This window comes from Brienomyrus brachyistius, unplaced genomic scaffold (assembly GCF_023856365.1).
Source record: "Brienomyrus brachyistius isolate T26 unplaced genomic scaffold, BBRACH_0.4 scaffold46, whole genome shotgun sequence".
Classification (NCBI taxonomy): domain Eukaryota; kingdom Metazoa; phylum Chordata; class Actinopteri; order Osteoglossiformes; family Mormyridae; genus Brienomyrus; species Brienomyrus brachyistius.
In genome coordinates, this window is record NW_026042321.1 from 2,742,067 (window position 1) to 2,814,155 (window position 72,089).

The 72,089-nt window shown below is 43.5% G+C and overlaps 2 long non-coding RNA genes and 2 pseudogenes across 2 annotated transcripts; 3 read left to right on the forward strand and 1 right to left on the reverse strand.

The window, feature by feature from the left end:
- The first annotated feature begins 2,926 nt into the window (after positions 1-2,926).
- Positions 2,927-19,053, forward strand: LOC125723225 (pantothenate kinase 2, mitochondrial-like; annotated as a pseudogene).
- A 22,023-nt stretch (positions 19,054-41,076) lies between these two features.
- On the reverse strand, positions 41,077-41,718 carry LOC125723246 (uncharacterized). The gene is made up of 2 exons (XR_007386827.1): positions 41,476-41,718; positions 41,077-41,395 (listed from the first exon to the last, which is right to left on the reverse strand). It is a non-coding gene; the product is annotated as an uncharacterized LOC125723246 (long non-coding RNA).
- Positions 41,719-56,781: 15,063 nt separating this feature from the next.
- Positions 56,782-58,604, forward strand: LOC125723249 (uncharacterized). The gene is made up of 2 exons (XR_007386832.1): positions 56,782-57,106; positions 57,233-58,604. It is a non-coding gene; the product is annotated as an uncharacterized LOC125723249 (long non-coding RNA).
- A 1,408-nt stretch (positions 58,605-60,012) lies between these two features.
- Positions 60,013-63,505, forward strand: LOC125723241 (pantothenate kinase 3-like; annotated as a pseudogene).
- The last annotated feature ends 8,584 nt before the right edge of the window (positions 63,506-72,089 follow it).

Below are 72,089 nucleotides of genomic sequence, written 5' to 3' on the forward strand. Positions count from 1 at the left end.
GCAGGTGAGGAGGGAAGAGCAACCGCAGCAGGTAACTGTGCAGCCACAGCTGGAAAAGGTGTAGCCGACCGATGTAGTAAGGGGATCCGCAGGCGAATGACGAGCCAAGCCAGAGGACCCACAGACGCCCCCCGAGCCACAGCCAGGGACACCGAGGGTGAGCCAGGGGGCAGGGCGGGTGCGGCCCGGTCCCTACGTATGTGTCCTCTTCTCTTTTGGGACACTAAAAGGCGAGGACCTGGCCAGGATCCACCGCGCTGAGGCGATGGTGGGGGAGTCAGTCCCCTGTAGGGGTCCACTGGGGCAACCAGTGAAATCTCTGAGGGATCCCATTCAAGCTCCTCCTCCCCCAAAGGGGAAAGGAGCGGTGTTCTGACAGTCTAGGACCTCCACAGGGGCAGGGACTGGTGGCGCAGAGTTGGGACTGGAAACAGGACAGGCGGAACCAGGACACCAGGTGTGGACGTAGCCTGGGCTGGGACATTGGGCGGAGCAGCAGTAGCAGACATAGCCCCTTTAAGGACCTTTGAGACCAGTTCAGGCTTGGGCAGCACAGGCAGGTCAGGCTCGATGGACAGAACAGGCTGGTTAGACAGCACAAGAATAGGCGGGTCGGGAACATCAGGTGCCAGTGGGTCGGAAACATCAGGTGTAGCCGTCAGGGTTTCCGCCTCAAGAGCAGGGACCGTGGGACTTGCGGGATGGCATCCCAAATTGCCCTGGCCTCTTTAAGAGCCAGGCACGATTCCCGGAAGGAGTGAGCTGCCAATGTTGGCCGCATAACGGCTGCATCAGACACACGCTTGTGCGTCAACCCGGTAGTGGTGACGTCGGGAGCGAACGCCGCTGGGCTCAGGATCGGGAGGGGTTCCTACTGATTATCCGCGGGGGGAGTAATGGCAGGGAGAGAGAGATGGCTCCCAGAACTATTGTCGACTTTTCTGGGGGCCTCCGGTTTCTCCGCTTCTTCTTACAGCTTATGCTCGGGGACACATCGGGCTGATCAGCCAGCGGGTCTATGGACATACTGCAGTCTAGGCCGATCTGCTGCCTGTTTATCTCTGTTGCCTGACTCCAGACCTACCATAAATTTAGCTTCACCTCTTTTTAACGGGGAAATCTCTCGCAGGACGTCCCACATATGCATAGCCAAGGCACGAGCTGCGGGGTCCTCCTGGATGTCTGGCTGTTGCATCCAGTATACAGCCTCGCTTACTGTATTCCGCCTCCGTCAATGGAGACGTCTTCTTTTGGAGTTCTTTCATTTACCTGATGGCCCTAATGGACCCCTACAGGGGATCCCTGCCCCTTGGGGGGCGGTCGGCTACGCCTTTTCCAGCTGTGGCTGTGTAGTCGTCTGCTGCGGCTGCTCCTCCCTCCTCATCTGCGCCGTGGTCCCCTTCGACTCCCTCCTCGCCTCTCCCGGTGCCCCTCCTGCCTCCTTCCTCGCCTACTCCACCTGTTCCTCCACCTACAGCTCCCTCCACAATTATTGGCACTCCTTGTAAAAACTTGTAAAAAGGGTTACAAAAAAATCGATCTTTCAGTGAAGTAGCTTCATCTCACACCGAAAAAAAGAGATACATTCAACCTTTCTTTGAAACAAATTTATTCAAAGAAAAACAAATTCTTCATCAAGAAATAATTATTTTTAACAAAAATTCATGTTCCACAATATATTGGCACCCCTGGGAATTTTAGTGAACACAATGTAACTGAAGCATGTTTCCCCTGTAAATTGTACATCTTTGGGTTGGTTGAAGTAAAAAGGAACCTTCAAGCTGTCATCCATGACTTCCTGATTAACTGGGGTACAAACATGGGTGACATAGATCACAAATTCCTTTAGTCATCCTTCAACATGGCAAAGAAAAGAGAACATATGAAACTAATGAGGGAGAAGTGTGTTGACCTTCATAAGTCAGGGAATGGGTATGAAAAATTGCTACACGCCTGAAAATGCCCATTTCTACTGTTAGGGAAATAAAAACATGGACAACAATTGAAACTGTTACAAACCTGCCTGGAAGAGGTTTATTTTTCCTCCACAAACAGTAAGGAAGATTGTAAGAGAGGCAAAAATTCCCCAAGGATCACTGGTGCTGAATTACAAGACAAAGTAAAATCTCGGGGTCTCCAAAAAAACCATCAGACACCACATTTATTCTAACGTATTATTTGGATTGTATGCTAGAAAAAAAAAAAGTCAACCACAAACGCAAACACCTGGAGTTTGTGAAAGACTATTACAACTTTGACTGGAACCAAAATTCAATGGTCTAATGAAACAAAAATGAAGCTTTTTGGTAACAAACATTCAAGGTGGGTTTGGTGTAAAAAGAAGGATGGATGTAGTAAAAAGAACCTTATCCCTACTAAAATTTGGTGGAGGTTCTGTGATATTGTGAGGCTGTTTTTCCTTCAAAAACCCTGGAAACCTTGTTATGGTACATGGCATTATGGGTTCTATGAAATGCCAGGATATTTGAAATCAAAATTTTGCTGCCTGCACCAGGAAACTGGGCCGTCACTGGATCTTCCAGCAGAACAATTATCCTAAGAACATGACCAAATAATTTTTTATTTTTTTTTTAAATTGTAATGCCCGGCTTGTACGATCCTCGTCTGTGCCACGTCCCCCTGATTATCCATGTGTGCTTCCCTAATTGTACCCAGCTGTACTCTGTTGTTTTGCCATGTCTTGTCTATTTCAGTCCACGTCTTGCCCTGCTTTTTGTCCGTCATTGATGTTAGCCTGCTGTTAGTCAATGTTATTCGATATGAGTGCTGTTGTTCCGTCCTGCCCTGCCCATAGCCGTCTTCCCAGCAATAAATCCCCGTTTTTCTGACTTTTGCCTCCCTGCCTCGTCCTTCCCTGCCTCCTGCCCGCCTGCTTGCCCACCGAAACCTGTGCAACTCTGATAGAATGACGGACCCAAAAGCGAAGAGAGCACCTACCGTGACCAAGGAGAAGTACCTCAGTCTTGTTGACCAGGTGCTATATTGGATTGCCCAGCCCGGCATCCGAGAAGATCCCCCGGCGTGGGACCTGGTGAGCCAGAGCTGGGACATCCTAGAGGGTATATCCCTCGAGGAGGACGCGCACCTCGTGGAGGAGGTGGGCAAAAACCTCCGGTGGCTGACCCAGATTCAAGTGTCCGCCTGGGTTACATGTGTGTGGAGTTTGCATGTCCTCCCCATGTCGTCGTGGGGTTTCCTCCGGGTAATCTGGCTTCCCCCCACATTCCAAAAACATGCTGGGGCTAACTGGAGTTGCTAAATTGCCCATACGTAGGCATGTGTGAGTGAATGGTGTGTGAGCGTGCTCTGGAATGGGCTGGCCCCCCATTCTGGGTTGTTCCCTGCCTCGTGCCCATTGCTTCAGGGATACGCTCCGGACCCCCCGCGACCCAGTAGGATAAGCGGTTTGGAAAATGGGTGGATGGATGTATTGTCCTATTGCACACAGCTACCAAATTAATGTTACCAGTTGCCGTAACGGTTTAAATTAGTTTACTATAACTGACCAGTTCAAGTTCCGATAGGTCCAGGATTCTCTAAACAATTCAAATCATTCACAGCTTTTCTGAAAGCGGCATTTATTTATGTCCTTAACATAATTGAATTTGAATGTAAATGATGGATGAAATAAATTGATGGTCGTAACAGTCTTATATGCAGCACTGACACTTCACAAAGCAAAAGCGGACAGAAACCAGTTTTATATCTTCCATGTCCAAAATGAGCGCATTTTTCTCATAAAAATTACACTACATCTGTGCTGACTGTGGTACTGTTGCTTTATATCATTTAGGTAGTTTTTCCCAAGAAAAGGTCTGATTATTTTTATTGATTTACCATATAACCAACTTTATCTTTAAAAGATTAAAATGTGATTAATGTGGCTTTGGATGTGTCTGTCAAATAGCTTACAGGTAACCGTATTGTGTGTATGATGTAGGGGTCAATGTGTTTTCCCCCTTACAGTAGGTGAAGCAGTCACTGATAATTTTTTTGCGCTGAATATACCTTCTTTTAACTGTTTGTCTTTTTTTATATATTTTTGTTGCAGGGAGGAATCGTGTGCCCAACGAACAAGATTTGGATTTACAGTCCTCTTCGTAGGTATGTCTGAAATTGGAAGTTAAAGGTTCGTAAGTAGAGGAGCGTCAGCATAGTAAGAATATTGCGACAGAATTGTCTTGTATTTTGTCAATGCAAATCTTTCATATTACTATTTTTTACTAATTTGGCTCTCCTCTGCAATCTTGCTGTAACAATGTGTGCAATGCATGTTAACCTTGAAAAGAGATTAGTTTTACTGTATTTTAGTGGGTAAGTAGGACATCCATCCATCAATCCATTATCCAAACCGCTTATCCTACTGGGTCGCGGGGGGTCCGGAGCCTATCCTGGAAGCAATGGGCACGAGGCAGGGAACAACCCAGGATGGGGGCCAGCCCATCGCAGGGTAAGTAGGACATAAGTATACTTTAAATGCATACAATACATTTGCTTAATGTTAGCCTTTAAAATCAAGTTAGTTTCACCATATTCTACTGGGTATGAAGGGCATGATGGATTTACTTTAAAGGTACACAATAAGTTTGGAAACGTTTGCATTAAAAAAAGTTAGATTTACAGTTATTAATCGGCTATTGTGGACGTGATGGAATTACTTCACCGTTACACACTAAATTTATATTGCAATAATTCTAAACATCATGCTGGATCAAAGTTAATTTATTAAGCAGTACTGATGTGAAAGAAACATTTTAGCTTGACCTGCAAGCAGTAGGTAAAGCAAAGGATAAAAATTGTTAGAATTCCATATTTTGTTCAAGTGGAATCGATGTACATATTATAATCAAGTAAATTCACAGAGCTTTTCTTTCAGTGTATATTTATTAACATAGGTTACAAACTGACACCGCTAACTGATTTGAAAGCTGCTGTACGATGAATAGAAGTACAGTCCACTTCAGATATAGGCTGAAGGACACTTTAAGGATGCGACAAAACCTAAAAAGGTCAAACAGCTGAGTGGGAGTCTGTGATTAGGGAGCTTTAGGCTTTACACCACCTTAGGAAGCACAGAACCCCGAAGAAGCACGACTGAGGATAAAATGATCCCACTCACTTTAGAGTTGATGTTCAGATTATTTCCCCTTCTAGTAACATTGAAATCTATTATTCTTAATAATCACAGATGCCAAGTGCAGATTTGAGGGAGCTCCTATGACTGCTAAAACACTTGGGAAAACATTTCACACTCAGCTAAAACACCCGGCTAGAGTTCACACGTGAACAATAAAAATGCCTGGGCAGCTCACATCAACACAAGGGCCATGAACACCAAAATCACATGCGATTCCTCCTAAATGACACAAACACACAAGAAAAAAAAATCAATTCATATCAAACAATTTTAAATTAACTAGTCGGGGGAAGACAGCACAATCCCCCGAAAACAAAACCCACAACACAAACAATAATCCAACTCCTAGAAGGAACCACAAACCTCTTCTGTGGCGCCTGGAATCCACACCGCTGCCACCAATCGTGGACCAGCGTCGTTAGTTTACCAACTCGGCGCACCCCACCAGTTTGTCTCACAACGCAATAATTTTCCCCCAGCGCACGTGCTTTCACATCTGGCAGCTGCATCATGGACTCCAAGCACCACCGAGCATGAGAGGGGGGCTCCTTACTCCTTCGCTGACAATTTATGTTGTTCATACTTCCGCCTCACAGGTGTTTCCTATTAACCCTTATCACCATCAAAATCCCCGCCTACACTTCACCTTGTGCCCCAAACATCAGCACTCAGGACGATGCTGTCGAATAAATCCCTTATTTGAACCGTATAAGGAAGGGTAATAATCAATCTTACGCAAAATGTTTTGTTTCAATCCATTACTTCCGTTGACTATCTGGTAGAGATCTAGTAAATAGTAATCATTACCTGGTAGTCTGATTACCTCCTCTCCAATACGGAACAAAGCACTTTACTTGAGGGGGCATAAAAAATGTAGTATTATGCTATTACTCATGTATTAATTAAATACAACCTAAGTCTAAGTAGGCCTACATACCAATATCACATTCGTTCATCATTAATGAATCGAGTTACTGTATTTGTTACTCTATCTGCTAATTCAGTCAATCTTTGTGAAGTAGTGAAAGAACAAGTAATGAATCACACAAGATAAATACTGATCTCATGCTTGTATCATAATGATACACCTTTACCGTTTGTCAGGACAGGCAACAGTGTACAAGTACAGACACATCCATAAAAACACAAACGGGGCATTTACTGAACAAATAAGCAAAATCAAACATGACAAACAGGCAGACAAAAAATAACAGTTAAAACAGGGCAACTCACCGGGAGAGCAGGTAAATCCAAAGCAACCAGTCCAGTAAGGGTAATCTAGCGAAATCCAAAAGGAGAGTCCACAGGAAAATTCCAGCAAAGAGAAATCTAGACAGTAATAGAATGAACAGAGAATTTGGAGAAGCTAGGAAGTATGCCAGCGGTGCGTTTAGTCAGCGCTGACTAAAATATCCTGTTCAACTTCTGCCTCAGATTTGTGAAATGCTGTGTGGCAAGTGCATGTCACACTGACTATTCTGACAATAAAGAAGCCAACTTCATCTTGGTAATTAACCATCTGGTTTCTTCGACTTTCACTCAGGAGAAAAGCAGTCTTTAATCTGGAAATAATCTCACATTCACTTCGAGAATTATCGCCATCGACTGATATGATTTTTATTTTTGTTATCGTGATAAAATCATTTTTGGTCGTATCACCCAGCCTTAGCTCAACTTCATCTCAACCTAACGTTCAGTTTTATTGGAAAATACAGTTAAAGCTGTTATTTAAACGTCCTCTTTTTCTTAAGTGATGAACACTCATAGATTTGGAGGAGGGGGGGGCGGAAGGACAGGACCCCTCCATTGTTGAGATGTGGAATAGTTCCCCTCAATAATATCATATATACTATAATGTAATGTTGACAAAAACACTTATTTACTGATTTTAGTCTTGGTGCCCTGTGCCTTACTGAGACCTGGCTTAAACCAGATGAATTCATGGCACTAAATGAATCTACTCCAGCGGAATACAGTTATAAGCATAACCCGCGACCAAATCGCAAAGGTGGTGGTGTTGCTGCAATTTTTCAGTCCAACTTAGGAGTGTCTGAGAAATGTGGTGTGAGTTTCAGCACATTTGAAACTCTTGTTCTTAGCCTTGCTGGCTCATCTCTTTCTAGTTCATCACCCCAAATCACCATGGTTATTGTGTATAGACCGCCTGGGCCGTACAGTGATTTTCTTAAGGAATTTGCTGATTTTTTAACAAACCTGGTGGTCAGTACTGACAAAGCCGTTATTGTGGGTGATTTTAACATTCATATGGAGAAGGATAATGATCCTTTAAAAACAGCGTTTGCAGCTATTCTTGACTCTGTAGGTGTATGTCAGAATGTAGTCGGGCCTACTCATGTCTGTAACCATACCCTTGATTTGATCATTAGTCATGGCATCCTGGTAGAACATGTGTCTATTATGCCACAGAGTCCTCTGCTCTCAGATCATTACTTGTTAACATTTGAAATCCAGTATAGCCTCCTGTTGACCACCACTCCAAAGTATAGAATCAGACGTTCTATTAAGGCACTAACTACAACAACATTTATGAAACAACTTCCACAGTCCTTTAGCCTTACATCTGAAGCATCGTGTGTAAATGAACTTGAACAGGCAACTTCAAACATGGAAAAATCCCTTCGCAGCACTCTAGATCTTGTGGCTCCACTTAGGAGTATAAAGCATAGCAATAACAAACCTGCCCCCTGGTACTCTGATAATACACGTGAACTCAAACAGGCATCACGCAAGCTAGAGCGAAAATGGCGCTCAACTAAACTGGAAGTTTTCAAATCTGCCTGGAAAGAGAGCCTCTCTAAATACAGACAAGCACTAGTAACTGCTCGGTCTGTGTATCTCTCCAGATTAATAGACATGAACAAAACCAATCCTAAATTCCTATTTGAATCCGTGGCTAGGATAACACAGAATTCCTCATTAAACTTGCAAATCCCACAAGCTCTTAAGAGTGATGACTTTCTTACATTTTTTAATGGTAAGATAACTACAATTAGACAGACTATACAGTGCACACCTTTACCTACTTACGGCTGCCTGCCTCCTGCTAGTCTTATGCCTACCAATAATGAGACCTTTGAATCATTCATTCCTATTACACACTCAGAACTTTTGAGCTTAATTTTCTCCTGTAAATCCTCTACTAGCCTTGTAGACCCAATTCCTACAAAATTCTTCAAGGAAATTGCACCACAGATTGGCACTACCGTGTTAAATGTGTTAAACTCTTCTCTTAGGCTTGGATATGTTCCAAAACCTTTTAAAATGGCTGTTATCAGACCCGTCCTAAAGAAACCAAATCTTGAACCCAGTGTTTTAGGAAACTATAGACCTATCTCAAATCTTCCTTTCATTTCAAAGATCATGGAAAAGGTTGTAGTTCGTCAGTTGTCCTCTTTCCTACAAAAAACTAATGCCAATGAATTATATCAGTCTGGCTTTAGACCAAACCATAGCACAGAAACTGCTCTAGTCAAAGTAATGAATGATCTACTTGTGGCTTCTGACCGTGGCTGTGTATCTCTGTTGGTATTGCTAGATTTAACTGCAGCGTTCGATACTGTGGACCATAATATCCTCTTGGACCGGTTAGAAGGTGTAGTTGGCATTACAGGGACAGCGCTCTCTTGGTTCCGCTCATATTTGTCTGATCGCTATCAGTATGCCCATGTGAACAATGAATCATCCAAGGCCACTAAAGTTGAATATGGTGTCCCACAGGGATCAGTCCTGGGCCCGCTACTGTTTACCCTATACATGCTACCTCTTGGTAACATTGTTAGAAATCATGGTATTGGGTTTCATTGTTATGCAGATGATACACAGTTGTACATATCTGTTAACCCTGATGATATATCACTGCTATCTCGGTTAGAAGACTGTCTATTAGATATCCAGTGCTGGATGGCAAAAAATTTCCTTATGTTAAACACAGAAAAAACAGAAGTTCTGGTAATTGGTCCCAAGGCTGCTAGAAATAAGTTCCACCACCTCAACGTTGGTAACCTTCCTACACAACCTAACATGGTAGTTAGAAATCTTGGCGTTCTTGTCGATTCAGATCTATGCTTTGATGCTCACATAAGAAGTATTACTAGAACTGCATTTTATCATCTACGGAACATAGCCAAGCTTCGTAAGATGCTCTCACTTAATGATGCAGAAAAACTAATACATGCCTTCGTAAGTTCCAGACTGGATTACTGTAATGCCCTCCTATCGGGTTGCCCGTCTGGATCCTTGCATAAACTTCAGATGGTACAGAATGCTGCAGCCAGAGTTCTAACAAACACTAAAAAATTTGATCATATTACACCGGTCTTATCCTCTCTTCATTGGCTGCCAGTTAAGTCTCGAATTGACTATAAAATACTGCTATTAACTTATAAAGCACTAAATGGCCTTGCACCAGAATACCTTAGTGAACTGCTGACCACATACAACCCTCCACGCTTGCTTCGCTCTCAAGCCATGGGATATCTGTTAGTGCCTAGGGTAGAAAGAGCTACGGCAGGCTGCAGAGCTTTCTCCTACAAAGCTCCTCTGCTGTGGAATGGTCTTCCACCGGATGTGCGGGTTTCAGGTTCACTCTCAATATTCAAGTCCAGACTAAAAACACACCTGTTTAGTTTAGCGTATAGGGACACTAGTTCTAGCCCTAGCTAACTCTTCACTCCCAGTCAGACCTGTAGTGTGAGGTGTAGAGCTGGGTGGGGATCGGTGCCATTGGCTTTGGATGAACTGGATTGTCAGTGCTGTCACTCTAGCTTTGCAATCTCTTGTGGAACTGGAGTGCTGACATTTCAGGGACTCCCCATGCCGGCATTCCCACTTGCCTCTCCCTCCTACTGATGCTGCCATAGCCATATCTGCCGGAGCTTGCAGATTGCACTTCATATTGTACTCACCTAGCTTTTAGCACTGCCAATAGCCTCCTCTACTATGCCTAATTGTACATTTTATTTCCCCTACTCCTCCTGGGGGTGATGCCTGGAGACCTCAATCTATCAAGATATCCAGCACACCCGACCACCACCAGTGACGTCCCTGCATCCAGCTCGCCGTTCTGTTCTTCCGTGTATGACCCGCTGCCTTACCTCTGGTTGCCTGGCAATTGGAAGAAGACTCGGCTTCGGCATTGGCTTATCTTCCTTGCTCTCCTCTCTCTATTTGACTATCCCTGCCGGCCCCTGGAGGATGGGCTTCCCCTTTGAGTCTGGTCCCTCTCAAGGTTTCTTCCTTCTAGGGAGTTTTTCCTTGCCACTGTCGCCTATGGCTTACTCACTGGGGGCTTTGGGTGAGGATACTGTAAAGCGCTTTGAGACAATGTAATGTTGTGATAATGCGCTATATAAAAATAAATTTGTTGTTGTTGTTGTTATGATTAATGTAACTCATTACAAAATTTAACGTTTCTATTTCCTGACAGTTTTTACCTTCAGAACGCCTACCCTCCATTAAAATTGTTTAGTCTAAACTCCCATGCCGGCTGACGCTCACTTCCAGACCTGTGAGCAAAGGGACAACAAGGGAGCGGACTGCAATAATGTGAACATAATACATTGAAGACCTATCACAACCAACAGTTAATCAATAAAAGACCGTGTGAAATTGAATTTAATCGTCTCATGTCGATCAATTTTCATAAAGATAATGTAATAAGTGTAGCGAACTAAAACTCCTATGTCCGCTACAACTTAAGCGGGTCCACTGGTAACCACTGCCACCACCTTTCTTTATAATTTATCTGGGGAGGTCCAGACACCGAAGCCAAGAGTATAAATAGAATATTACTTTATTTCATGTAATAGCCGGGGATCACAATCCTTCCCAGAGGGCAACACCAGACAATAGGGGGCAATACATCACACGTGTTGACTCCACAACATCAGATCACACCACAAAATCCATAATTATAAATACACAAATCTAGTGAGGGAAAAGCACTGCACTCCGTATATCACCCAAATCACCCCCATCAGTCTCCTTCCCCACCCTCAACAACTGTACTACCAACCCCGGCTAAAATCAACACACAACCACACACATTCATACGAAAAGACAGAAACCTTTAAAAGGACGGTTACTTCTCAGGGGAGAGGCAACACAGCCCCCCGTCCTTCCCCCGAAGAAGGAAGAGGCTCTACTCCCAAAGCGCACTTCGCTCCGCGGCTCCTTATCGCCCACACATCGCTAACTTCCCTACACATTCATCCCCCACATTCATACACACCATCCATTTATAGGGGGATGAAAGTGGGTTCGCTGGTGACTGATATCGAGGTGGGCAGGGCAGCAACTCATGGTCAGGAAAAAGGGCCTGGGCAGCAGTGGACTGGGGCTGAGCTCTTTTGTCAGCTTGGCCTTGATAGAAAGGGTCTTAGTGCTGGTGAGGCAGAGGCAGCTCAGGAAATGTTGTATCAACATGCCGCGGTGTTTAGTACTGGTGAGGATGATTTGGGTAGGACCCAGCTGGCAACCCATGTAATTGATACAGGTGATGCTCGGCCCGTAAAAGTGTCATCTCGGCGGGTTCCTCTGCAGTTACAGGGGGAGATAGATAGGTGTTTGAAACAGATGCTGGAGGCTGAAGTTATTCAGCCTTCATGCAGCCCATGGGCAGCACCTATTGTGCCTGTTCGGAAGAAGGATGGGGGGTTGCGCTTTTGTGTGGATTATCATAAATTAAATGAGGTTACTCGCAAGGATGCGTACCCGTTGCCATGCATTGATGATGCATTGGATAGTCTGGCTAATGCATCTTGGTTTTCAACTCTTGATCTGGTTAGTGGGTATTGGCAGGTGGAGATTGATCCAAAGGATAAGCCCAAAACTGCTTTTATTACCCGACAGGGGTTATATGAATTTAACGTCTTGAGTTTTGGATTGTGTAATGCACCGTCAACTTTCCAACGCCTCATGGATCTCGTGCTGGCTGATTTACAGTGGTCAACATGTTTGGTCTATTTGGACGACATCATTGTGTTTGGCCGGTCTTTTGAGGAACATCTTCAGCGGCTGGATGAGGTATTGGGTAAATTGGAGGGGGCAAATTTGAAGGTGAAGCCCACTAAGTGCAACCTGTTTGCTAAACGGGTACAGTATTTGGGGCATGTAATTTCTGCTGAAGGGGTTAGGGTGGATCCTGCAAAGGTTAAGGTTGTACGGGAGTGGCCAGTACCAAAGAACCAGACAGAAGTGCGTAGTTTTGTGGGTTTAGCCTCATACTATCGGAGGTTTATCCAGGGGTTTGCTGAGATGGCACACCCTCTCCACCAGCTAACTGAGAAGGGCCGGAAGTTTAGTTGGAATGCTGAGTGTGATCGAGCTTTTTTGAAGCTGAAGGAATGTCTAGTAAGCGCTCCAGTGTTGGTGTACCCCGACCCTGAGAAGAAGTTTGTGTTGGACACCGATGCTAGTGATCTGGGTATAGGAGCGGTGTTATCACAAGAGATGGAGGGGGGTGAGCGAGTGGTGGCATATGCCAGTCGTGCTTTGACTAAGGCAGAGCGAAAATATGCCACTACGAGAAAGGAATTGTTGAGCATGGTCACATTTATGAGGTATTTTAGACACTATCTACTGGGCCGTGAATTTGTGTTGCGCACAGATCACAACTCGCTGCGGTGGCTACACAACTTTCAGGGGGTGGAGGGCCAGTTGGCCCGGTGGATGGAGCAGTTGGCTAATTTCCAATACATAATTGTACATAGAGCAGGTAAGCTGCATGCTAATGCAGATGCAATGTCGCGGGTGCCGGCGTTTGGGGGGTGTGAGGTGGAGCCCCGGGTTTGTGCCCTCCAGACCATAACCCCAGGGGTGGTGAATGTGTGGGGGGATTCATTTGAGTTAGGGGAGGCGCAGCAAGAGGATGGGGTCATTAAACTCGTAATAAGTTTGAAGCAGAGGGGGTTAGACGGTCGTGTGGCAGCAACAGAGCAGGAGGGTGTGCGGCGTTATCTGCCAGTGTGGGATGAGTTGGAAGTGCGGGAAGGGATATTGGTGCGGAATGTAGTGAGGCCATATGGGGCTGAGGGGTGTCAGCCAACACAGTTGGTAGTGCCTGCAGGTGTGGTACCTGGTGTATTGTATTGGTTGCATAATACCAAGATTGGCGGCCATTTGGGGGTGCAGAAAGTTCATGCTAAAGTTCGGGACCGGTTTTTCTGGCCAGGGTGGCAGGGGGATGTGCGGCGTTGGTGTCGGGAATGCATGGAGTGTGCATCGCGGAAGGAGGTAGGGGCGGCCCCCCGGGCACCAATGGTCTCTACAGTGTCAGCAAGGCCATATGAGAGGGTAGCCCTAGATGTTTTGGGACCCCTCCCGGAGACGGGGAATAAATATATTCTGGTGGTTGCAGATTATTTTTCAAAGTGGACAGAGGCTTTTTCCCTGCCAAATCAGGAGGCAATTACAGTGGCAAGAGTGTTAGTAGAGGAGTGGGTATGTAGGTATGGTACACCTCGCACTCTGCATTCTGACCAAGGGAGGAACTTTGAGTCTCGGGTTTTTCAGGAGGTATGCCGGCTGTTGGATATTCATAAAACACGGACATCCCCTTACTCACCCCAGTCCGACGGATTGGTAGAAAGGTTCAATCGGACCTTGTTGGCAATGCTTTCTTTATTTGTGAATCAGAACCAGTCAAATTGGGATACGTTGTTGCCGTATGTGATGATGGCATACCGGAGTAGTGTGCATGCTAGTACAGGGTATACCCCGTACAAGGTGTTGTTTGCACGTGAAATGGTGCTCCCTATTGACATAATGTTAAATCTTGATCATGGGGAGAAGTTTAGACCTGTGTCGGAATATGTGGCAGGTGTGTCCCAAACTTTAGAGACTGTAGTAGAGGCAGTGAGGAGGCATCAGAATAAGGCGTCAGCGCAACAGAAAAAGGGTTATGATTTCAGAGCACAGCCTCAGTGGTATACGGAGAACGAATTGGTATGGGTGCGAGATAAGGCTAGGAGGAGGGGTCTGTGCCCTAAGTTGCAAAGGAGGTTTAAGGGCCCTTTCAGAGTAATGGAGCGGATCTCAGAAGTACTGTATAGGATACGTCCAGTACATGGGGGAGGGGAAACTGTTATTCATGTTAATCGCTTAAAACCTTGCGTGTCTCCTTCTTCTGAGGAAATCCCTAGGTCCCAAGGAGTGGGAGTACGGCAAAAGGAGTGGAGGAGGCAAGTAGGGGGTACGAAACAACCTCGAGAGGTCTACTCCCCTGCTAGCTGGTGGTTCCTACAGCCAAGGGCTGGTCCAGACAATGGTGGTGGAGCGGAGCTGGAGAGTACAGGGACAATGCCTGGGACAAGGCTGCAGGAGATGCCAAGGGGGCTGGAGACTTCAGCAGGGGGGATGGAGAGGATAACCCCACAACAGTTAGGAGCGGTTCCACAGAGGGTGGCATTGCAGGAAACCCAGGCTGGAGTGGCAGAGAGTCCACAACCACAGCAACAGAGGCCAAGAAGGGATAGAAGACTTCCGGCTTGGACAAGAGATTTTAAGATGGATTGACTCGGGGACTGTTGTGATTGTTAATGGGTTACAGCTGGGGGGGAGGAATGTCTTTTTAAAGGGGGGTGGAATAGATTGAGGGTTGTTCTATGTTTGGTTTGGTTTGGTGGAGAAAGGACCGGTGTGGTTCGGGAGGGAGGGGAATTCCTTGGCTGTCCGCGGTTAATGTTGGGGGAAATGTGGTGTGTCTGTCGCTGATGTTAGATCGGCCGCGGGCGAAGATAAGTAGGTAAGAGTGAGGTGGGGGGATGAATGTGTAGGGAAGTTAGCGATGTGTGGGCGATAAGGAGCCGCGGAGCGAAGTGCGCTTTGGGAGTAGAGCCTCTTCCTTCTTCGGGGGAAGGACGGGGGGCTGTGTTGCCTCTCCCCTGAGAAGTAACCGTCCTTTTAAAGGTTTCTGTCTTTTCATATGAATGTGTGTGGTTGTGTGTTGATTTTAGCCGGGGTTGGTAGTACAGTTGTTGAGGGTGGGGAAGGAGACTGATGGGGGTGATTTGGGTGATATACGGAGTGCAGTGCTTTTCCCTCACTAGATTTGTGTATTTATAATTATGGATTTTGTGGTGTGATCTGATGTTGTGGAGTCAACACGTGTGATGTATTGCCCCCTATTGTCTGGTGTTGCCCTCTGGGAAGGATTGTGATCCCCAGCTATTACATGAAATAAAGTAATATTCTATTTATACTCTTGGCTTCGGTGTAAGAAAGGTGGTGGCAGTGGTTACCAGTGGACCCGCTTAAGTTGTAGCGGACATAGGAGTTTTAGTTCGCTACACTTATTACATTATCTTTATGAAAATTGATCGACATGAGACGATTAAATTCAATTTCACACGGTCTTTTATTGATTAACTGTTGGTTGTGATAGGTCTTCAATGTATTATGTTCACATTATTGCAGTCCGCTCCCTTGTTGTCCCTTTGCTCACAGGTCACAGAGATGTAGGCTGAAACTGTAGATTTCATATTTTCTGTAATACAAAACAACAGCACACGTTGGTTATGTGTTTATATGTTGGTTTTTATAATTTAAATCTAAGACATTAAAACGGTGAACATGTTAGTACGTTAATTAACGGTTCACCCATGCCCGAATTGCGTAACGTGAATTTTGATGCGCACATTGATAAATAAATGTTCTATAGAAGAGTATTCTGCTTTCTTTGTAACCAAGTCCATGTTAACTTTAAGATCGCTCAGACAATGTTAAATGCTAAGGCGCTAAAGAACAAATATTTTGCACGAGTACAGAGTATTTTGCACTGAAACATTAAACGCTGGACAGGAAATATAAGGAAATCATGGGTGTATACACTGCACAATGTATTGGTGGTTGCCAGTCAATTTAGGGAAATTGTGGAAAGGTTACAATTAAATAACAGATAACAAGAAGTGATTAAAATTTCTAAGCAGTGGCAAAAATTCATTCCCAACGGACGTTATATATGCTAATGTAACAGGTTATTATTTTACTTTTAATTCATAATTATACAAGATTCTGTTTTCCTTTTTCTGTTTAACCTGATGGGTACAATATCCTTTAAACCTTCCCATGATGCACTTGTCCTGCATCGCCCCGCCCTCTGTCTTTTCCCCTTTATAAGGGTCCCGACCTCATTTCCTCTTCCTTTTGGTGTATTGCACACGCGGGAGGAGTTGAGTATCTAGTGGCGGGGTCCCCCGAGTTAATAAATCAGTTGTTGTATAATTATTTGATTTATCATTCATCAAGTACGGGATAGAAAACATGTCTATACATAAGTATATACATTGTTTTACTTTCTGCAGAGAGAACGAGAGGGCCAGAGCATATGAAGTTTACCCCTATCCTTATTGTTCCCAACAGGTATGTTTTCATTTGTATTAGATTGGCATTATTTTCTGTATCATTTCCGATTTATGTTTAGTTTGAATAATTTGCGCGTTTTTCCTCTGGCGCGCTGGCGGCCCTTTGGTGTATTGCACACGCGGGAAGAGAGAGAGCGAGAGGGCCAGAGCATATGAAGTTTACCCCTTTCCTTATTGTTCCCAACAGGAATATTCGGGAACGACAACGGCGTCTTTAATATCCCTTCCTCCTGCACCCCACACACACACCTGATAACACCCTAAAACAACGCAGAGTGTGGGCAGGGACTGACCGGTTACATCTGGTGCCGTGACCCGGATCGTGTGTGAGAGCCAGTACAAGGAAGGCGGACGGAAAGCAACGCTGCAAGAGCTGGCTGTTAGGGACTGATCAGGGCTGATACCCCTCCTTTCCAACTGGAGAACCCTTTCCCATTCCTACTTGTTAATATTGGATCTGGGGTCAGCATCCTGGCAGTCCATGGCAGAGACAATTTTAGACGTGTCACTGGAACAAGGTGAGCTAGGCTCTGGTGATAATTTTCAAATCTTCTAAAGCTAATATTCATAATATTGATTAACAGTTTGAAACTGTCTGGCTTTCAGTCTTGGTGGAGGAACGTTCCATGGACTCTGCTGTCTGCTAACGGGTTGCTCCACATTTGAGGAAGCACTGGAGATGGCAGCACACGGGTGGACCAGCTTGTGCAGAACATTTATGGGGGAGACTATGAGAGGTTTGGTCTCCCAGGCTGGACTGTGGCCTCCAGGTAGGATGTAGTCATATAATATTTAAGTCAGCCTAGAATGACCTGCATCCCCGGTCCTGAATCAAGGCTTAAAATTGTGCTTAAACAATGTAATACTGTAAAAAGTCAATAGCAAGGAAGGATGTCTGGAGGTGGTGGGTGCTGAGTAATCTGAAAAGCAGCTGGCATGCAGTAACCCTCAGTCATGTTTAAACCTAGAATTTAATGATCAGTGTTGACACACCACTGCACAACAACGGGATGTGTCCTCTTCATTTAACCCATATGTGACAATGTGATATAGCAGGGGGCAGCTAACTCAGTGCCCGGGGAGCAGTGCTTGGGGGCGGTACCTTGCTCAGGGTACCTCAGTGGTGCCTTGTTGGTCGGGGATTCAAACCTGCAATCTTTCAATTACAAGTGCACTTCCCTAACCATTAAGCCACCACTGCCCAGAGGTGTCAGCAATAATCTGTATAATACCTGATGCTGCAGGAATAACCAAGACATGTCAGAGAAGAAAAAAATAGGGTTTATTTATTATGGATAAATTATTTTATTTATCTTTGTTTCAGGTTTGGAAATTGGATGGATGGATGGATGGATTTCGAAGGAGCAGCGTGATTCAGTATTAAAAGAAGATCTGGCCAGAGCAGCATTAGTTGCCGTCACCAATAACATTGGTTCCATCACCAGGATGTGTGCCCGGAATGAGGTAAACCTTTGTCAGGACTTACACACACCGTGCCTGTGTGCTCTGTTCATATATGATTCACATACGTGATGCAGAATGGGACGAACCACATTACTAAAGGAATTTGCCATTATGTTGAGCAAATCCATAGCCATAACAAAGACAGAATTCTGGCTTTTCCCTAATAAACAGCGTTGCCCTCTATTCTGTCAAGATATTAAAAGTTTCTTACAGTTTTTTATGTCTAACAAGCATCAGAATGCAGTTACTCTCTAGTGTCTCCCATGATTTAAAACCCAAATTCCAATAGTAGTAAAAGCTTTTCCTTCATGCTGTTCAGTGACCACCGGGGCAACAAGTATATTTTTGTTTTAAACGGGAGAATTTGTTTGAAACTGTTTGCTAACTGCTTTCTTTATTCTTTAAAGAACATAGAGAGAGTGGTGTTCGTGGGCAACTTCCTGAGAGGCAACATGCTGTCCATGAAGCTGCTGACATACTCTATGGAGTACTGGTCTGCTGGACAAGTTAAAGCGCTGTTTCTTCAGCATGAGGTATGAGTCATTTTAACCTCAAGCCTCCCTTGACGTCTTGTAATAGGTAATGAATGTTAATGGCTGCTAGCTTATGAACTTTTCCTATAAGCTGCTAAAGAATCAGCCATTTTGTTGATGTGGTTGATGCACAGTTTTTATTTACGTTATTTATGATTTTTCTCATAAAGCAGTTATTTATTTGCTATGACCACCACAAAATGAATGTATACTGTTTATAATGTGCATAATGGTTTAAATTTTTTTACAGGGCTACTGTGGCGCTGTTGGTTCACTGCTGGAACTGTTAAAATCCTCCTGAGCCCAGAAGTTTAACCAGAGTCATATGAAATTCTACCGCCCTCCTGTACTTCTGTAACTACATCTTTGCCATGTGATCAGGTAGTGTACTCTATGGTCTAATTCAGATACTATGCATTCTGTTTTCATTTTTGTCTTCTAACTAAGCTTTTCTTTCTAGCGTTGGTAATGGAGAAGAAGAGAATCAGATCCAAGAATTTTGTTTTATAATAAAAACCTTTAAAAATATTTATGAGAGTGTGTTGTACCACTTATTCCTGAATAAACTAAGCTTATTTCTTGAAGGAAGATTAGAGCTAGTTCAGGGGGGTATTCTATGAAAGTAGCTAAAGAAGGCCAGACTCCACTGAAAAAGTGAGACTCAAACTAGCGCCATCTCCCAGTTAAAGCCTGATGTCGTTCCACTAACGTAGAACGAGACTTTTCTAATAAACTTAGATTGCTTATCTATGTGACTTGGCAGTGGTCTAGAAAATACAATTTAAGCCTGTGTGTAATTCCCATATCTTCAAAGACTGTAGGTTAACTTTTTTTTGTTTTACGTGTGCTTTGCTTTTTGTTATTCTGTAGATTTTAAGTATTTGCAAATATTTTAAATTGTTCCTTGAATGTTTGGTGAAACATTACAAAAAGCTCCTCTTGACAAAGGCATGTTTTTTTTCTTGATTGCCATTTCTTGTGCCATTCACAGCTGGTGAACACCGTATGTGGTGAAGTATCCAAACCAGCACAGTTGCTACCGTCGACTGCACTGTATTTTAGTTATTTTAAAGAATGGCAGCAACTCACTTTGTTAAGAATGTACTGTTTGATAATTAATTTACCCGTCTTTTTCTAAATTCTTATTCTCCTTGTGTTGCTTACTGTTTTAACTAGTTTCCACTCCTGATGTTCTGCTTCTATGTTATGCAAAATAATATAAAATGGAAAACACACAACTTTTGGTAATGAGCTTAGCAATCAGGATTGCTTAAATACTTAAACTAGTTTATCAAACATTTCTTAATTCAGGGTTAGGATTAGTCAGATACAATTGCAAAGCTTAACAAACAACTATATGTTAATCTGTTGTAATATATGGTGGCTTTAAATGTATTCATCAAATTCAAAAGTAGTTACGACAGTAAATATTAATATGACACTAAAATATTATCACGACTAGCTATGCTGAAATGTACTGGTAAGCACTGTTACTAAGAATAATTATTTGGTTACTGCTTTCTTGAATTGAAATGTGTATTCACTGCTACAAAGCTGCAAATGGTTATCCTTAATATTTTACTTCTTTGGTGGTTAAAGTTTTAATCACATAGATTGACTGCCTGGAACATCACCATTAAGTTCCTAAATTAATTAGTTAAGTACTTAGAAATAATACTTTTGTTGTAAAATACAGGAAATCCCCAGGTTAGAATGTCCGACTTACAGACGACTTGTTGATACAAACGGACTGCCATAAAGCCCCTGCATTCAAAATTCAGGTTAAACACAATGGTTCGTAATAAGGAATGCATACACTGCTTTTTGTTGATCAAGAAAACATTGCATGGGTTCAGTAGTTCAGCGGCAAGAGGACCACTACAGTATGTAGTTATTGTTATTACTGTATAATTATACTTTGCCACTTGGCAAACTATACTGTTTAAACTGTATAATGTACTGTTATTTTTCCAACTTACCTATTAATTCGACTTAAAGACTGACTTAATGGATCTCGTTCATAACCTAGAGACTGCCTTTATATTAAAACTCACTGTAGACCATCAGAATAATTATTTATTTGAAACCAATTAGGTCTCAGTTTGAGATGGAGTTATTTGTTGACCTTTGAGATGCAGGACCCTTTAATGGAAGTCATGACCATCGGTGTTAAGATTTTGCTTCAGTGATGTCATACTGAAGGACCTGCATGAATGTGTGATTCTATGGAACAGTCACAGGTAATAGATGTGTCACGCCCGGCTCGTCCGATCCTCGTGTGTGCCACGCCCCCTGATTATCCATGTGTGCTTCCCCGATTGTGCCCAGCTGTTTCCTATTATTTTCGCCCTGTCTTGTGTATATCAGTCCGTGTCTTCCTCAGTTGAGTGTCCGTCATTAACGTTGTGATGTCCTGTTATGGTCGTAGCCATCTCCCCTTTAAGAAATCCCCGGTTTTCCCCGTATTGTGCCTGTCTGCCTCATCCTTCCCCGCTTCCTGCCTGCCCGTCCTTACCCACAGTTCATAACAGATGGGTGATGGATCATTTTCCTGTAGCCATTTTTATTTTATTTGTAATTTAAATGTAAATGAATGCTATTATACAAATCAATTCTTCATTCTATATTTGGCTCCATAGACTGAATTTACCATTGGATGTACAGAACTGGGTACTTTCTCTTAGTTAAACCAGTAAATGAATGGATGTGGTGACATAAACATCCAGGAGTACTTAGACTTTGTTATGCAGCACAGTCAACTACAGAAGCCAGGGAATTGTCAGTCTGTATCAGAACTGTACATACGTTGCAAAAGAAATTGCTCGGCTGTAATTGTCCTGATTGCTGAAAAATCTAAAATTGTACATAAGTGAATGAAATAGTGTCTCGAGTATGGAGATTAACTTGTGCAATCCACGATTTAGGTTTTGCTGGATAAACTCATATCTGACCTAAATTGTCACAAAGAAAGTGAAGTTGAAATGTAATATAATACACAGGATAAAATATACTTTTTTAGTATGGAAAATAAACAAACATTCTAAATTTCAAGTACTCTTCATTTGGATTTTTTTTAAAATTTTCATGAAATACCTCTTTCACATCTCAAGATTTAATGAAACTGTTCAAATGCGTGTTGCGTCTCCATACAATAAGACAGAAACTAAACATGTGGTTCTCAAATTTATGAATGGGCCTGCGTTATATTACAATATGAGTGTGTGTAGATGCGTAGCATAAGTATACCATCAATGGGTCCACCGGTACACCTGAATGCATGCACTCTGCTGATCTAGGCAGTGCTACAGTGATCTAAGGCACACACCTCTTCATACCCAGTACAGATGAATGTGTGCATACTGCTGTTTTATGCAGTGCTGCAGTGGCCTAAGGCCCACAACTATCCACACCCAGTGCAAGTGAATGCATGTACATTGCTCACCAAGGCAGTGTTGCAGTGGTCTAAGGCACACACCTTGATGGACTAAGGTCGGGTTTGAAAAGTCTCAAGTTCCAGAGCAGTGAGCTTCTTTTCAGAATGGGCACAGGACAGGGACCCGCAAAGTAGCATCCTGCTACAGTGCAGTCAAAAACTAAAGGGCTGAAAGACCACCTTTAAATCTGAAGAGTACAAACAGTTACACTACTATATTGTGCCAGTATCATACTGTATGCATATGGACAATATAATAAAAGCACCTTACAAAAAAAATGTAAAATTAAGACATTACCTGACAATTACACATGAGTTGCGGTCGATAATACAGCATCGGAGATAGACTGATTCAACTATTCTTTTTAATTGTAGCCGCATATCTTAGACTACCAGCTGTCTAACATTGCTGTGTCTTACAGTACATTCTGGCAGATCTCCCACAGAAACAGAACTCTCAAAGACAAAAAAGAGGGGCATATACACTCAGTTGACACAGTATATACACACAACCTAAATTTATATTGCCTAAGTTTCTAATCCTATACGTACAGTGCATCCAGAAAGTATTCACAACACATCACTTTTTCCACATTTTATGTTACTTATTCCAAACGGATTAATTTATTCCCCAAAATTGTACACACAACACCCCATAATGAAAAAAGTGAGATTTTTGCTAATTAAAAATAAAAAAAAATCTGAAAAATCATATTATGTACACAAGTATTCACAGCCTTTGCTCAATACTTTGTTGATGCACCTTTGGCAGCAATTACAGCCTCAATGCAATGCAATGCAATTTTATTTATATAGCGCATTATCACAACATTACATTGTCTCAATGCGCTTTACATTTCTGCCACGTAAAGACCCCCCAGTGAGTAAGCCAAAGGCAACGGTGGCAAGGAAAAACTCCCTAAGAGGAAGAAACCTTGGGAGGAACCAGACCCAAAGGGGGGGCCCATCCTCCAGGGGCCGGCAGAAGAGTCAAACAAAACAAGATTATATAATTTAAGCTAATACAGGGGTTGAAATTTCAGTCTCGATGCAGGGGTAGACCGGTGCAGGCACGGGGTGCTTAATGCATGATGGCAAGATCAACAGTGGCACAGCAGCAGGGGAGGAAGGAGAGGCATCCGTGAGCCAAGGGCAGGCAGGCTGGAGGGTAGTTGCCAGAAGTGGAGGTAGTGGTCTTGCAGGCAGCAGAAGCATAAATTCCTCGAAGTTATGGTTCTCCAGGCAGCACACCCCAGAAGGGGTGGGGGAGGAAGTAAGAAAATAGTGTATTAGCCAGAGTTGAGGAAACTAGAGGCAGTGCAAGCAAAATGATTGAGTGCAATATTCATCTAGGCTCCGGCAGATCTGGCTATAGCAGCATGAGAAAGAGGGAGAGACAGGCGGGAACACAGGCATGGGGACTCCCTGAACATCAGCACTCTAGTGTAAGGCTAGAGTGACAGCACTGACGCATCAGTTTATCCAAAGCCAAGGACACCGATCCCCACCCAGCTCTTCACCTCATACTGTTAGTCTAACTGGGAGTGAGCGACTAGCTGGAACTAGAACTAGGTTTCCTATACGCTAAACTATACAAGTGCATTTTTAATCTAGACTTGAATAGCGAGAGTGTGCCTGAATCCCGCACATCCGCCGGGAGACCATTCCACAGCTGCGGAGCTCTGTAAGAGAATGCTCTGCAGCCTGCCGTAGTCCTGTCTACTCTAGGAACTAATAGATATCCTGCTCCTTGTGATCGAAGCAGGCGAGAAGGGTTGTAAGGGACCAGAAGATCATTAAGATATTGTGGTGCAAGGCCATTCAGAGCTTTGTAGGTTAATAGCAGTATTTTGTAGTCAATCCTAGATTTGACTGGTAGCCAGTGCAGGGAGGACAGGATAGGGCTAATGTGATCAAATTTTTTAGTTTTTGTGAGAACTCTGGCTGCTGCATTTTGTACTAACTGAAGTTTATGTAGGGATCCAGATGGACAACCCGAAAGGAGGGCATTACAGTAGTCCAATCTGGAAGTTATAAAGGCATGTATTAGTTTCTCTGCATCTTGAAAGGAAAGCATCTTCCGAAGCTTGGCTATGTTCCGTAGATGGTAGAATGCTGTACTGGTAATGCCATTTATGTGAGCACTGAAGCAGAGGTCGGAGTCTACCAGGACACCAAGATCTCTGACCACTGTTTTAAGCTGAGTAGGGAGGCCGCTAGGGTTGGGGTTTACAAACTTATTACGAGCATCCTTAGGACCGATTAAAAGAACCTCAGTTTTTTCTGTATTTAACATGAGGAAATTCCTTGCCATCCAACAACGAATGTCTAGCAGACAGTCGGCTAAAGAAGAGAGCTGGGATGCGTCGCTAGGTTTGACAGATAGATACAATTGTGTATCATCAGCATAACAATGAAAATTAATACCGTAATTTCTAATAATGTTACCAAGTGGTAGCATATATAGATTGAACAGTAGTGGGCCCAACACTGATCCCTGTGGGACACCATATCTTACTTTAGTGGCTTTGGATGACTCATTGTTTACATGGACAAACTGGTAACGATCAGTTAAATAGGAACGAAACCACAGGAGTGCTGTCCCTTTAATGCCAATCAATGTTTCCAGCCGGTCTAGAAGAATATTATGGTCTACAATATCGAATGCTGCAGTTAAATCCAGTAAGAATAATAGCGATATACAGCCACGGTCGGAAGCCATAAGCAAGTCGTTCATGACTTTGACTAAGGCCGTTTCTGTGCTATGATTGGGTCTGAAACCAGACTGATATAGTTCGTTAGCATTATTTTTTTGAAGAAAAGAAGACATCTGGTGAGCAACAACTTTCTCCAGAATTTTAGAAATGAAGGGAAGATTTGAGATGGGTCTATAGTGTCCTAAGTCACTAGGTTCAAGATTTGGCTTCTTTAGGATAGGTCTAATAACAGCCATTTTAAAAGATATAGGAACATATCCAAGCCTAAGAGATGAGTTTAACAAGTTTAACAATGTAGTGCTAATCAGTGGTGCGATTTCCTTAAGTAGACTGGTGGGTATTGGGTCAACAAGGCTAGTAGTGGGTTTGCCAGAGGAAATTAACTTAAGGAGTTCTGTCCGCACTACAGGAGAGAAACATTCAAAGGTGTTATCATTAGTACTAATAGCACTAGCACTAACAGAAGATTGGTGGTTGTGTGCAGCTGTGGGCGTGCTAGTGATGGTATGTCTAATAGTAGTTATTTTATTATTAAAAAACGCAATAAAGTCATCACTCCTAAGAGCTTCTGGGACTTGTGAGTTCAACATTGAAGGATTCTTTGTTAACCTAGATACAGATTCAAACAGAAATTTAGGATTGGTTTTGTTCTCTTCTATTAGTTTAGAGAGATACATAGACCTAGCAGTCACTAGTGCTTGTCTATACTTAGACAGGCTCTCTTTCCAGGCAGATCTAAAAACTTCTAGTTTTGTTGACCGCCATTTGCGTTCTAGCTTGCGTGAAGCTTGTTTAAGTTCCCGTGTACGGTCAGAGTACCAGGGGGCAGGTTTCTTATCTCTATGTTTTATTTTCTTGAGTGGCGCTACATGATCAAGAGTGGTACGAAATGATTCCACCATGTTCACGGTTACCTGTTCAAGTTCATTTACACTTGACGCTTCAGAGGTAAGGTTGAAGGACTGTGGGAGCTGATCGAGAAAAGTTGCGGTGGATAATGAGGCTATGGAACGTCTAGTATTGTACCTCTGACCTGGGGCCTTAGGGGGTTATGTTGTATTTGAAATGTTAAAAGGTAATGATCCGAAAGTAGAGGATTCTGAGGGATAATTGATATGTGTTCTACCATGACACCATGACTAAGGATCAAGTCCAGGGTGTGGTTACAGGTATGAGTCGGCCCAGTTACATTCTGATGTACACCGGCAGAGTCAAGAATGGTAGTAAATGCTTTTGTTAATGGATCACTATCATTTTCCATATGAATATCAAAATCACCAACAATCACAGCCTTGTCGGTAGTAACCACCAAGTTTGTTAGGAAATCTGCAAATTCCTTAAGAAAATTGCTATATGGGCCAGGCGGTCTATACACAATAGCAATGATGATTGGAGGTGTAGAACTACACTTAGATATGCTAGCAAGACTAAGAATAATAATTTCAAACGTGCTAAAGCTATAACCACTATGTTCATGCACTCCTAGGTCGGTCTTAAATATTGCAGCAACCCCGCCACCTTTGCGATTGGGTCGAGGATTATGCTTATAGCTATATTCAGCTGGAGTGGATTCATTTAGTGCCAAGAACTCGTTTGGTTTAAGCCAAGTCTCAGTAAGACATAGGGCACCAAGATTAAAATCAGTAATGATTTCATTTACGAGCAATGTCTTAGGAGCCAGCGATCTAATGTTCAGGAGTCCAAGTTTTAGGTTTACATTACACCTACTAACCAGAAGTGAATTAGGTCTAATTTCTCTAAGGTTTTTAAGACATGCACTACGGTGGAATGAACCCCCACGATTAAAACCGCGGGGAACAGACACAGTCTCAATAATATGAACCCTGGGTGACGACTTTAAGCGACTAGCAGGCGGTCGGTTAAGCCGGTTTGCCTGCCGCCTTGGCTTGGCTCTGGTTAGTCAGCGATCTGCCTTAAGACTATGAGCTATGCTTTTTGACAGGAGATCGGCGCCAGCCCACGAAGGGTGAATACCATCCCTCTTCAAAAGCCAAGGCCTACCCCAGAACGTCCGCCAATGGTCTATATAACCCACACCATTTATCGGGCACCATTCCTCAAGTCTTTTTGAATATGATATCACAAGCTTGGCATAACTATCCTTGGCCAGTGTCGCCCATTCCTCTTTGCAGCACCTTTCAAGGTCATCAGACCAGAGAATTTGGTTTGAGAGTCCTTCAGGTGTCTTTTACTCCAGACTGGCTGTCATGTGCCTTTTACTAAGGAGTGGCTTCCATCTGGCCACTCTACCATTCAGGCCTGATTGGTGGATAGCTGCAGAGATGGTTGTCCTTCTGGAAGGTTCTCTCTCCACAGAGGACCTCTGGAGCTCTGACAGAGTGACCATCAGGTTTTTGGTCACCTCCCTGACTAAGGCCCTTCTCCCCGATAGCTCAGTTTAGATGGCTGGCCAGCCCTTGGAAGAGTCCTTGTGGTTTCGAACTTCTTCCACTTATGGATGATGGAGGCCACTGTGCTCTTTGGGACCTTCAAAGCAGCAGAAATTTTTCTGTAACCTTCCCCAGATTTGTGCCTCGAGACAATCCTGTCTCAGAGGTCTACAGGTGATTCCTTTGACTTCATGCTTGGTTTGTGCTCTGACATGCGCTGTCAATTGTGGGACCTTATATAGACAGGTGTGTGCCTTTCCAAATCATGTCCAATCAACCAAATTTACCACAGCTGCAGAAACATCTCAAGGATGATCAGTGGAAACAGGATGCACCTGAGCTCAGTTTTGAGCTTTATTGTTGTCTGTCAAAGGAGTCAGAAAATGCCTAGTATTGGACTGGAGGTGGGTTGGGTTATAGGTGTGCCTGTTATTGGACAGGGAGATCGCGAAGACCAAACTTTGTAAGTTATTTATAAATGAAAGCACTCTGAAACAAGATGACGTTTTAATCAATTATAAGGTCCTTACTATCCTGGAAATGAGTGATTTCAGCTTTTAGAGCTCTTTTGGAGTTAAAATATTGGAAGAAACTTTAAAAAAAAATCCCATGCCTCTTCAACCGTTTTGCTATTTAACTCCATTCAGTTTACAGTTTCTACTTTCAGTCTCATACCATTAAAGTTAGCCTTCCTAACATTGTATACTTTTGTTTTGGGGCTTTGGACAGTAAAATTAACCTTGAATTTAACCATGCTATGATCACTACCATCCACTGGTTCTAAAACCTCTCATTTTCCAATCCTATCCTGGTTATTAGAGAAAACAAGATCAAGAAGGGCTTCTCCCCTGGTAGGAGTATTAAAGAACAATGCTGTACTAATTCCAGCATCTCAAGTTCATTTACAGAAGAGCCAGAGACTGTGTCCCACTGTATCCCAGGTAAATTAAAACCACCCATAACCCATCATTTTTGTTACTCATAACAGTCCTGCGATGGGCTGGCCCCCCGTCCTGGGTTGTTCCCTGCCTCGTGCCCATTGCTTCCAGGATAGGCTCCAGACCCCCCGCGACCCAGTAGGATAAGTGGATTGGAAAATGGATGGATGGATAACACTTTGTGGATGCAATATAATAATTAATAACTATTACAGACAAAAACAATTTGAAAATCCATTGTTCCCTGTAGTACACTGATTAAAGCACACTTCACTAGATATGCCTGTCTTGTCCCATTACACATTATACGGGTACATTCCAACATTCAAAAATTAATTAAAATTCGTACGTAAAGCAATCTGGGAAACAAAGGGGTGTGCAACAGTCGCCATGAGCACAAAATGCTAACCCTCCATGTCGATCATTACAGCTTGAAAGGACCTATTATATTAGCTATTCACACGATTTTGCTCAAATCACGAAATGGTTTGAAGCGCAAAAATAATCGGTGTGCATCGTTGTCTGTGTGCTGGACATCACAATTCTGTGATTAAAAACGCCCCACATTACTTCCGTTAAAACTGAATATCACATGTGAGGCTAACTTAACAACGGTTTGAGATTACCTCATTTTGCCACGCAAAGTCCGTACACAATTTTGAACCTTTTCGATTAGTTTAGACTTTATTCTTGAAAAATTGCAGGTTTTTTTAGTCGTAAATTTATGACTTTATTCTCGAATTATTATGAGTTTTTTTTTTTAGTAAATTACGACTTTATTCTCGAATTATTATTACTTTATTCTGGCGAATTACAACATTAATCTTGAAAGTTCCAACTTTATTCTCCAGGTTTTATGTTATTATTAATAGTGGCCTTAAAACTCCGTTGTAAGGTTTCATGTCGTTGATCATAAATAATAATAAAAAAAACAGTTCACGCAACAGGGCGCGAAAAAGCATTGCTGACCGCAAAGACTCAAGGGATTTTTCCAAAGAAACTCGTCCCTTTTTTGAAGTGAGGCTGCATTTTTGAGAAATTATTTATTATGGTACGTGTAACACTTAACTAAATCAGTAAATGGTTTGCATTTATTTGGCTTGGTTTTCACATGGAGTTCAAATAGATCTGCTAAGTGCAGCATTAAACGTTCTAAATGTACACAAAACGGAAAATTAAGCGTAGTTCTCAGTTTCTTACGTTGCATTAATAAATCCATTAAAACTCGGTGGGTTTTGTTTTTCACACTGCTACCAAATTAATGTTACCTAGTTGCCATAAAGGTTTAAATTAGTTTGCTATAACTGACCCGTTCAAGTTCCGATATATCCGGGATTGTCTTAATTCAAATCATTCGTAGCTTTTCTGAAAGCGGCATTTATTTATGTCCTTAACATAATTGATTTTGAATGATGGATGAAATAACTTGACGGTTGTAACAGTCACATATGCAGCACTGACCCTTCACAAAGCAAAAGCTTCCATGTCCAAAATAAGCGCGTTTTTCAAATACAAATTACGCTACGGCGATCTGTGCTGACTCATGTTGCTTGATATCATTTAGGTAGTTTTTCCCAAGAAAAGGTCTGATTATTTATATTGATGTATAATAAAACCCACTTTAGTCAACTGTCACGATCGCCGTAACACGGGTGATCGCTCGGGCAGGCGAGCGGGCGGAAAAGCAGGCAGGCAGGCAGGCAGGCAGGATCGGGGGAAAACGAGGGTTTAATCAGGAACGGGGAGCAGGAAACACCAGACATCGACTAACATGAATGACAGACAATGAACTCTGGCACGACATGGACTCAAATAGACAGAACTGGGCGAAAATAAGTGGACACAGCTGGGCACGATCGGGGAAGCACACGTAAATAATCAGGGGGGCGTGGCACACACGAGGATCGTAGGAGCTGGGCGTGAAACCAACTTTATGTTTAAAAGATTAAAACAATTGTGTGACATTGGATGTTCTTTGTTTCATTTACAGTTTTGGTAATGTGGGTGTGTAAGGCTTGCACAGAAAGCTTGCCAAGTAGGTCCAAACTTTACAGAGACAGAGGACATTACATTATTTAAATGCATTATTAAACAGTTATGCAGCATAATGAACTAATATGTTTCATTGTGCACAGTAAACCCCAACAGTTCTACCAACTCATAAACATTATGGGTATAGCAATCAAAACCTGTCTTTTAGTTAACCCAACAATAAACTTTTGCATGTTTATAGTAAGCCATACTGTATTCATTTTACCTGAATATATGTTTTTGAGTTAACATTTCTCACTACTATTTTTTATAAAGTATTTAACATGTGGCCCATGTCTGTTTTGTGACATGTGGGCCACATTTGTCTAATCACAAGTGGTCCACTTTCGGCATGTATCCATTTGCCGATGCCGGAACCGGGCCAGCAATGCCACACATTTGCCAGAAGTGGCCCACATCCGCATGGTATCTGGGTTTGGTGCTATTCCATCAGGGATATGTGCATTATATTAACAGCAGCCACAATTAAATAACACACAACTTCCATCCCTTATTCCAATACACCCTTCTGTTGGTAAGATTTGTTTCTCCTCCTATCCTTTTAAAACTAATAAATCTGTTAAATCTGTATTTCAAAATCATGTGGTCACAGTGCCGTACTGTACAGATTAGTAGATAATATTGAATGGAAGAAAGTTTTGCGTATTCCTGATTGTTATTTAATTGCAAATAAAGTAAATGAAGTGTCACTTAAGCTTATACATAAAATGTACCCAGTAAAATTTATTTTTCTAGATTTAAAAAAAAAAAAAACATTGATATAGATTGTACATTTTGCAACAATTATCCAGACTGTTGTTCGTTTATTTTGGAAATGTCCTTATATAATTTCTTTTGTACCTTACAAATTATAGTTCATTGTTGTGATTTTACATAAATTTGCACGTAATCTGAGAAAGTGGGAAACATACACTATAAATTAAACAGAATTTTTCCTTTTAAAAATGTGAAATACATGTAATTTTTCATTACTGGAGTTATGCGCAAAATGAAAGTTGATTTATTATTTTAGGGATAATTTCTGTAATTTTACAGAGTTTTGCAGGCAGCTTTTTAAAAAAAGAAATTACTGTTAAAAATGACAATTATTTTTTGTAATTTTTTTTTTTGTGTTGAAAAAACGACCCAAATATCTTTTTCTGTGTATAGGGGGTGGATGTAATGAATTAGAACTACTCACATTACTGAAATTAAGCAAGCATACAGTGTTTCAGATACTTGCATTTTAAGTATATTTTTAAGTTGTAACTTAACCTGTTTGAGTCATGTAAGCAATATGCTTCAAAGTTTAGTTAACTTCACTGTCATGAATAGTAATGTTATAAAACCATATATGGTACAACTGAATACTCAAATGAAATCTGGAAACCAGGGGCCGGTTGCACAAAACACCTTAAGTTTCCCCCTTAAGTATGACGCTTATGGTTTAATATCTCCTTAGCTAAGGGATTTATTTAAGGGTGTTCCAGAGAACCCCTCAAAAGGTTTCCTTAGTTAAGGAAAATCATTAAGGGATTTACAACATTGAAAGACGTTTTACAGCAATAAAATTGTCCCTTTTCCATGGAGACATGCTTGCACTTGCAACTGCTTGTGACACCTGTTATTGCCTCACAAAGTAAAAAAAAAAATTGGGGAAAAGAAGACAAGAAAACCAAATTGGTCAGAGGAAGAAAATATTATACTTTTTGAGGAATACAATAAAACAAAAAACATACTGAAAAGTACATTTGATCCACAAAAAACATAAAACAACAAATGTGGGAGGAAATTGCAATGAAAATTAATTCAAAAAGTCTATTGAAAAGGTGGGTGGGGCGTTATGGTGGTGCAGTGGTTGGCACTGTTGCCTCACACCCTTGGGACCCGGGTTCGAGTCTCCGCCTGGGTCACGTGTGCGGAGTTTGCCCCATGTCCCTGTATGTTCCTCCAGGTACTCTGGTTTCCCCCCACAGTTCAAAAACATGCTGAGGCTAACTGGAGTTGCTAAATTGCCCATAGGTGTGCATGTGTGAGTGAATGGTGTGTGAGTGTGCCCTGCGATCGGCTGGCCCCCCATCCTGCGTTGTTCCCTGCCTCGTGCCCATTGATTCCGGGATAGGCTCTGGACCCCCCGCGACCCAGTAGGATAAGCGGTTTGGAAAATGGATAGATAGTGAAAAGGTCCATCCAAGAGGTCCAAAAAAATACAAGTTATCTCTTCTGGCCAAAGAAGAGATCACTAATTACAGGAGAGATTGTGACAAAGCTGGCAGGATAACTCTTACCAGTTGACCTTCACTTACAACTTCAGATAGGTTAAATGACTAACATGACTTGAGGGAACTGTTAACATTAGTCTGTGTTGCTGACAGTGAAATGGATCTCTGTACATAAGTTGCTCATTTTCTTTAAACAAGTTGTTATTACACATTAAAGTATTTAAGGTATAGATATAATGTAGACTGTAAGGGTGGGTAACGTTATAGGCCATGGTTAGTTAGTGAGCTCGGCTGAACGTGAAACAGGCTTAACGTTCTATGACACTCACGTATAGACCGCAACCTAATGTGCTAGAAAATAAATAATTGATTATCAGAATTAATTCTATACAAAATGTGATTTTCAAGGTGGAGGTCCACCTCCAAACCCTCTGTTTCGAATGAGGCAGCGATGGTAGCGGACTTGAATGACGCAGCACACTGTTGACTTGTGGACAGGAAATACATCCCTTATTACAGCCTGGAAGGAGCCCATAGAATAAACCCGCAAAGCAAACATTAACTGCAACGCAGCCGGGGGAGCACAGCTTCAGTTTGTGGGGGGTTGATCCAACTGCAGACGGTCGGACAAATTTATAAAGCAAAGTCAATTGCTCATCATTAAGCGTATCTAAGGGGTTCTCCCGGTCACTCTTTTTGGGATGCGTTCATTTTTATTTGTTCTCATAACTTTGGCCATGTTGCAGTTAAGGTACGGTTAGAGGTACCTTATTTTTTTCCCTTAGTATGGTTGCTAAGGACTTTTGTGCAACCATTAAGGGATTCCTTAAGTATAAGAGCAAGACAAGGAGAAAAACTTAAATACTTAGAAAATTATAAGGAAACCTTAAGGAGGAGACTTAAGGGTGTTTTGTGCAACCGACTTTATTTTAAAGAGACCTTTATGGAAAATCTTAACTGAAAGTGTTTTGTGCAACCAGCCCCTGGCTTCTCATTCACATCTTTGTGCACTATAGTATGACATGCCTTGTTTCCATCTGATTTTTAGAACATTAAATAAGTCTGGGCCAGGACAATGTCACCTTTTCTATATAATGAGGTACCTGACCTGTACCGCGAAATTGATATTAGCCTGGCACAGAGAGGTTTAAGGTACTAAAATGGTCCCCCTACAGGCAGAATCGCATCATTGTATTGGGCTGTGAAGCATTTAAGATGGACCGGAAAATCCGGATAAGGAGCTGCGAATAAGGAGCCAACTTCAGCCTCGTGTTTATACTCCACCCCTGCAGCCGCCTGCAGATCTCGCTCCACATCATGTCAGCTGCAGACAGACCTAAGCCCAAGTCGAAGGCACCCCGCTTTTCTGAGTGTAAGCATCCAAGATGTAGTTCAGTGCGCAAACTGTTTAAGGCGTCGCTCCATCACCAAATATGATGTCAGCATCACAGAGACCATCTATGAATGAAGGACATTTAAAATATTTTGCGAGAAATTTAGCAGATAACCTTTAAAACACAAATGGACAATTCCTAGTTTAAAAAAATCTAAAATTTAATACCTCGTAATACCTTTTAATACTTTTTAATGGCCTTAATTTTTGCTTATGTGATTTACTACCTTTTAGCACCCTGGAATTCCATGGAAGATTGGAGTCCAGGTCATCTCAACTGGCATTAGAAGTTCTTCCAATTTGTATGTCAGAGTTCACTAGATGCCCATGGACAGTAAGTGAATGAGGTGAACTAAACTCCTCATGCAAATATCCAGAATGGTGTGTGCCTGTGAGAGCAGGTCTGGCTGCATCATTTTCACCTTCAGAATATTGTCTGGTCAATGTGCTCACGAGTTCCGTCTGCATTTTCTTCAGAGGGTTTTGAATAATGGACGATAGCAACACCTATTGTTTTAGGAGAAGACTTTTCTGGTTTTCTGCTTCTTTTCCTAGCCTGTTGAGAGAATCACAATATGTATTCTTCTGTTATGAAAAGCAACACTGATATCCTGAAAACAAGGTTTTAATGCATGCACTACTATAAAAAAGTGCTGAGTGCTTTGAGTCTTCAAATGTGAAACAGAAATGTGAAACAGTCTAAGTTTTATTCATATAAAATAAAGCAAAATAAATTATATAACATTCTTTAAAAGTTCTATTTTTGAAAAATAAAAATTACACATAATGAAAGTGAAAGTACGAAAATTAGACTAGAGAAGTGTAATTTACAGGAGAAAACAAAATATAGTGCAGTCGACGGTAGTAACTGCTGGTTTGGATATTTGAAAAAATAGCATTGTTGCAGATAGTGTATTATGACACATACTGTATTTTAGCAGCAAGACAGCAATAAATAGTAAATAAAGTGCAAACAATACTAGCAGCAGGACAGAGTATGTAGTATATAATAAATGGCATGAAATACAGTTCATGATGCACTTCTGATTCAGTCTAATGGCCTGAGGGAAAAAATTCTTTGCCATCCTGGCAGCGAAGGTTTGTGTGCTACGGAACCTTTTACCAGATGGAAGGAGAGAGAAGAGGGTGTGGGATGGGTGTGTGGGGTCATCGACAATGCCGGTGGCTTTGCAGATGCACCTCACGTCCGTCGACCAACCTGAGAGGAGGAGGAGGCAACGCAGGAGAACCCAGGGGACTGACTACATGGGGTTTCAGTATGGAAACATGGAATGTAGGATGGACTCGCCACACGGTCACCAGAAGACAAAGACGAACTGCCAAGGGACTTATCACCTCGATGATGGGAACTCATAGAGGAACCCATAGAGGAAGGTTACTAGTATCCAACCACACCTTCTGTCCCACATGGAGAGTGGGAGGCCGGCAGTTGGAGTATTTCTCCATGCGTTTAGGGACACATAGCAGGAAAGTCCTGGCCACATTCCAGGTCCGTTGACAATGACGAAGAAAGCGGTGGACAGACGGGACCAGGACCTCTTACTCCACTGTTGGAAATAAGGGAGGTTGATGACCAACACAACACTGAAATGGGGACATCCCCGCAGAGGATACAGGCAGATAATCATGGCCGTATTACATCCAAGAAAGGAAACCACTCCACTATTGGGGCAGCATGTGGAATGGGGCAGCGTGTGGCTCAGTGGGCTAAGCCTGCATCTTTGTAATCAGAGGGTCACGGGTTTGAACCCAGCCTCTGCGGCTCCTTGAGCAAGACTTATGGCATTATTTTAAAAAAGTTCAATTACCCATTATTTACAGCTCACGACACCAGTGATGTGTATGACTTATGTGCTGCATGTGAAGCAAAAAAATAAATACATTTCTTAAAGTAAAGAAGCAAGTATGGACCCACCTCCTAGTGTCCATCAGCTGGTAGGGGAGGGCATATGGTAACCGGTCCTGCCGGTTCCCGGGACCAGTGTAGTGTAGTGTACTGTGACAAAATCAAACTCAGGTTCGAACCCAGCCTCAGTACGTCTGCGGCTCCTTGAGCAAGACCCTTAACCCCCAGCTCTACGGGTGGCAGCCCTTCGCGGTCAACTTACTCCACAAAGAGCAAGTTGAGGGAGGCGTAAAGATAATTTCCCTACAGGGGATCAATAAAGTATCAATTAATTAATATTCAGGTGAGTGTGAGGCCATACAGTGTAGCATCTGGTCCAGCACGTCTGGTCCTGGTTGGCTCTCTCCATCTGTCTATTGGACTGTGGGTGGAATCCAAAGGACAGTGGCACCAATCAGCCTACAGAGTTCCCTCCAGAACTTGGAAACAAACTGTGGACCCCTGTCAAAGACAATGTCAGACGGTAGACCATGCAGCCTAAAGACGTGGTTCACTAATAACTGACCCGTCTCCTTAGCCGAAGGCAGCTTGGGAACAGGAACAAAATGCACAGCCTTAGAGTAGCTCTCCACTATTGTGAGTACCCCTGTGGGACGGGGGAAGGCCTGTCACAAAATCCTAGGATATATGAGACCAGGGGCATCAGGGAACAGCAAGAGGTTGCAATAGGCTTGCTGGAGCACGGGAGGGATTATTATTACATGTACACACCAGGCAGGCCGTGACATAACCATGGATGTCCTGCAGCATGGTAGGCCACCAGAAGCGCTGTCCAAGAAGTGCTCGGGTGCGATGCCCAATGGAGGCAGACTACGTGAACGGAAAATCTGTCCATAGCCTAAGTATTCAGGTATGTAGGTTTGGAGAAACTCTATACAATATCAGGTGAAGGGATTTAGCACTGAATAGGATTTAACATTTTATACAGAACAATGAATGCTCTGACAGGCAAAGTGTGCTGTATAACTGAATCCACTCTCTGTGTTTAGATGATCTCTGATGGGAATTGCCTCATTTTTAATGCTGAGGCAAAATGGCCAGGCTCTGTCCATGACTCCAGGATCTTTAAAGCATCCTCACTGGCACACAAGTTTGCAGAAGGCAAGAGAATATATCAACCACGTTCACTGAACATGTACATTTCATGGAAGATGAAGAGATGTAGTCATCTTACAATCCAAACAAATAGTTTTAAAACTTTTTTGGTACACATTGCTTTCATGTTGGGCGGGGGGGGGGGGGTATTTTTAACGGTAGGAATGTCATACACAGCATTTCCTTTTTCTACAGAGAAGTTTAATGGAGTCCTGCTTGGGGACAGGAGTTATGCCTGCCTGCCGTACCTTTTAACCCCTTACCCATAACCTCAAACTGAGGCAGAGAAGGCATTTAACAATGCCCACAATAGAACAAGGACACGAATCCTTTGGCCAGCTAAATTCATATACACCACATTTCTTGTAGACCAACTTTTCAGGCTGACATATTTCTCCCTGTAGATTTAGATGCAGGAAAGGCCTCAGAGTAAGGCCAGACTGTGCATGTAACATTGTGGTTGCCTGTGCAGTCCTACACAACATCGCAAATTTACGCCAAGAGAGACTGTCCACGCTGATGGCAGAGGAGCAGTGGGAGGACATTCCTGCTCCTGAAGAGGGAATACATGGAAGGAGTGTGAGGAACCTTTATAGAGAAACCTACTTCACATAGCCATTGGTAAAGGTCATGCCCCCACCTTCCTGATTTAAACAAACCCCACATAAGCTGAGAATTGAGATTCTTTATTCAGAAGATATTTGATTCAATTAGACATTGTTTGAAGCTGTGGAGGGAGGGAGAGAACAGAAAATCAAACTCAAACCATATAACTTTGCGCCTTTAGTATGTACTTACATCCTTCTCTAGATTATTGATCTGCAACTTTGTTTTCTTTATCAGAAGTCTTTTGTATTCTATGTCTAGCTTTTCCCTTTCAACAGATAAAATAGGAGCAGCCTCCTTTTATAAATAGCACGTATATCCTGTAACAAAAGATAATGGGTCACAAAGTTTAGCATTTTGTTAGTAATAAGTAGTTACTCAATTCGCTCCTTGCTGAAAGGGACCGTGGTCTGATTAAATCCTGCAGTAAAGTATATTGTTAATAAAAATTTTATTCTTCAGACTGCAAACACATCTAAAGCATTTCATATGTGGTCGTACCTCTGGCATGTCCGTGTCTGCTGACACTGTTTCTTCATCAATAGCCCTAGATGTACTAGATGTACCTAGATGCCATCAAACTGCAAAATGAGGAACCCTAAAGTTGTTGAAGAAACAGAAAATTGCATGGTACTATATCCTTTAATTAAAAGAACATTACATACTTAAATATGGGTCAAGAGTGATATGCACTGATGTGACTGTGGGATCAGCGAGAAATATTACATCCCCTCTCACTGCAGAGACAGGCATACCAACAGTTATCAGACATCAGTATTAAGGGATGGACACCTAGAGAGAAAGAAGTGGACAGTACCTTCTACATATTTCTCCCGGGCACCTGGGGGGATGATCTCTGACAATATCCCCCCTTCTATTCTTTCCACCTGAGGCCGTCCTCGATTGACGCTCAGTGCCAGCTGCTCTGCTAGTGTGAGTCCCTCAAGTGGAGGCCCCCCACCAGTAGCAGTGGCCTGGCTCTTTTTCTTCGTGGCTACAGTTACATTTATGAATTTTGTAAACTATTGTTCTCAAACTGACATGATATTTTTATATTTTGTTTTACTTGCTGCCAGGTTCTTCGTTCTCCACTGAGAGTGCTTCTGTTGAGATATAATAGTGAAGGATGGATATGCAAGTCAAGGGTTAGACAAGTGGGTCAGTGGAGCTCACACACACATCTAAGTCAGTAGAGCTGTAATTAACAACCTAAAGTCTTTGTAGTTATGGGGATTACACATAGGCTTAAATTGTATTTTCTAGACCACTGCCAAGTCACATAGATCAACAATCTAAGTTTATTACGAGCAGTTTATTTTTTATTGTTTTATTTTTTAATTATTTTTATTATTAATATTATTTTATTATTTTAAGTTTATTACGAACAGCCTCCATCACTCTCAGCACTGGAGCCCCCCAGGGGTGTGTTCTGAGCCCCCCGCTGTACTCTTTGTACACATATGACTGTGTGATCACTACCAGCTCCACCATCATCATTAAGTTTGCTGACGACACCGTCGTGGTGGGCCTGAGCCCTGATAACAATGAGACGGCCTACCTGAAGGAGATTAGGAATCTGGAGAACTGGTGCCAGAGGAACAACCTCCTTCTAAACGTCAGTAAGACAAAGGAGTTGATAGTGGACTTCAGCACTAAGCAGGAGAGGAACTACCAGACCCCCGTCATCAACGAGAGCCCAGTGGAGAGAGTGGACAGCTTCAAATACCTCGGTGTTCACATCACGCAGGACCTATCATGGTCCTGTCACATCAACACCGTGGTGAAAAAGGCCCAACAGCGTCTCTACCACCTCAGACGCTTGAGAGACTTCTGACTGCCCTCCAAGGTGCTCAGGAACTTTTACTCCTGCACCATATAGAGTATCCTGACGGGAAACATCTCAACCTGGTTCGGGAACAGCACCATGCAGGACAGACGAGCTCTACAGAGGGTTGTGCGATCAGCTGAGCGCACCATCCGCATCGAGCTCCCTGACCTGCACTCAGTCTACAGCAGGCGGTGCTGGACCAAGGCCAGGAAGATCGCGAAGGACCTCAGCCATCCCAACAATAAACTGTTCTCTCTGTTGAGGTCAGGAAAGCGATTCCGCTCCCTGAAGGCCAACACAGAGAGACTGAGGAGGAGCTTCTTCCCGCAGGCGATACGGTCTCTTAATCACACCACCACACAGTACTGACCCACACATATGGTTTTTACATACACTCTGGACATTCTGGACATTCGTTTACATGAGTGGCCACTGCACAACTACCCTTCGTGGTCATCAAATCACTCTATCACAAGTCACTTTAAATAAATCACTCTTAAGCATATTTGCACTGCACAAGACACTTTAAATATGTGGATTGCATAATCCTGGACATTACCATTCCTTTATTACCATTTATTCTAACTCCATTCCACGTAAATATATACCTACTCGTACAGCTGCTCTTATTGTTCTATATTTCTTCATATATTCTTCATATATTTTCTATATTGTGTGTTTTTGTTGTACAGTTATTTTATTTTTAACTTTAATTTTTATATTTTATTTTATTCTTTCCTAGTTAAATTTACCTTTTATTTTCCATCCATCCATTTTCCAAACCGCTTATCCTATTGGGTCGCGGGGGGTCCGGAGCCTATCCCGGAATCAATGGGCACGAGGCAGGGAACAACCCAGGATGGGGGGCCAGCCCATCGCAGGGCACACTCACACACCATTCACTCACACATGCACACCTATGGGCAATCCAGCAACTCCAATTAGCCTCAGCATGTTTTTGGACTGTGGGGGGAAACCGGAGTACCCGGAGGAAACCCCACGATGACACGGGGAGAACATGCAAACTCCACACACATGTGACCCAGGCGGAGACTCGAACCCAGGTCCCAGAGGTGTGAGGCGACAGTGCTAACCACTGCACCACCATGCCGCCCCACCTTTTATTTTAATTTTCATATTTATTTCCTATTCCTATTCATAGTCTTTTATTTTTATGTCAGGAGCAGTTATATAAGCATTTCACTGCATTTCGTACTGTGTATGACTACGTATGTGACAAATAAAATTTGAATTTATTAGTAACATGGAAAGATGAGATAGTTATTTGTGCAATTTCAATGCAATTTAAAGTACTTTATGGAGATCAAAGAATAAAGAATTACACAATAAAGTAAAACGAACATATAAAACCAAAAGAGAGAGGAGTCTGTTGGCCAGGAGGTTCAAACTAGGAACCTTCTTGTTGCGAGGCAACAGTGTTAATCACTGTATCACCGAATCACTAGTCACACATACTGGTAACATGTACATGACTTACGCATTTAGTCTGTCTGCAATATTCTGCCAAGCCATCACTCTGGCTTTATTGATAGCTACAGTATTGCCTTTTTTTGTTATAATATTTTTGTATTCTTCATATAGCTCCTTCAGAAGTATTTGTTCTGCTGCGAAAAAAAGCTGCTCTCGGTTTGCTCTTGTTCTGCGTCATTTTATCTACCACCTAAATATCTCGGGTACGTGCACTAAGTGAGACTATGCAAGTCTGTCTGAAGTAGCCTTGATTAGAAAAGTCTCGTTCTGCGTTAGTGGAATGACTTCAGGCTTAATTGGGAGATGGGGCTAGTTTGAGTCTCACTTTTTCAGTGGAGTCTGACCTTCTTTAGCTACTTTCATAGAATACCCTGAACTAGCTCTAATCTTCCTTCAGGAAATAAGCTTAGTTTATTCAGGAATAAGTGGTACAACACACTCTCAGAAATATTTTTAAAGGTTTTTATTATAAAACAAACTTTTTGGATCTGTTTCTCTTCTTCTCCATCAGCTCCTCCAAACTCGATTGTGAATCCCCGTGAGTCTGTTAATGTGAGACTTAAATGGGATTCACTAATAACAAGTATCGCATAGTAACCTGGGTTAGAAGGCTCGTCCAGCGAGCTGCATCACCAGGTAACGTAAACGATCAGTAGCGAAGCTCCTCTCACCGCCGACGAGGGAGAGTCTTGCGATATTTCAGGTGAGTTTGAGGTTTCAGAGCTTGTACCTGGAAATTAAGCTCTGTGATATGTGCATGTGTGATCCTACAAAAGAAAAGCTTAGTTAGAAGACAAAAATGAAAACAGAATGCATAGTATCTAAATTAGACCATAGAGTACACTACCTGATCACATGGCAAAGATGTAGTTACAGAGGTACAGGAGGGCGGTTGAATTTCATGTGACTCTGGTTATTTAAATTTCTGGGCTCAGGAGGAATTTAATAGTTCCAGAAGTGACCCGACAGCGCCAAAGTAGCCCTGTAAAAAAATAAAAACCATTATGCACATTATAAACAGTATACATTCATTTTGTGGTGCTCATAGCAAATAAATAACTGCTTTACGAGAAAAAAAATCATAAATAACGGAAATAAAAATCGCATCAACAAAATGGCTGATTCTTTAGCAGCTTATAGGAAAAGTTCATAAGCTAGCAGCCATTAACATTCATTAACATTCAAGACGTCAAGGGAGGCTTGAGGTTAAAATGACTCATACCTCATGTTGAAGAAACAGCGCTTTCATTTGTCCAGCAGACCAGTACTCCATTGAGTAGGCCAGGAGCTTCATGGACAGCATGTTACCTCTCAGGAATTCAGTCTTTATTGCAACAATGAAGTTACAATCAAGGCCGGACACGTAAAAGTGTGTCCAGTACTGTTTTACACCAATTTTTATACAAGTTCTTATCATTTAACAATATCTCGTCACTTAAGCATCATCATTCCTTCAGCCATTCACAATAATTGTTTTTTCCCTTAATCCACACCCCTAGGTGATAAATTTATCCATCATTTCTTTTACCGTTTGGTCTCTCGGCTGAACATAATGGTGGCGTGAGCAGCTCCACTTGGTTTTTTAAAAATGCTCAGCCGTGAACTTCTGGTGAACTCAGGCGAATCCCTTCCTTCAGTAGTAAACCTTGGCAGTTTCAGCCTTTTACACATTGTCTAACTAAAAGGTTGATAATATACATTGCGTTCCAAATTATTATGCAAAACATCCATCCATCTATCCATTTTCCAAACCGCTTATCCTATTGGGTCGCGGGGGGCCCGGAGCCTATCCCGGAAGCAATGGGCACCAGGCTGGGAACAACCAAGGATGGGGGGCCAGCCCATCGCAGGGCACACTCACACACCATTCACTCTCACATGCATTCCTACGGGCAAGTTAGCAAGTCCAATTAGCCTCAGCATGTTTTTGGACTGTGGGGGGAAACCGGAGTACCCGGAGGAAACCCCACGACGACATGGGGAGAACATGCAAACTCCGCACACATGTGACCCAGGTGGAGATTTGAACCCGGGTCCCAGAGGTGTGAGGCAACAGTGCTAACCACTGCACCACCATGCCGCCCCTATGCAAAACATGTTTTTCTTAAATTTTCCAAATTACCTATATGAATTGCAGTCATTGTAATTTCAGTCATCAACTATTAGAGTACAATTGAAAGGTTTTTGAACAAACTGCCCAACGATAACAGTATATTTTTTAAAAAATAAAACACTCAAAATGCACGTTCCAAATTATTATGCACAACAGAGTTTCCAAACTTTTCATTTTTATAAAGAACAAAAAATGGTCAGTTGTGAAATTATAAGCATTAGCAGGTTATTACAAACTGAAATCAAACAGTATTCAAGTCAAAACTTTATTATAGGTGATGTTGCATTTGCACATAGGACCCCTTGTTAGAAAGGAGCTTCTGAACTCTCCCATCCATTGAATTTGTCAGGTTTTGGATGGTATCTGCTTCAATTGGTTTGCATGAGGACAGAATAGCCTTCCAGAGCTGTTGCTTAGATGTGAACTGCCTCCCACCATCATAGACCCTCCTTTTGATGATGCTCCAGAGGTTCACAATAGGGTTGAGGTCAGGGGAGGATGAGGGCCACGCCATAAGTTTGTCCCCTTTTATGCCCATAGCAGCCAGAGATGCAGATGTGTTCTTTGCAGCATGAGACGGTGCATTATCATGCATGAAAATGATCTTGCTGCGGAATGCACGGTTCTTCTTTTTGAACCATGGCAGGAACTGCGCTTTGAGAAACTCCACATACTTTATGGATGTCATTTTTACCCCGTCAGGGATCCTAAAGGGGCCGACAATCTCTCTCCCCATGATTCCAGCCCAAAACATTACTCCACCTCCTCCTTGTTGGCGCCGTAGCCTTGTTTGCATGGGGTGGCCATCAACCAGCCATCCACCACTCCATCCATCTGGGCCATCGAGGGTTGCATGGCACTCATCGGTGAACAAAACAGTTTTGAAGTCAGTCTTCATGTATTGTTTGGCCCACTGAAGCCGTTTCTGCTTGTGTGCAGTGGATAGGGGAGGTAGAAAGGATGGCTTACGCACACAGCTGCAAACCTCTGGAGGACCCTGCATCTTGTTGTTCGGGGCACGTTGGAGGCACCAGCAGCTTCAAAAACTTGTCTGCTGCTAAGACAAGGCATTTTTGCAGCTGCTCTTTTCCCTTATCAGCACACACACGTGTGTGCTCTGAATCAGCTACATACTTCTTGATTGTGCGATGATCGCGATGAAATGTCTTGGCAATGTTGATTGTTGTCATGCCTTGACCTAAACACTCAACAATTTGTTGCTTCTCAGCAGCCGACAGGTCCTTTTTCTTTCCCATTTTGGTTGAAAATGTAGGCTGCTTAATAATGTGGGACAGCCTTCTTAAGTAGTGTTGCCTTTAATTGGACACACCTGCCAAACTAATTAGCACAGGTGTCTGCAACTGCTTTCAGTGATATAAAGAGCTCCGACACATATCACCATCCATGAGTTCAACTGACAAACAAAAAAAATCTTACCTTATCACTCCTAAACACTTTTTGCATAATAATTTGGAACGCAGTGTATTTGTCCTTTAACATAGTGTTAAAATATACGTTAATAAAAGTGAATATTCATAGGTTCAGGACTAACATAAAGTAGCTAACAGAAACAAAAGGTGCAATACATACTCAGTTGATTACATTGTGTTGATTACATTATAATGTTTACATTGTAATGATTACACCATGGATATTTGGCATACTTTTTAATAATATCATAATACTTGTATTCTACGTTATATAGTGCTAAATAATATTCCATATATTTCCCCCCTTTGGGACTCCAAGGAGTCCCACACATAATCCTGTCCATCCAGCCTAGGGAAATTCCACTCCCAGTCCGCCACAGGCACGGCCCCCCTTCGGGGTCCATGGCAGGCATGGCTCACAAACTACTAACACTGAGAATCAACCAACAGCAGCACAGGGGGTACATCAGGAAGGGAGGGGAGGATCGCCATACAATGACCTCCCCTGGATATATTGCATATACAGCAGGACTACAAAATCTATTACAAACCCAATACAAAAACAGATATATGTAATACAAAGATAAGTAAAAGGTTAACTAATAACATTGCAGACAATTATAACGGACAGTCTGTCCTAATCAGAAAAAAATCCCAGATGTCGTGGGAGGCAGGCATGCTGCAGGTCTCCTGCTCGGAGTATTCACACACGGAACGGCCGAACTTCAGCTATGGACAGGACTGCATCCAAGGTGTCTATGTCGCCATCCGTTTCCGTGTTGGTCCAGGAGGATGCCGCTCCAAACGGTCCTCCCACCACTCTAGACATTGCAGCTATAGTCACCTGCCGGGACAGTGCTCTCCCCACTAGGGAGCGAACAAGAGGAACTACACAACAAAAGATTAGTAGCAGAGCAAAAATGAGCACAGCACCCACACAGAGTGCTTTCATAAGGGCTTGCTGCCAATTTCCCCACATATCATACCACCAGTCAAACAACCCGTCATGTTGTCCTGCATTACTTGCCATCTCATCCTGTAACCCCTGCAACTTTCTCATAGCCTCAGTAAAGGAACCATCCGGGGCTGTATTATTAGGAATAAACGTACAGCACTGATCCCCAAACAGCACACACACTCCCCCTTTTTCTGCCAGGAGCCAATCCAGGGCCATCCTGTTCTGACAGGTCATCAGACTGGTGGCCTGAAGCTGCTCCCCCAGAGATGCGAGTGCCTCCTGAGTATAGTTGGTAAACCTCTGCTGATTATAGTACAAATAATTTATCCATTCCACATTTTTGTTAGGAGTAGGCCAAATAAATATTCATTCGAAATCAGCAGCTATCTCACTTCTCGCCTTATATTTCTCTGGAATGCCCCTCGGCTGGCCAATCGCATCTATATACTGTATACATTGGATCCTTCTGTGATGCCCGGCCCGTCCGCTCCTCGTGTGTGTTATGCCCCCCTGCTTACCCACGTGTTCGTTCCCGATTGTACCCAGCTGTGTCTAGTTATTTTGATTAAGTCCTGTGTATTTAAGTCCTGGTCTGACCTGTTCCCATTGTCTGTCATTGATGTTAGTTGGCGTCTGATGTTTCCTGCTCCCCGTAGTATTATTAAATCCCCGTTTTCCCCGTACCTTGCCTGTCTTGCCTGCTTCCTTGCCTGCCTGCCTGTCCGTGAGCCTTACCTGCACACACGTCGGTGACAGAATGACAGAACTAACCAAAGAGGCTGAGCGGCAGACCACGAACGATCGGCTCGGTCTGCTGCATGAGACCCACTATTGGCTTAGCCAGCCCGACGTGATGGAGGACCCCGTCGCGATGGACCTAGCCACCTATAGCTGCGACCTCCTGCTGACTATGGGGACGGGAAATGCCTGGAGGAAGTGCGTTCCCACCTCTACCAGCTCGTCCAAAGACTGACGGTAAAGAGGTTGGGATTGGACGCACCCAGCATTGCGGAGGTGGCTCCCCCGCCTTCTGTTCTAGCGGAGAGGGAGCAACCCTCCGCGAACGCCGTGACGTCCAGGAGGAAGAAGAAAAGGAAGCCAGCGACCGCCCCCATGATCGCTCTGGGAGCATGTACGCTCCTCCCCGCTTCTCTTCCGACCAGGGAACGAGAGGACTCCCTGGTCGACCTGGAAGTCACCATCGCAGCTCAGCTCCTCGCCGCCACGGAGCTACCGCCTCCCTTGGAGCGGTATAACTTCCGGCCTGAGCGGCTGGCCAATAAGGGGGCCGGTCCTGTACGAGACGCGATTCCGTGAGTGCCCCGACGTCTTAAAGGGGCCGTACCCATGCTGCCCTCACGGGACCTGCCGGTCCCGCCGCCTGCACCACCCGAGCAGCTGCCTCTACTGCCTCCAGGGCAGCCCGGGCAGCCGCCTTCGCTGCCCCCTGTGCAACCGGAACAGCCGCCTGCACAGCCGCCTGCGCAGCCTCCTACGCAGCCTCCTGCGCAACCGGAGCAGCCGCCTCCGCTGTCCACTGAGCAGACAGCTCAACTCCCTCAGCCTGCAGCGGATCCTGCAGCGCCCCCTCCGCCTGCAGCAGCTTCCGAGGCGCCCCCTCCGCCTGCAGCAGCTCCAGCGGCGCCCCCTCCACCTGCAACAGCTCCAGCGCCCACGCCCGAGGCACTCCCCCAGCCTGCAGCTACAGCGCCCACGCCCGAGGTGCTCCCTCAGCCTGCAGCTCCGGTCCCTGGCCCCGTTCCTAATCCCCTTTCCTTTGTGACTCCAGCTCCCGATCCCCCTCCAATCCCTTCGGCCCTAGTTCCCGAGGTGGTCCCTGAGGACTCCACCGAAGCTCCTCCCTCTTCGGAGGTGGAGGAGCTTGAGTGGGACCCCTCGGGGACCCTGCTGGTGACTCTGGTGCCCTCACCCCGGCGAGCCCGGCCTCGGCCGCGAGGCTTCCTGTCCGTGTCCCATAAGGGGAGGGGACACAGACGCCGGGCTAGGATCCCTCCCGCCCTGCCCCCTGGCTCGCCGTCCGTTGCCTGCGCTGGGGCTCGGGGGGCGCCTGCGGGTCCTGGCCCTCTGGGTCGGACGTCGCCTGTGGGTCCCCCTCCGCGGCCTCGTCGCCCAGCCTCGCTCCCCCCTCCGGTGCTTTGCATACATTGTTCTTAATGCACACCTCACATTCTGACAACCTTGCATCCACCATTGCTTGCATCTGAGGTGCCCAGAAACCTTGTCGTGTAATTTTCCCTAACACCTCCCCCCTTGCGCAATGGTCAAGACCATGCGCATCCGTTATCAAAATGTTCACCAGAGACAGAGGTGCAGCCAAAAGTCCCTCATGGTTGCAATACAGACCATTAGCATCCTTAGAGGCCCCCCTTTTTAGCCACACAGAGGCCTCATAGGGGCCCGCACACTCCTGCAGGGCCACCAGATCAGAAACAGTAAGGTCCGGCTCTACAGTCACCATAGGCAAAAGATGAGCAGTCCTGACCTGGGCAGCTGCCCTGGCTGCCACACCAGCGGCCGCATTTCCTTGAATAACAAAATCACGACCTCTGCGGTGGGCCTGACACTTAACAATAGCCAAACACTTAGGATGCATCATTGTGTGTAGCAACTCCAAAATCTGATTATAATGCTGAATGGGGGAGCCATCACTTTTGCGAAACCCCCTTTGCTTCCAGACTGCTCCAAACAGATGGCATACACCGTGTGCGTATGCAGAGTCTGTGTAGATTGTAACCGTCTTATGTTGTCCTCGCCGGCACGCCTCAGCCAAAGCCCCTAGCTCCGCCAATTGAGTGGAACATGGCTGTGCCGCTGGCCCTGAAACGAGAGTGTAAAAATCATCACCCTGTGCCTGAACTACAGCAAACCCAGCCTTCAAGGCGTCCCCATCTCTCCAACATGAGCTGTCCACAAACAACACCATCTCGCTATTTTCAATGGGAGAACTCTCCAAGTCTGGTCTCAGTTTAGTGTAAACCAAAGACTCTGCCACACACTCATGTGGCTGCCCCTCATCCTCCAGGGGAATGCTGTCTGCAGGGTTTACTGTAGTGCAGCGCTTTATTGTTATATTCGGGTAAGAGAGAAATGCAAAGTACGCTAGCTGCCTTGCTGGGGTCAACACAAATTTGCCTTTGTCATTAAGGTCCACCACCTTATGTGAAGTATAAATTGTCACTGGATAACCCATTGTGATGGCAGTGGCCTTTTCATAGCCTAAATAGGCAGCCACCACTCCCTGGAAACAGGGTGGGTATCCCTGAGCCACATTGTCCAGCTTCATGCTGTAGTATGCCAATGGCTGCTTCCGTCTGCCAGGACACAAGTCCTGAGTCAGCAGGGCTGTCCCAAAGCTGTCCTTCCTGTTCCCGACATACAGATAAAATGGCTTGCTGTAGTCTGGGAGGCCCAGAGCAGGTGCATTCTGTAGCTCCTGCTTGATAGATTCAAATGATACTGAGGCCTCATTTGTCCAAATTAAGGAGGCCTTCAAATTAGTGTGGCCCTCCTCTTATCAGTGCCCACAATGGTGCCACCTTCACAGCATAGTCCTCAATCCAGTCCATGCTGAATCCTGTCATCCCTAAAAAAGTCAGCATCTGTGACACAGTCATAGGCTACAGAGCCTTAGTGATCCCCTTTAGCTGTTCTGCTGCTATAGCTTTCCTCACGCCCCAAGTACGTAACTTGCTCTTGGCAGTACTGCAATTTGGCCTTGGACACCTTATGCCCCCCTTTCGCCAAGACCTTCAGCAACTGCACTGAGTCTTGGTGGCAGTCTGCCAGCGTTTCAGCACACAACAATAGATCATCCACATACTGTATCACTGTACTTTTTAAATTCAGTCCATCTAAGTCTGCCTTAAGCACCTGATTAAAAACATGCAGCGAATGCTTAAATCCCCGTGGCATCCTCGTGTAGGTATACTGCTGACCCCTGTAGGTGAAAGCGAACAGAAACTGTGACTGTTCTGCAAGGGGCACACTGAAAAACACTGAACACAAATCCACAACTGTAAACCATTTTGCATTGGGGGGCACATTTGTCAACAGTGTGTGTGGATTGGGAACTTCTGCTGTCTGATCCTCCACTACCTCATTTACTGCACGCAAATCATGTACCAGCCTCCACTTTTCACCTCCTGCTTTGGCACAGGCAAGAGGGGGGTGTTGCAGCAGCTAATGGTAGGCAACAACACCCCTGAATCCAGTAATCCCTTTATTGTTTCCCTTATACCTTCCTCGGCCTCAGGTTTCAAGGGGTACTGGTTTTTCCAGGGTGGTGTGCACCCTGGTTTAAGATAAATTTCCACTGGGCTAGCTGAATTTACTAGGCTACATCTGTATCATGAGCAGTCCACACCTGCTCAGGCACTTCTCTTTCCATTTCCTGCCAGCATTCCTCTGTACTTTCTTTTGCATCACACTGTACTCCTATCATGCTCCACAGCCACGAATCTCTGTTGTCTAACTTCAAATCACCTACAACCTTTGCACTCCCCTGAATCCTCAACATCTTTTCTCCTGCCGCTGCCTGCACGCCTTCATGCACCGTCGGCACCCAAACCACCTGCTTTGCTTGCCGCATCATAGATCCAGATCCAGCATGGACTGATTAAAAGCCACCGCTATGTGGGGCTCCGTGACTGGTATGTTGTACCATTCTCCCACTATTCCCGTTTTCAGTATCGGGATGGCTACTCCCTCAGGGCCTAATATTATCCCGTCTGTTATCATGCACATCCTTTCTTTCTCCCGGCCAGGCAGAGACTCTATCAGCTGATCCTACTCACCCTTTACTTCAGGATCACAGACTTTTCTCCATCGCAATAAACAAATATGTTTTTCCTGTGTCCAATTTAACCTATTGCTATATTGTTCCTATATAAATGGGCCCCACTGTTCTAAAATTTCCCAAATTTTTCCAGTAATATCGTCAATCCCATATAAACTACACTGCCCTCTATGGAACAACAAATTTCGTCGCATAAGGCTGTACTGTCCACTGAGCACTTCTACACCCCCCTCTGTACATTTTATTTCTATCTGCAGCTGACACAAAGCATCTCTGCCTAACAAATTCACTGGGGTGTGCTCTGATATTAGTATGGGCATATTTACATTTTTGTCGCCTATCTTAATCTCCACTGGAGCAGATTTAGGAATAGGCTGCACTTGTCCCGAGAATCCTATGGTCCTAACCTTCTCAGCGGACTGGGGGATATGACTGGCATCTTTTAGTCCTACACAAGTGTAGGTGGCTCCAGTGTCTATCATCATTGGTATTACTTTGCCATTTATTTGAACCTGCAGCATCGGCTCAGCCTCAGACCCCTTACTCAACATTGGCATCTGAGGATTCTCCCTTTAGGATTCTCTGGGCACCCCTAGAATAAACGTCCCTGGGCCCACGGGTTGATCGGACCCCGTGGTCTGTTATTCTGCAACTGCAGATTGCCACCCCTGCCTCTATTTGGCATTGGACCTACAGAGCCTCCTGGATTAACCGGGCCCATAGGGCGTCTCGGGCTCACCCCCTGAAAGGGTAGAATTGGGCGGACTCTGGAGGTGTGTCCGGGCTGGTTACAGTTCCAGCACACTAGCTGAAGTGGCCTGTTCCCCAGTGTTCCCATAGACTGGGATCATCTAATTTGTGGGAAATCGGGTGCTCTCTGGTCACCCCCCCCCCCCACCTATCATATCTATTCGCTCTATTCCAATCAGGGAGAGAAGGCCAATTAGTGTTCTGAGGGACCCCAGCGACAGGAGACTGCTGGCTGTCCACAGGCTGCCCCCGGGGGCTGGGGTCCGGAGAAACCACTGGTGCCTGGACTTTTTTTCTTTTTAGCGGTCAGCTCCTCCAGCTGCATCTGATTCAGTTTCTTTGTCAGTTCCCTCTCACGCTCTTTAGCAGAGTCCTCCTCCTCTCTGCACAAGTCAATAGCATGAATCAGCTGCTCACGGTACTGCTGCTCAGGCATAGTAATAAGTCCCACAACTTGCCTTAGCCTGCTTCTCACTGGCTTAGGGAGCGCGTCCTGCAGTGCCCTCCGGTACAGACCTCTGAATGCCGGATTCTGCAGGTCCTGCTCTGTCTCAGTGCGCCACCGCTTTTCTTGAGCTTGCAGATAGGCAGCAGGGCTCTCCCCCTCCTTTATGGGCTCCACCTTCATTTCAACCACACTCAGCCGTGGAGGAAACATCGCAGCTGGTGCCAGAAGTTAGCGCGGTAACCATCAAAGGGACATGCATCATTCACAGGAGTCCCTGTCGCCACTGCCAGGCCACTGCTTCGCAGCAGTCTCTCCATTGCATCCACCCCCAAAGCGCGAGCCATAACTGCCTTTATGTCCCCTATCGCCAGGAGCCGACCCATAGTTACCTCCTCTAATGCTTTTATCTACTTTACGGCCCCTTCTGCCAGAACTGGGAGTCTGAGAAGCAGGCCCTCCAGATCCTGTCCTGCCCACGGCACATACTGTGTCTGTGCTCCTTTCACCATTAACGGAAGCATCGGAGTACCTGGTGTACCTTGGGGGGGGGCCTTACAGCCCTCCTGCTTCTCACTACTCTATCCTCTACTCCTTCCTCACTCTCCGTTTCTATCTCCTTCTCCTGAAACTGACTCCATCCTTTAAATGGAGGGTTAGGGGTGTCCAGCAGGTGCACCAGCCCTTCTGCATCACTACCACTACTTACTCCATACCCCACCTTTTTAGCACTTCCTTTTTTCTCAGACCCACATACCTGGCCTTCTGTTATTAGCTCACTTCCTCGCAGTCCTTCTTCCACGGCCTGCCGCAGCAATGCACTCACTTCCCTGTATCCATCTAGACAACTTGCCGTTCCTTTCTGCTCCCTTCCTTCATCCTTCTGTGTCACCTCACCTTTGAATTCTACCTTCCCATCTATTACTGGAAACTGACTCTTGTATGAAGGAGGTGGGGCTTCCACTAACGGGTACTGCCTTTGATAAGACGGTGGCCATATTCCTTCCTGCCTCATCTCTTCTTTCTCGCTTAGTGCCTTTCTCATTGCTTTCTGGTCCCTTCTCCAGGTTTCTCCCTTTACTTTAAACAACCTCAAAACCTCCAGTTCCTTATGCCTTTTCTTTTTACGCCTTTCTGTGCTCTTATTAGCCTTATGATACTTTATCAGAGTCTCCATCTCCTCACTGCTACATCCCATGTGCCCCCTTTAGGCCACTTAGTTACCAGAGCCTTTGTTCTATTCTCACACTTTTTAGACATCTTTTCTATCTTTGTTTTAAGCAGGGGGTGCTCCCTCCCCAACTGCTGTACTGGTGTGTCTGCTGCCTTTACTGGGCCCTTCGTTTTACTGCTTTCCTCCACTCTACTGTCACGTAGGCTGTTTTCCTGTCTGATATAAAAATTAACAAATTTCCTCACAGCCAACCCGTGTTCTATTGTTTTCCTTTCTTTTCCTTAATAAGAATTTTCTCACTGACTGAACCTACTTCACCTTAAAGTGTCACTGACTCTAAATTATTTTCTACTTACTCTTAATGTTGCACCCAATTATCTATGAGCACACATATACCAAAGCCTCCCTTCTCTCTTTTTTTCAGCCTGATTTTACGTTTGTCTGTTCACCGTGCACACGAGCCTCCTCACGCTTTCTCTGTTAAACTCCCTAATTCCATGGGAAGTCATAAAACCTCTTGTCTATGACCTGTTGTTCTCTCACAAAGATGTGCTTTAATACCCTTTATCTCTAAACTTAGTCTCTATAGTCCGTAGAATCTTCTAATCACATTTTATTCAAAAACTTTACTTTGAGATTTGTCAAAATTCGAAACTCACCTACCTGCACTTCCACTACTATAAATGATTTTTTATAAAAATGCACAAATGCTCAATCCAGTCCCCTGCTAGATTGATCCCTTTTTAATTTTAGTCTCCTAAGCGGTTTTACCTCTGGGGTACTTATTTCTTCTTTATGCACCTTATCACTCAACTTATCCGTCAAAAATATATGTGCTTTTTCTCTGATTTAACCCAAAATTGCATATATGACCATTTTCCCCACTTCTGCATAACAAAACCAGTCTGATCCAGCAGACCTTTAAAATCCACACAACTTCTAATACTTAGGCTCTTTCTGGCCTTATTACTTTACCAATATTTTATTTGCAACACAATATAACCTTTGCTTAAAACAATTCCTTAGCAACTTAGCAATATCTTTGCATCACGACATAACAGCATTCTTCCCCCACAACTTGAAACACACGGGCCCCTCCCTTAGGGCAACCCAACCTTTACTTTATCAGAACAAGAAGACCCCCTTCTCTTAGGGCGATGTCTCCGACTCACACTAATCCAAGAACCTGCAGCACAAACACTGGCCCTCTCTCAGGGCAATACCTTTAAATCACTATTAAACCTTCAAGGCTTCTACGCCTCGCAACAGTATATCAAGCCCTCAGGGTCAACTTTCCCCTTCTTCAAGGCTTGTCTCTGAGGGAATATCCACACGTGACCCTTCCTTTAGGGATTTCTCTCACATCACACACACACTGGGCCCACTGGACACTGCACAAACAGCTCTCTTATCTTTAGTTCTTTTAATCGGCGAGTACCCTTACCGGGATGCCCTGCCTGGCGGCGTATGTCCCCGAGACACCCCCGTCTCCGTCTCCCTATTCTATTTCCCTATTCTACTAAACAATAATAAAAACCTTTCGTTACCTATGTTTAGGGCGCGCCGCTTAAATGCAGACGGGTGTCTCCCTGTTCTCCGCCAGGTGGTCGCCTCCCCAGGTCTCTTCTCCGATCCTGTTCGTGACGCCAATTTATGTCGTGGTTTTTTTCTCCTTCCCCGCCAAATCAGAAGTCAGAGGTCCGTTTGTGCAGTATCCAGAATTCAGTCTTTATTACAACAATGAAGTTACAACCAAGGCTGGGCACGTAAAAGTGTGTCCAGTACTGTTTTATACAAGTTCTTATCATTTAACAATATCTCGTCACTTAAGCATCATCATTCCTTCAGCCATTCACAATAATTGTTTTCCCTTAATCCACACCTAGGTGATAAGTTTGTCCATCATTTCTTTTACCGTTTGGTCTCTCGGCTGGACATAATGGTGGCGCGAGCAGCTCCACTTCGTTTTTTTTTAAATGCTCAGCCGTGAACTTCTGGTGAACTCAGGCGAATCCCTGAGTAGAAAACCTAGGCAGTTTCAGCCTTTTACACATTGTCTAACTAAAAGGTTGATAATATATTTGTCCTTTAACATAGTAATAAAATATACGTCAATAAAAGTGAATATTCATAGATTCAGGACTAACATAAAGTAGCTAACAGAAACTCAGACTAACAAAAGGTGCAAATAGATACTCAGTTGATTACATTATGTTGATTACATTACAGTATGTTTACATTGTAATGATTACATCATGGATATTTGGCATACTTTTTAATAATATCATAATACTTGTATTCTACGTTATATAGTGCTAAATAATATTCCATAATTCCAGCAAGGAAAAATCTAGACAGTAATATAATGAACAGAGAATTTGGAGAAGCTAGGACGTATGCAAGCGGTGCGTTTAGTCAGCGCTGACTAAAATATCCTGTTTAACTTCTGCCTTTGTGAAACGCTGTGTGGCAAGTGCATGTCACACTGACTATTCTGACAATAAAGAAGCCAGCTTCAGCTTGGTAATTAACCATCTGGTTTCTTCGACTTTCACTCAGGAGCAAAAGCAGTCTTTAAACTGGAAATAATCTGACATTCACTGCGAGAATTATCGACATCGACTGATATGATTTTAATTTTTTTATCATGATAACAGGAAGATACAGTCAAAATTAAACATCCTCTTTTTCTTAAGTGATGAACACTCATAGATTTGGAGGGGGGGCGGAGGGACACATCCCCTCCATTGTTGAGATGCGGAATCGTTCTCCTCAATAATATCACATAAACTATAATGTATAGTTGACAAAAACACTAATGATTAATGTTTCTCATCACATAATTTAACGTTTTTTTTCCTGACAGTTTTTACCTAGAGAACCCCTACCCTCCATTAAAATGGTTTAGTCTAAACTCCCATTCCGGCTGACGCTCACTTCCACACCTGTGAGCAAATGGACAAGGGAGCGGCCTGCGATCGGCAGAATGTGGCTTTAACGCGAACATACTGTAATACATTGAAGACCTATGGCAACCAACAGTTAATCAATAAAAGACCGTGTGAAATTGAATTTAATCGTCTCACGCCGGTCAATTTTTCTAAACATTATTTGTTATTTTGGCAGATTGCAACTAGCTTTGTTAGCTAATAACACATTATTCATTACTTTACAATACGCAAAATTTCGTAATACTTCATGTTTGTATAATGTTATTTTGTTCCTAGGACTTGAACACACGAGGAACGACGCAGTAAGAGTAAAGTACATTACAGAGATGTAGGTTGAAACTCTTGATTATATATTTTCTGTAATACAAAATAACAGCTGTAGTAGATGATGGAATGTTATATTAAGAATCAGCCCAGACTGTAGGGGGCAACATTAATATATTGAGCAAAGGTAAACACGGGTGAGTGAATCTATGGCTGTTAAAAAGTGTATTCATTAGGTGACAACGTGTTCTCGAGATAAAGTTGGATATACCTCCATAGTCTGGGGTCCACCTTATTCTTGAATGAAAGAATATTACAACACCACACGTTGGTTATGTGTTTATATGTTGGCTTTTATAACTTATATTTAAGCCAGATTAAAACGATGAACATGTTAGTACGTTAATTAATGGTTCACCCGTGCGCGAATTGCGTAGAGGGATTTTTGATGCACACATTGATAATTAAATGTTCTATAGAAGAATATTCCGTTTTCTTTGTAACCAAGTCCATGTTAACTTTAAGATCTCTCAGACAATGTTAAATGCTAAGGCGCCAAAGAACAAATATTTTGCACAAGTACAGAGTATTTTGCACTGAAATATTAAACGCTGGATAAGAAATATAAGGAAATCATGGGTGTATACACCGCACAATGTATTGGTGGTTGCCAGTCAATTTAGGGAAATTGTGGAAAGATTACAATTAAGTAGATAACAAGAAGTGATTAAAATTTCTAAGCAGTGGCAAAAATCCATTCCCAACGGACGGTATATAGGCTAAGATATATAACTGCAGCTTCACTAACAGGGCCAGATTTAGCCAGCCCCAGTAGGGGGTGCATGTAAAATATTGGGGGGGGCGAGTGTGAGCTTCTCTAATCATCTATGCAAAGAAAACTATACTAACTATGCTGTCGTCATATCAGTCCCCCTATCCATATCTCTATCTTCTCATTTGATTTGCCTTACAGGTTTTATGTTTGATGCTCTACCCTCTGCATTTACCCAGGCTTGGGACTGGCACAAAAAGGGTGCAATCATTGCACCCTTTTGAGGCTACATTTGTGTTTTCTTTCTTTTTTTTTTTTTTTTTTTACATTTATTTTTTGGATTTTTTTTTTTTTTTTTTACTTTTTAAATGTGTCTGTCTGTCTGCTTTTGTCTGATTGTCTGTCTGTCTATCTATCTCTCCTTTCATTTTTTTGTCTTTTATTTAATTTATATATTTTTTATTTCTTTATTTTCTTGTGTATTTTTTGTCGTTTTTATTTCTTAGTTCTGTACACAGCATGGCTTAACAATCATTAAAGCATCAGTCGTCTGCTTTTCTGTGCAAAAAGACTAACAAATGCATCCATATCTAGGCCTGTGGTTATGGCCTTCTCGTGAGCCAGAATAACTAAATTTCTTTTTCTTTCATGTAGCATAGTGCGGCGGAAGGGAGTAAGAACACGAGACAAAGTGGAGAAAGAGCTCTCGCATGATGCAGATGATATTCCAATCACAAGGGCGGTCACATACATGCGATGGAGCTGAGGAAAGGCATTCTTATAACCGTGTAGATATTTGCAAACGGTAGAGAGGTCTACAAACTACATTGCCATAATCATCAGTCTTTTTAAATTCTTTTTCCAACATTATTTTTGCTACAAGAATCTCATTGGAAAGTTTGTCACTGTCACTTCCCGCCATTTTTTGCAGAGGACTTAACATGGCAACATCCAGAAAAGAGGGAGATTGAGGTTGAAGGCAATTAACTGCTTTCATGAGATCAAGATTACTTTTGGAGAATCTTGTCTCCATCTCTACAATGGCTATGTCCAAAATGTTGAGAAGAGCTCTCTTCAGAGCCTGGCAAGGAGTCATGGAGTCGTCTGCATGGCCTACAGTGGACATAGTGACACTATCTGTGAGCAGTGAGCTCATTGTTCTCTTTCTTTTAGCACCTGGTGCAGGCATGCTGGTTAATGCCTCGCTCTCCTCATCTCTCATCTGCTTCAAAGCCCGTAGAGATGCACTGACTACTTCTGAAGCACAGCACAGGTCAACAGAATGAGCCTGCAGCATAACATTTGCAGACGTCAACGAACCCAGAACTTTTAGGAGAAATTTTCCTATTTCAAAGAAATTATGCCTCCTTAACATTATCAATAACCCTGATGCTTCTGTACAGATATCAATAGCAGCGGCTCTGTCCTCTGTAACTTCTGACAGGATACTCATAATAGCATCCTGATTCTCCACAAGGCACTTGGTCACATCATGATGGCTTGTCCACCTGATCTCCAACAGTCGTTTAAGGGAGGGAACATTATAGTTCTGTGACACATAATGACGGTGAAAAAATGAGTGCAGTGATCCTGATAGATCAAAAAAGGTTTTTGCACATGGCTCTGCTTGCATTGCATGGACCACTGCCAAGTGCAGCTGGTGGTTATAGCAGTGGATATAAGGAATATCCTTTCCTACCTTCTTTTGCAATAAGGCCTGAACCCCACCCCTGACTCCACTCATGACAGCAGCTCCATCATAGCACTGACTGATAATTTCAGCTGCTCTATAGCCTGAGTCAGAAAGATGCTCAAGAATTTGGGTGGTAATAAATTCAGCATTTAACTGACTGAGGTCAAGCAGACCAATCAGGTGTTCCTCTGGAATGCCTTTAGAGACAAATCTAACCATGACGGACAGATTCTCCACATTGCATCTGTCCCTAGTTCCATCACTTTTAATGCAAAACCCAGCGTAATCTGCGTTGTCATAATTATCTTTGATCTTTTTCAATACCATTTTGGCCAGAGTATCAATAATTTCATTTTGTATGTTGTGAGAGGTGTATTTTGCATTTAGTGGGATATGTTTGTTTATTTCATTAAATTTGGGGTCCTTTGCTAGTGTGTAGTCAACCATTTTTAAGAACAGTCCTGCAGAGAAATCATCTTCATTTGAGCTCTCCACACTGCCACGAAGTGGAAGTTCATTTACTGCTAGGAACTGAACTACTTCTCCAATTGTTTTTATATAATATCTATTTTTTTCCATTTGTGTTGGCCCTAATAAATTACCAATAGTTTCCCCTGTGGCCTCTCTTTGGGACATTTCAGACCATGCTTTTGCATTTTTTATGTGGCATTGACTTGATGCATGCTTTGTGAGTCCCTTGTTCTTTTCCAATGCCGTTTTCCAATTATTAAATCCTTGTTTTGTAAAAACCAAATCCCAGTCATTGTTCCCGCCAAATTTACGACATGGGAAACAAAAGCACGCATCAAGCTTTGCTGAATATTCGAGCCATGGTCTCCCGCGATACCAGCCTGGGCAGAATGAGCGTGCATTTTTACCAAAATTACGCTTGGGGAAAACAAGAGCTATGGGTTGTGACGGTGCTATGGTGTTCAAGCCTATGTCTACATCATCCGCAGCGGCCACTGGACTGCGAACGGTGGGGGCAGCGGGGGCTGTGGTGCTTGTGCAGCTAGAAAAACTTGTACTGGTACTGGACCGGGCACAATGGTTTGTGGCGAGTCCACAAGCAGTACTACCCGATGAGCCGGGACCGGGTAATGATTCTGTCTCCACTGCTGCTAAGTCCGTAGCACTGCTGCTGGCAGCTCCGCTGCTACTGCTAGGTTTAGCTTTAGCAACCAGAAATCTGTGCATTGTCGACTCGTTACTTGATTCACTTCAACAAATTGTAAATGAGTGAGGAGAAAGAGAGAGAAGATAGAGAAGAAGAACAGAGTTATAGTAATTAAATAATTCCGGTGAGAGAACGCGAAAGAAAAGATTTAGAACGATGTCTTTTTTTTTGAGTTTTGAGCTCTGTCGTGCCGTGACTGTGAGCAAGTGAGACGAGCAAGTGAGACGAGCAAGCAAATGAAGTGAGTAGCCACTCCCTCCCTACATCTACCAATCAGTAGCTAGTTTGAAAGCGAGCAGAGAGCGCTCTGACCCTTTTACTTAAAGTTTTTATGAAATTCGGAATTTTGCATGCCTTCACGTTTGGGGGGGCAGTCACAGCATTTAGGGGGGCATTGCCCCACCTTGCCCATGCCTATGTCCGGGCCCGTTCACTAAGTACATCAAAGTGCAGTGTGTCCAGACAAAAACAAAGTTCTGTCAGTTATCTTCATTTTGGGAAGGTATGAAAGAATTTACAAATTACTGTGGAAGATTGTCCTTTTATTTTGAAGGATCACGTACTTTGTTTACATCAAGACACGTTACAAAATGTCGCCATGTTTGTAGAGCTAAAAATGTAACGTCGTCAGGCTGTGTGTATCGTGTGAATTATCGCCGTCTTTACGCATACTTTTCTTAAGTCTCCAGACTTGAAATAATCCGTTTCTAGATGAAAGGTTTAAGACGCTTTGGCCCTTCCATAAGCTCCGCCCCCGATGACGCATTTTCCCCCTCTACGTTGCAGTGACGTTAACATAAAATACGTTCTAGAATACCAGTGTGACGTGGGAGATAATAAATACCGCAGCCGGGCAAACGATTCTCATTTCGTCTTAGTAGTTATTGGAGGAAGCATCAGGTGATAGTCATGGCCAGTTTATTTCGCTATTTCCAGCCGCGCCATTTGCTCTGCGCAACCGGACTGGTGGTTGCAGCAGCCGGTACAGCGTACCTTGTGCGGCGACTCCGTAAAAGGGCGGAGCTCCAGGAAGGTACCTGGATAATTATCGTCTATATGTGTAACATATATGCATTTCACATTTAGATAAAAACACATTTTTAAATTACACACGTATTTGCTACACACTTGAAAGAGTAATACTGTTTTCATGGATTAACACTTCAAACAATAATAATTCGTTTTGATTAAATATATGTGTAGTAATGTATCACTTACACTTAACAATGGCAGTGCCCAGAGAACCAGAGGAGCCAACCAACCCCTGCACATCGCCCAGCCCTGCCGTACGCACCGTGGAGCCGCCATGTAAGTGTCCCCGCCACTCCCGTCCAAAGACCTTTGTCATGTTATTTGCCAGGCTTCCCGTTTTAATGTAACATAAGAGATGCTGGTCCGGACCAATTTCCATCCATCCATCCATTTTCCAAACCGCTTATCCTACTGGCTCGTGGGGGGTCCGGAGCCTATCCCGGAAGCAATGGGCACGAGGCAGCCGGACCGACTTAAGATAGATAAATAAACCATTCGCATCTGCTTATATTTGTGATGATACTTTGACTTGGGTAAGTGCTGTTTATTACCTAGAGAAACTTAAACCGCCAGGTAATCAGTAACACCACATTTGCCCTGATTACTGCTGTTTTCATATCATCAGTTACCGGCCTAACTTTACCTGATGACTTTTAGGTGTTTCATGTTCATGTTGTGACGTTTCCTATTGTCATTTGAAGTGCTGTGGTCTCTGCAGTTGGTACTGAATAAGCAGTGTGCTGAATAAGCAGGAAAATGGATGGATGGATAAATTGTTTAATCGTCTTTAGTTATTCTATTCATGAGATTTGTACATATCAAACAGGATTGTAATTACTTTAGTTTTTTTCTTGCTAAAGCATTTCCCTGGTTCGGAATAGACATTGGTGGGACCCTTGTGAAACTAGTGTACTTCGAACCAGAGGAGGAACAGGCAGAAGCGGAGAACCTGAAGAACATCCGCTCCTGTCTGACCTCTAATGTGGCTTATGGCTCCACCGGCATCCGGGATGTGCAGCTGGAAATGAAGGGTCTGTAGCTGTGTGGCCGAATGGGGAACCTCCATTTTATTCGTTTCCCCACCCAAGACCTGACTACCTTCCTGAAAATGACCCGTGACAAGCAGTTCTCCGGGCTCCATACCACACTCTGTGCCACAGGTGGTGTGGCCCACAAGTTTGAGGCTGATTTCCGAACGGTGAGTTCTGTTGATGTTACATTTCATTACAATATAATGCAATTCACTTTGTCTTTGAAAATGTGAAATTTCCAGAGGAAATCACAAATCCTATTATGACTTTTTTTTCCCCGTAACCCCTTCAGATTGCTGGTCTACAGCTCGTGCAACTGGATGAGTTGGATTGTGTCATCCGTGGGGTCCTTTTCATGAACTCCAGTGGACCCTCCGAGTGTTTCTATTTGGTTCCTCAAACCATTCCAACTGGAGAACCCTTTCCCATTCCTTCTTGTAAATATTGGATCTGGGGTCAGCATTCTGGCAGTCCATGGCAGAGACAATTTTGGACGTGTCACTGGAACAAGGTGAGCTAGGCTCTGATGATAATTTTCAAATCTTCTAAAGCTAATATTGATATAACAGTTTGAAACTGTCTGGCTTTCAGTCTTGGTGGAGGAACGTACCATGGACTGTGCTGCCTGCTGACGGGTTGCTCCACGTTTGAGGAAGCACTGGAGATGGCCTCACATGGGGACAGCACACGGGTGGACAAGCTTGTGCAGGACATTTATGGGGGAGACTATGACAGGTTTGGTCTCCCAGGCTGGACTGTGGCCTCCAGGTAGGATGTAGTCATATAATATTTAAGTCAGCCTAGAATGACCTGCATCCCCGGTCCTGAATCAAGGCTTAAAATTGTTCTTAAACAATGTAATACTGTAAAAAGTCACTACAGCAAGGAAGGATGTCTGGAGGTGGTGGGTGCTGAGTAATCTGAAAAGCAGCTGGCATGCAATAACCCTCAGTCATGTTTAAACCTAGAATTTAATGATCAGTGTTGACACACCACTGCACAACAACGGGATGTGTCCTCTGCATTTAACTCATATATATGTGACAATGTGACATAGCAGGGAGCAGCTAACTCAGTGCCCAGGTAGCAGTGCTTGGGGGCGGTACCTTGCTCAGGGTACCTCAGTGATGCCTTGTTGATCGGGGATTCAAACCTGCAATCTTTCAATTACAAGTGCACTTCCCTAACCATTAAGCCACCACTGCCCAGAGGTGTCAGCAATAATCTGTATGATACCTGATGCTGCAGGAATAACCAAGACATGTCAGAGAAGAAAAAAATAGGGTTTATTTATTATGGATAAATTATTTATCTTTGTTTCAGTTTTGGAAACATGATTTCGAAGGAGCAGCGTGATTCAGTATCAAAAGAAGATCTGGCCAGAGCAGCATTAGTTGCCGTCACCAATAACAATGGCTCCATCACCAGGATGTGTGCCCGGAATGAGGTAAACATTTGTCAGGACTTACACACACCGTGCCTGTGTGCTCTGTTCATATATGATTCACATACGTGATGCAGAATGGGACGAACCGCATTACTAAAGGAATTTGCCATTATGTTGAGCAAATCCATAGCCAGAACAAAGACAGAATTCTGGCTTTTCCCTAATAAACAGCGCTGCCCTCTATTCTGTCAAGATATTAAAAGTTTCTTACAGTTTTTTATGTCTAACAAGCATCAGAATGCAGTTACTCTCTAGTGTCTCCCATGATTTAAAACCCAAATTCCAATAGTAGTAAAAGCTTTTCCTTCATGCTGTTCAGTGACCACCGGCGCAACAAGTATATTTTTGTTTTAAACGGGGGTATTTGTTTAAAACTGCTTGCTTACTGCTTTCTTTATTCTTTGAAGAACATAGAGAGAGTGGTGTTCGTGGGCAACTTCCTGAGGGGTAACATGCTGTCCATGAAGCTCCTGGCCTACTCAATGGAGTACTGGTCTGCTGGACAAATGAAAGCGCTGTTTCTTCAACATGAGGTATGAGTCATTTTAACCTCAAGCCTCCCTTGACGTCTTGATTGTTAATGAATGTTAATGGCTGCTAGCTTATGAACTTTTCCTATAAGCTGCTAAAGAATCAGCCATTTTGTTGATGCGATTTTTATTTCCGTTATTTATGATTTTTTTTCTCGTAAAGCAGTTATTTATTTGCTATGAGCACCACAAAATGAATGTATACTGTTTATAATGTGCATAATGGTTTTTATTTTTTTACAGGGCTATTTTGGCGCTGTCGGGTCACTTCTGGAACTATTAAATTCCTCCTGAGCCCAGAAATTTAAATAACCAGAGTCACATGAAATTCAACCGCCCTCCTGTACCTCTGTAACTACATCTTTGCCATGTGATCAGGTAGTGTACTCTATGGTCTAATTTAGATACTATGCATTCTGTTTTCATTTTTGTCTTCTAACTAAGCTTTTCTTTTGTAGGATCACACATGCACATATCACAGAGCTTAATTTCCAGGTACAAGCTCTGAAACCTCAAACTCACCTGAAATATCGCAAGACTCTCCCTCGTTGGCGGTGAGAGGAGCTTCGCTACTGATCGTTTACGTTACCTGGTGATGCAGCTCGCTGGACGAGCCTTCTAACCCAGGTTACTATGCGATACTTGTTATTAGTGAATCCCATTTAAGTCTCACATTAACAGACTCACGGGGATTCACAATCGAGTTTGGAGGAGCTGATGGAGAAGAAGAGAAACAGATCCAAAAAGTTTGTTTTATAATAAAAACCTTTAAAAATATTTCTGAGAGTGTGTTGTACCACTTATTCCTGAATAAACTAAGCTTATTTCCTGAAGGAAGATTAGAGCTAGTTCAGGGTATTCTATGAAAGTAGCTAAAGAAGGTCAGACTCCACTGAAAAAGTGAGACTCAAACTAGCCCCATCTCCCAATTAAGCCTGAAGTCATTCCACTAACGCAGAACGAGACTTTTCTAATCAAGGCTACTTCAGACAGACTTGCATAGTCTCACTTAGTGCACGTACCCGAGATATTTAGGTGGTAGATAAAATGACGCAGAACAAGAGCAAACCGAGAGCAGCTTTTTTTCGCAGCAGAACAAATACTTCTGAAGGAGCTATATGAAGAATACAAAAATATTATAACAAAAAAAGGCAATACTGTAGCTATCAATAAAGCCAGAGTGATGGCTTGGCAGAATATTGCAGACAGACTAAATGCGTAAGTCATGTACATGTTACCAGTATGTGTGACTAGTGATTCGGTGATACAGTGATTAACACTGTTGCCTCGCAACAAGAAGGTTCCTAGTTTGAACCTCCTGGCCAACAGACTCCTCTCTCTTTTGGTTTTATATGTTCGTTTTACTTTATTGTGTAATTCTTTATTCTTTGATCTCCATAAAGTACTTTAAATTGCATTGAAATTGCACAAATAACTATCTCATCTTTCCATGTTACTAATAAATTCAAATTTTATTTGTCACATACGTAGTCATACACAGTACGATATGCAGTGAAATGCTTATATAACTGCTCCTGACATAAAAATAAAAGACTATGAATAGGAATAGGAAATAAATATGAAAATTAAAATAAAAGGTGGGGCGGCATGGTGGTGCAGTGGTTAGCACTGTCGCCTCACACCTCTGGGACCTGGGTTCGAGTCTCCGCCTGGGTCACATGTGTGTGGAGTTTGCATGTTCTCCCCGTGTCATCGTGGGGTTTCCTCCGGGTACTCCGGTTTCCCCCCACAGTCCAAAAACATGCTGAGGCTAATTGGAGTTGCTGGATTGCCCATAGGTGTGCATGTGTGAGTGAATGGTGTGTGAGTGTGCCCTGCGATGGGCTGGCCCCCCATCCTGGGTTGTTCCCTGCCTCGTGCCCATTGATTCCGGGATAGGCTCCGGACCCCCCGCGACCCAATAGGATAAGCGGTTTGGAAAATGGATGGATGGAAAATAAAAGGTAAATTTAACTAGGAAAGAATAAAATAAAATATAAAAATTAAAGTTAAAAATAAAATAACTGTACAACAAAAACACACAATATAGAAAATATATGAAGAATATATGAAGAAATATAGAACAATAAGAGCAGCTGTACGAGTAGGTATATATTTACGTGGAATGGAGTTAGAATAAATGGTAATAAAGGAATGGTAATGTCCAGGATTATGCAATCCACATATTTAAAGTGTCTTGTGCAGTGCAAATATGCTTAAGAGTGATTTATTTAAAGTGACTTGTGATAGAGTGATTTGATGACCACGAAGTGTAGTTGTGCAGTGGCCACTCATGTAAACGAATGTCCAGAATGTCCAGAGTGTATGTAAAAACCATATGTGTGGGTCAGTACTGTGTGGTGGTGTGATTAAGAGACCGTATCGCCTGCGGGAAGAAGCTCCTCCTCAGTCTCTCTGTGTTGGCCTTCAGGGAGCGGAATCGCTTTCCTGACCTCAACAGAGAGAACAGTTTATTGTTGGGATGGCTGAGGTCCTTCGCGATCTTCCTGGCCTTGGTCCAGCACCGCCTGCTGTAGACTGAGTGCAGGTCAGGGAGCTCGATGCGGATGGTGCGCTCAGCTGATCGCACAACCCTCTGTAGAGCTCGTCTGTCCTGCATGGTGCTGTTCCCGAACCAGGTTGAGATGTTTCCCGTCAGGATACTCTATATGGTGCAGGAGTAAAAGTTCCTGAGCACCTTGGAGGGCAGTCAGAAGTCTCTCAAGCGTCTGAGGTGGTAGAGACGCTGTTGGGCCTTTTTCACCACGGTGTTGATGTGACAGGACCATGATAGGTCCTGCGTGATGTGAACACCGAGGTATTTGAAGCTGTCCACTCTCTCCACTGGGCTCTCGTTGATGACGGGGGTCTGGTAGTTCCTCTCCTGCTTAGTGCTGAAGTCCACTATCAACTCCTTTGTCTTACTGACGTTTAGAAGGAGGTTGTTCCTCTGGCACCAGTTCTCCAGATTCCTAATCTCCTTCAGGTAGGCCGTCTCATTGTTATCAGGGCTCAGGCCCACCACGACGGTGTCGTCAGCAAACTTAATGATGATGGTGGAGCTGGTAGTGATCACACAGTCATATGTGTACAAAGAGTACAGCGGGGGGCTCAGAACACACCCCTGGGGGGCTCCAGTGCTGAGAGTGATGGAGGCTGTTCGTAATAAACTTAAAATAATAAAATAATATTAATAATAAAAATAATTAAAAAATAAAACAATAAAAAATAAACTGCTCGTAATAAACTTAGATTGTTGATCTATGTGACTTGGCAGTGGTCTAGAAAATACAATTTAAGCCTATGTGTAATCCCCATAACTACAAAGACTTTAGGTTGTTAATTACAGCTCTACTGACTTAGATGTGTGTGTGAGCTCCACTGACCCACTTGTCTAACCCTTGACTTGCATATCCATCCTTCACTATTATATCTCAACAGAAGCACTCTCAGTGGAGAACGAAGAACCTGGCAGCAAGTAAAACAAAATATAAAAATATCATGTCAGTTTGAGAACAATAGTTTACAAAATTCATAAATGTAACTGTAGCCACGAAGAAAAAGAGCCAGGCCACTGCTACTGGTGGGGGGCCTCCACTTGAGGGACTCACACTAGCAGAGCAGCTGGCACTGAGCGTCAATCGAGGACGGCCTCAGGTGGAAAGAATAGAAGGGGGGATATTGTCAGAGATCATCCCCCCAGGTGCCCGGGAGAAATATGTAGAAGGTACTGTCCACTTCTTTCTCTCTAGGTGTCCATCCCTTAATACTGATGTCTGATAACTGTTGGTATGCCTGTCTCTGCAGTGAGAGGGGATGTAATATTTCTCGCTGATCCCACAGTCACATCAGTGCATATCACTCTTGACCCATATTTAAGTATGTAATGTTCTTTTAATTAAAGGATATAGTACCATGCAATTTTCTGTTTCTTCAACAACTTTAGGGTTCCTCATTTTGCAGTTTGATGGCATCTAGGTACATCTAGTACATCTAGGGCTATTGATGAAGAAACAGTGTCAGCAGACACGGACATGCCAGAGGTACGACCACATATGAAATGCTTTAGATGTGTTTGCAGTCTGAAGAATGAAATTTTTATTAACAATATACTTTACTGCAGGATTTAATCAGACCACGGTCCCTTTCAGCAAGGAGCGAATTGAGTAACTACTTATTACTAACAAAATGCTAAACTTCTTTGTGACCCATTATCTTTTGTTACAGGATATACGTGCTATTTATAAAAGGAGGCTGCTCCTATTTTATCTGTTGAAAGGGAAAAGCTAGACATAGAATACAAAAGACTTCTGATAAAGAAAACAAAGTTGCAGATCAATAATCTAGAGAAGGATGTAAGTACATACTAAAGGCGCAAAGTTATATGGTTTGAGTTTGATTTTCTGTTCTCTCCCTCCCTCCACAGCTTCAAACAATGTCTAATTGAATCAAATATCTTCTGAATAAAGAATCTCAATTCTCAGCTTATGTGGGGTTTGTTTAAATCAGGAAGGTGGGGGCATGACCTTTACCAATGGCTATGTGAAGTAGGTTTCTCTATAAAGGTTCCTCACACTCCTTCCATGTATTCCCTCTTCAGGAGCAGGAATGTCCTCCCACTGCTCCTCTGCCATCAGCGTGGACAGTCTCTCTTGGCGTAAATTTGCGATGTTGTGTAGGACTGCACAGGCAACCACAATGTTACATGCACAGTCTGGCCTTACTCTGAGGCCTTTCCTGCATCTAAATCTACAGGGAGAAATATGTCAGCCTGAAAAGTTGGTCTACAAGAAATGTGGTGTATATGAATTTAGCTGGCCAAAGGATTCGTGTCCTTGTTCTATTGTGGGCATTGTTAAATGCCTTCTCTGCCTCAGTTTGAGGTTATGGGTAAGGGGTTAAAAGGTACGGCAGGCAGGCATAACTCCTGTCCCCAAGCAGGACTCCATTAAACTTCTCTGTAGAAAAAGGAAATGCTGTGTATGACATTCCTACCGTTAAAAATACCCCCCCCCCGCCCAACATGAAAGCAATGTGTACCAAAAAAGTTTTAAAACTATTTGTTTGGATTGTAAGATGACTACATCTCTTCATCTTCCATGAAATGTACATGTTCAGTGAACGTGGTTGATATATTCTCTTGCCTTCTGCAAACTTGTGTGCCAGTGAGGATGCTTTAAAGATCCTGGAGTCATGGACAGAGCCTGGCCATTTTGCCTCAGCATTAAAAATGAGGCAATTCCCATCAGAGATCATCTAAACACAGAGAGTGGATTCAGTTATACAGCACACTTTGCCTGTCAGAGCATTCATTGTTCTGTATAAAATGTTAAATCCTATTCAGTGCTAAATCCCTTCACCTGATATTGTATAGAGTTTCTCCAAACCTACATACCTGAATACTTAGGCTATGGACAGATTTTCCGTTCACGTAGTCTGCCTCCATTGGGCATCGCACCCGAGCACTTCTTGGACAGCGCTTCTGGTGGCCTACCATGCTGCAGGACATCCATGGTTATGTCACGGCCTGCCTGGTGTGTACATGTAATAATAATCCCTCCCGTGCTCCAGCAAGCCTATTGCAACCTCTTGCTGTTCCCTGATGCCCCTGGTCTCATATATCCTAGGATTTTGTGACAGGCCTTCCCCCGTCCCACAGGGGTACTCACAATAGTGGAGAGCTACTCTAAGGCTGTGCATTTTGTTCCTGTTCCCAAGCTGCCTTCGGCTAAGGAGACGGGTCAGTTATTAGTGAACCACGTCTTTAGGCTGCATGGTCTACCGTCTGACATTGTCTTTGACAGGGGTCCACAGTTTGTTTCCAAGTTCTGGAGGGAACTCTGTAGGCTGATTGGTGCCACTGTCCTTTGGATTCCACCCACAGTCCAATAGACAGATGGAGAGAGCCAACCAGGACCAGACGTGCTGGACCAGATGCTACACTGTATGGCCTCACACTCACCTGAATATTAATTAATTGATACTTTATTGATCCCCTGTAGGGAAATTATCTTTACGCCTCCCTCAACTTGCTCTTTGTGGAGTAAGTTGACCGCGAAGGGCTGCCACCCGTAGAGCTGGGGGTTAAGGGTCTTGCTCAAGGAGCCGCAGACGTACTGAGGCTGGGTTCGAACCTGAGTTTGATTTTGTCACAGTACACTACACTACACTGGTCCCGGGAACCGGCAGGACCGGTTACCATATGCCCTCCCCTACCAGCTGATGGACACTAGGAGGTGGGTCCATACTTGCTTCTTTACTTTAAGAAATGTATTTATTTTTTTGCTTCACATGCAGCACATAAGTCATACACATCACTGGTGTCGTGAGCTGTAAATAATGGGTAATTGAACTTTTTTAAAATAATGCCATAAGTCTTGCTCAAGGAGCCGCAGAGGCTGGGTTCAAACCCGTGACCCTCTGATTACAAAGATGCAGGCTTAGCCCACTGAGCCACACGCTGCCCCATTCCACATGCTGCCCCAATAGTGGAGTGGTTTCCTTTCTTGGATGTAATACGGCCATGATTATCTGCCTGTATCCTCTGCGGGGATGTCCCCATTTCAGTGTTGTGTTGGTCATCAACCTCCCTTATTTCCAACAGTGGAGTAAGAGGTCCTGGTCCCGTCTGTCCACCGCTTTCTTCGTCATTGTCAACGGACCTGGAATGTGGCCAGGACTTTCCTGCTATGTGTCCGTAAACGCATGGAGAAATACTCCAACTGCCGGCCTCCCACTCTCCATGTGGGACAGAAGGTGTGGTTGGATACTAGTAACCTTCCTCTATGGGTTCCTCTATGAGTTCCCATCATCGAGGTGATAAGTCCCTTGGCAGTTCGTCTTTGTCTTCTGGTGACCGTGTGGCGAGTCCATCCTACATTCCATGTTTCCATACTGAAACCCCATGTAGTCAGTCCCCTGGGTTCTCCTGCGTTGCCTCCTCCTCCTCTCAGGTTGGTCGACGGACGTGAGGTGCATCTGCAAAGCCACCGGCATTGTCGATGACCCCACACACCCATCCCACACCCTCTTCTCTCTCCTTCCATCTGGTAAAAGGTTCCGTAGCACACAAACCTTCGCTGCCAGGATGGCAAAGAATTTTTTCCCTCAGGCCATTAGACTGAATCAGAAGTGCATCATGAACTGTATTTCATGCCATTTATTATATACTACATACTCTGTCCTGCGGCTAGTATTGTTTGCACTTTATTTACTATTTATTGCTGTCTTGCTGCTAAAATACAGTATGTGTCATAATACACTATCTGCAACAATGCTATTTTTTCAAATATCCAAACCAGCAGTTACTACCGTCGACTGCACTATATTTTGTTTTCTCCTGTAAATTACACTTCTCTAGTCTAATTTTCGTACTTTCACTTTCATTATGTGTAATTTTTATTTTTCAAAAATAGAACTTTTAAAGAATGTTATATAATTTATTTTGCTTTATTTTATATGAATAAAACTTAGACTGTTTCACATTTCTGTTTCACATTTGAAGACTCAAAGCACTCAGCACTTTTTTATAGTAGTGCATGCATTAAAACCTTGTTTTCAGGATATCAGTGTTGCTTTTCATAACAGAAGAATACATATTGTGATTCTCTCAACAGGCTAGGAAAAGAAGCAGAAAACCAGAAAAGTCTTCTCCTAAAACAATAGGTGTTGCTATCGTCCATTATTCAAAACCCTCTGAAGAAAATGCAGACGGAACTCGTGAGCACATTGACCAGACAATATTCTGAAGGTGAAAATGATGCAGCCAGACCTGCTCTCACAGGCACACACCATTCTGGATATTTGCATGAGGAGTTTAGTTCACCTCATTCACTTACTGTCCATGGGCATCTAGTGAACTCTGACATACAAATTGGAAGAACTTCTAATGCCAGTTGAGATGACCTGGACTCCAATCTTCCATGGAATTCCAGGGTGCTAAAAGGTAGTAAATCACATAAGCAAAAATTAAGGCCATTAAAAAGTATTAAAAGGTATTACGAGGTATTAAATTTTAGATTTTTTTAAACTAGGAATTGTCCATTTGTGTTTTAAAGGTTATCTGCTAAATTTCTCGCAAAATATTTTAAATGTCCTTCATTCATAGATGGTCTCTGTGATGCTGACATCATATTTGGTGATGGAGCGACGCCTTAAACAGTTTGCGCACTGAACTACATCTTGGATGCTTACACTCAGAAAAGCGGGGTGCCTTCGACTTGGGCTTAGGTCTGTCTGCAGCTGACATGATGTGGAGCGAGATCTGCAGGCGGCTGCAGGGGTGGAGTATAAACACGAGGCTGAAGTTGGCTCCTTATTCGCAGCTCCTTATCCGGATTTTCCGGTCCATCTTAAATGCTTCACAGCCCAATACAATGATGCGATTCTGCCTGTAGGGGGACCATTTTAGTACCTTAAACCTCTCTGTGCCAGGCTAATATCAATTTCGCGGTACAGGTCAGGTACCTCATTATATAGAAAAGGTGACATTGTCCTGGCCCAGACTTATTTAATGTTCTAAAAATCAGATGGAAACAAGGCATGTCATACTATAGTGCACAAAGATGTGAATGAGAAGCCAGGGGCTGGTTGCACAAAACACTTTCAGTTAAGATTTTCCTTAAAGGTCTCTTTAAAATAAAGTCGGTTGCACAAAACACCCTTAAGTCTCCTCCTTAAGGTTTCCTTATAATTTTCTAAGTATTTAAGTTTTTCTCCTTGTCTTGCTCTTATACTTAAGGAATCCCTTAATGGTTGCACAAAAGTCCTTAGCAACCATACTAAGGGAAAAAAATAAGGTACCTCTAACCGTACCTTAACTGCAACATGGCCAAAGTTATGAGAACAAATAAAAATGAACGCATCCCAAAAAGAGTGA